Below are 72,089 nucleotides of genomic sequence, written 5' to 3' on the forward strand. Positions count from 1 at the left end.
ATCACACTGCATCAATTCTTCAAAGTTTCAAATCAACACACCTTCAAAGGATTGGACAAAGTGTCAATGAAAAATGCTATTTTGTCCCATGATGAAGTTGGAGGTGGGTTACCCAAAGGAGCTCTTGATATCTCAACATGTAGAGAAATGAGTAGAGATTATTATTATTATTTTGTAAAAAAAATTTCAATCAATTGCAATGTCATGCAGATTCAATTCTTTTGAATGGTCATGATCATCTTCATGAATATTGTTATGCAGATTCAATTCTTGTGCATGGTCATCATCATCTTGCAGCCATAATGATGCCTCCTTCAACATAGGATCAACCCTTGGATATATGTCTTCTTCATTTCTTTCAAGGAACCAACTATCATCGATCATGCCACAAATTTCATCCCTTTCCCTTCTTAGAGTGCCATCACATATCTTAGCATTACCCAAATCAACAACATCATGCATATACGGATGAAAAGGAAAATTGCCAATGACTGCTTCATTCTGAAACTGATCTGAAAAAGTACCTGAGGTATCATCCAAGAAATAATCTAGCTTGAGGGATGACAAAAATGTACCTATGATTTCTTCTTCTTCATTGAGAATTGTGTTCTTTAACACATCTACCGAATCACTGCGAGATTGAAGGTCAGCTTCATATTTTTCTATCTCAACAAGAAATTCAGAAAAGGTGTCTTCATCTAGAGGTATCTTTGTCTCGTCTCTATGAAAGAATGAATCACCATCAAAAGGCATGTTTTGATAGAGATCTTCAGGATGAAAACATAGCAAAAATTTGGCAATGACCTTTTCTTGTTGATCAAATGATATTTCCTTCCATGCTTCAGCTGGACAATTTACAGGCTGAGTGTTGATTTCATCATTTTTAGAATGAGAAAGGAACTCTTCTTCATACACTTTCACCTTGTCATAATTACATAACTCGTCATAAAAAAAAAAAAGCTTTTGCAAGGGCTGATCACTAATTTTCAAGCATGAAGAATCATTTTTATTTTTCATGAAAGTGGGAAGTTTACTTTCTGGCTGCATGCCATTCTGAAATTTTTCATCAAGAAGAGTCTTCAAAGAGGGATGCTCAATATCAAAAGTGAAAGATTGAAATTCTGGCAGCAAGTTGTCTAATTTTTCATAATTAGAAGATTCTAAAACAAGATGACCATTAACACTCTCAAAACTGAAAGCTATAGAAACTGGAGGGGAGAACGTTTTAGAGGTACCTTCATTAAATTCAACATTTCCTATAGGGTATGCTATTGCATTATTTTCAAAATGAAAAAGATCTAGAATAGGGCTGCTATTAGCATACATATCAATAGAACCAATATCTTCATGATCTCTTATGAAATTTAAAGATTCAACTTTTGGCAAAGTATCACTAGGAAGCATTTCAATAGAATCTTTAAGCAATGGATGATCATCACGATCTTCTAGTAGAAAAATTTCTATATGAGATGAGGAAGAAACTAGAGGCAAGATTGTATCATTATTGCTTACCCTTACTCCAGTGTTGGCATGGGTATTCTCTTCTTGTGAAACTGGATCAACATGATGCTGGAGTAACTATGGTTGGATTTCTTCTTCGCTAAAGAATAAATAATTGCATGATATAAAATGAGATAAAATCATTGGGTCTTCCTCGTTGCCAACATCCAATTCTTCTTCAAGCTGTTGGACCTTTCTCTTGTATATTTTCAAATCTTTTAGTCTATGATACCTAGCACAGAGGTTTTTCTATAACAGCCAAGGCGGGTCATCATCTTCGATGGGTATATTTTTTTAGACACCCTGAGAAATGCTTTCTTTGAAGCTGTCCACAAACTCATGCAATACTTTATCATCCATTTGATAATGTTTTGGGAGAGAAGGGTTTGGCCTTAATCTCCTCATGACTTTTATGGTCAGCATGGTCTTTGCAATAGAATCGCCAATCTCCTACACATGGAGATAATCAAAAAACTGAAGAAACAAATGTTAATACTGATCTTTGCTTTTGATTCCCTAGCAAAGTTGCCAAAAATTTGTTAGTGAACAACTTTTCCTTTTGAAGAAATGCATGCAAATCCAACCTTGAATGCCCAAGTGAGAGGAAAAACTAACACCAACAATTGGATAGGTTATCATGGATTGATAACCTTCCTCTGAATTTTTATCGGGTATAGCTCCTCGTATAAGATATTCAACAAATCAAATGTGGATGCTTTTACCAGAAAGCATAAAAGAACATCAAACATCTACTTGTAAATACAACGTAGATGTGTAAACTTATACTACTGCATGAAAAGAAAACAAAGAACAATAGGTGACACAAAGTTCATTCGCTAAACACTGCGTTGTGTAATGAAAATGAAAATATGTTTTCTATTCTCTTGAGAGAAATAAAAACCAGAGCCTTTAAAGGTATTTGAACAGATAATGTAACAAGAAAACAACGGTATTGAAATGTAACTCAGAGAAAGCTAAAAATGACTCAAGGTTCATTTTCAATGGAAGGAAAATACATCATAATCAAAGTTCTGATATTATTAACCTCTAGTCTCCCTTCCCTGACTGTAAAAGATTCACAAAGTACCTTCTTCACATTACAACCAAATCATTATTTCAATAAAGACAGAAACTCCCTTCACCATGTTACATCAACTATCAAATTCCTAACTCTACCTCAAACACCTAGTTTTGAAAAGAGGAAAGAAAGGAAATAACCCATGCTCTGCCTCTCATAACCTCTCAAGAAAATAGAATAGTTTTTTCAAACTCTCCTCCCTGCCTATAGCTCCAAGTCTGCAGTCTAGAAGAAGGAAGAATGAAAAAACCCCTTGTACTCATTTGATGTCCCCTTTTATCCTATCTAATGTTAGTTCTTGTTCTACTTCCCGTGGCTTTTCAATTTCATAACTGATTCTTGAAAGCCTTCAGACTTTCCACTTTTATTTTTTGGGACCTCTTCTTATACTCGATAACCGCGCCCCCCCCGGCCATATAGCATGTTTGAATTTATAATATTTGATCATTTTAATTTGATGACATCGCACAAGATCATAAAGTAATCCTTAGGGAATTCTTGACAATTGGCATTACACCTATAGCCCCACTGTTAATGTCTTTTTCTCTGCTATAATTCTACATATTTTCCAGTTCGGGAAAAAGCCATACTGAGCATTCTGCGCATTCATCTTTGCCAATGATTTCGCAAACTGCTGCATGTCTTTCATATACTTACCAACTTTTTGTCACCCTACCTCTATGAGAATTGATGTTAAGAGGAGACTCTTTTTATTAGCAACTCACAGCTTCAATACTTCATATTAGATCTATGCATAAAAAAAAATTGCCATCCTCTACTGAATGCCATGGATTTGATTCCCACATTGGCTCGGTATTCAAACTTTTTGAACAATTCCACATTTAAACCCAAGCTCATGTTTATTTATAATCAGCATTAATATTTTCTAATGATGGTTTTATGTTGACCATGGCATTAGCATGTGTCTTTAGGCTAATACTTCACCTCTTACGGCTATGACTGTTATGTCAATGCCTTTTATTAACAGGTTATCAAGTGGTCAACCATTCTATATATACAACGCTCAAGTCTTTCTTTGGATTCAACTCTCGATGCATCATTGATTTGAGGCCTATCCCCCCTTACAGGTGATGAAGGTGCTAAATAGCTACCTTGCTCCAGCTCATTGTATTCTTGTTTAACTTGTAGATGTGGGTATGTTGAGTCATGAACTACTATCCAGCATCAAGTATTTATGTATAGTTTATTATCATCCCCTGTCGATGAATCATGAAATTTTGCCAAATAATCTTCAAATGTGGATCACATTGCATCAATTCTTCAAAGTGTCCACTCAACACACCTTCAAAGGATTGGACAAAGTGTTGACGACAAATGCTAGTTTGTCCCATAATGAAGTTGGAGGTGGGTTGCTCAAAGGAGTTCTTGATATCTCAACATGTAGAGAAATGAGCAAAGATTATTATTATTATTTTGTAAACACTTTATCAATCAATTGCAATGTCTCTTTCAACACACCTACATTGCGCCTGCCAAAGACAATTCAAATAGTTCATAAAACGAATCATAGTTTTATCAATCCATTTCCATGCGATATTCTCATTTATGTTTTGGTTTGATACTTAGCATAGATTTGCAATCTTTTAACATAGATCCTATTCTATAAAAATACACCCAAACCTTCAATTTAAGATTTTGGCTTGCCGACTGCTACATAAAGAAAACCCGATAGGGAAATTTAAGAAGCAGTTCTCCACATCCTGTTAACCTCACCATGGTTTTTGACACTTGAGTGCCAACAGACTTAAACATATTCCACATTGGAGCCGAGTACATCATGAATACTGAGTAAAGATCAAATACCGAGTGAAGTATTAGTGCCGAGCAACACAAGGTGCCGAGTGTTAACAAGTGCCAAGTAATATAAGGTTCCGAGTGATACAGTTTTGTTAAAGTACCGAGCTATCCAAGAAACATCATGTTTCGAGTATCAGTATTACTTCAGGAGCCGAGTAACTTAGTATATCAGCATAAGAGTTTGTAATTGCACAAACTATGATGCAAACAATTTTTACAGCCGACATAAGGTAAATCTCGAAGAATTTAATGATGAGATTGCATCTTTTATTTTTCCTATATAATTTACATGCAACCAATAAGAAAAATGCTAAAGGCATTCAACCAATCAGCAAAAGATAAGTATTGAGCAGAAAATGAAGATTAAATATGGATCGTAGATCCATATCTAACCCTAAATTCTCAAATGTCTTTATAAGGAAGATGAAGTTTCTTTGAAAAAAAAAAAGGGAGAGAAGACATACAAGGGTGCACAAGGAATTCTATTTTTAGAAGCAAGGATTATCAGATCACAAAAAGGATCAAGATCAGAAAAAGCAGAATAGGTGCCTACATTCAGCAATCAGGGATTGTAATCAGTCAGGTTCATTGTACCTAATACTCTCTAGCAATTGTATTAGAATGAAAATCCTATGGTGATAGGTTAGCTTAACAACTATTTTGTAAATCCTTTAATTAGGTGATTAAATCCTTTAACAGGGTGACACTTCATGTTAAGTGTTTGAAATCCTCTAACCAGGTCACTATTGACATAGTGTAAAGCCTTTAACAGGGTAGGCCTTTAACAGGGTAGAGCATCAGAAGCGGTTGAACAATATTGCTGCAATAATTTTTGTGGGTATCATCCCCACCCCAGTTTTACCTCCTTATTCCTGGAGGGTTTCTGGGTTACCAAATTCCAGTGTTATGAGTTATTGATGCATGTGTTTAATTACATGTTTATTTGATGTATTTACATGCATGCAATTTACTTTCAGTTAAAAGTTTTATTGGCTAAAGTGTGATACTTATGATTCGCCCCCCCCCTCTCATAAGTACTCTTTCCACATTTGAATATTCCAACAATTGGTATCAGAGTGAATCTAGGTTCTCACAAGGAAAAGCCTAACAGCTTGGAGGAAAAGATCTAAAGATGGAAGCCTTCAAACTCGAAAAGATCATTGAAAATCAAGTGATAGATGTGCAACTTGCTTTGCATAGCCTGGAGGAATTCAGAAACAAGTTGAGAAACTCATTAAAAAAAGGAAGGATCTAGCCATAGCTGAAAATGATATACACTACAAGGAGATTGATACCACCAACATATTTTCCAGTGGAGATACTAAAGAGTTTGATGCAGCAATAGCAGAACTGGTGGAGAAAAAAAAAATTCAAGCAGAGGAGATAAGATCTCTCAAGATGGAACATGAATCACAGGCCATAATGATATGTGAAATTACTGAGCAAAAGAAAAGAGTAGTTGATGACAAGGTCATGATGGAAAATGACAAAAGAAATCTTGCAAACAGACTTGAAGAAAAATGTATTGAATTGACAAGGATCTCAAACATGTAGATGGATACACTTGCCCAAATGATGAACCTTCATCATGAACTCAATGTAAAAGATATTGAGATCTCTACTTTGAAGATACAGAATGAACAAATGTAGAATGAATTGAACAGAGAAAAAGAGGTAGAAGATAATCTCAATAAATCAAGTGAAGCCATCAAGTATTATGAATAGTTTTTGAAATCCCCAAAGTCTTCCCATGATACATCAGGACTAGGATACAATAGCACTGAAGTTGGGGAATCATCAAAAAGTGACGAACAAAGAAGTGATAAAGGTAAGAATTCAAAACCCACTTGTAATTACTATAATAAGAAGGGGCATACAACTAATGTATGCAAGAGTAGAAGATTCAATCAATCAAACATACCCAAAAGTTTCTGTCACAAGTGCAACATGCAAGGACATATGACACAAAATTGCAGATCCAATGTCACAAGGACTTAGAGATTTGATGGAAATTGTTATAATTGTAAAAAGTATGGACATAGGGCATTTGAATGTAGATCAAAACCTATGTGGACATCAAATCAACCAGCAAAAATAGAAGGAAATGAAAGTCATTATCATTGGGATTACAACACTAGGTACAGTTGTCACTATTGCCAAGAATATGGACATATACCACAGAACTACATAAGAACACATTTCAAAGGGAACTAGAAAAGATGGTTGAATCAAACTACATGTTTCAGTTGTTTGAAAATTGGTCATATCAGTAGAAACTGTCCTACAAGATCAAAGGCACCCAAGACAGAAGAAAACAAAGGAAAACAAAAGATTGATGTCGAAAAGATAAGGGGGCAAATGAATAAAACTTGGAAAATGAAAGATGAGTGCAACACATCAAGTGGAGGGATCACTTCACCCAATGGGTCAAGTGATCACACTTCATCAAACTAAGCATGAGAAGTACACAGGACTGATATACAAAGCTATATCACACATCAGTCCCAAGACAAAGAAGCTAAGCAAGGTATAAATCTACATGAAACAAGATGTCAAGACAAAAACTAAATGTTGTTTCCGAGCTGTCTTTGGATGCCGAGTTAAAACAGATGTCGAGCTCCCAACAGCGATCGAGCTGATAACCAATGCTGAGTTAGATAACTCCAATGGAAGCCGAGTTGGAAGTTGAGCATTTAATGTGACGAAATTAGGGTATATTATCGCAATTTCAATCTGTTTTTCTCATCGTGATCAAGAAGCAAAGGAGAAGTAAGAGAGCTGAGTGACTTCATAGCAAGAATCCAGCATTTCAAGCAAATTGCAACCTCATTCAACACGCTTTTCATCGATCTTAAGGTATTTTCATGTGTGCCGAGCTACATAGTTTCATATCATTTTGTTGAGAAAACCCTAGTTTGCATGAATGGCATCAAGTTCAAAGAAAACCCAAGAAAAAGAGTCATTTGAAGTTCAGTTAGTTTCAAATGAGGTCAAGCAACTTGATTTCTGTTATATTCCTGAAGTTGCCTACAAAAATGACCTAGCCAGAGCTCTCTCCCACATTTCCCCAAAAGTTGTAATGGTTCAAGATGTGAGGAAATGTTACAATTGCAAGATAGGAGCTCTAGGAGACATGGAAATTAGACAAGCATATGATAAACTATGTATAGATGGAGTCTTGAAAGAAGAATTTAAAATCGTTGAAAGAAAGGGTTTGACCCGAGTTTTAAGTTTTCCCACCGTATTCAAAATAGAATGGGTTAGACTTGTATTGAGTAGAATTCATGGTGGAAACTTCTGGTTAGAAGATATTCCCATTAAATTGACAAAGGAAACTATACATAGAGTAATAGGGTACCCAACCCTAGATTGGTACAAAACCCTGAGAAGTGAATCAAAGGAGGTCATTGAAAAGAATACTGGTGCACAGTGGAACAAAAGAGGAATGACAATTCATACCATACAAGATCCTCTAGTTGAGTTGCTGTTAGAGTCATCGCCCATAAATTTTATCAATCTAGTAGACTCAACAGTGTACCATGCATTGCAGTAGATGTGGGCTACAAATTGGTGAAGAAGGATCATACTTATGATCTTGCAGAACTACAACTGCAACAGATCAATGAAAACCTAGCTGCCATAAGAAGAACAAAGGGCACACAATGCAAATTTGGAGAAATCCTAGTTTGCATTTTCTTTTATGTTCAAAATGAATTTCCTTCTTTTGGCAAGGTGGAATGGAGGAATGACAGAACCATCATTGCCCAAATTAATGAATATATACAACAAATGGGAAAAAAATTTGATACCTTGATGACAAGCTATTTTGAGGATTTCAAGAAATTCATGAAGCAAAGATCAAGGATACCAACTTCTTTAGTGGAAAAACATACTAATGATATATGTTTCTTAGTTGAAATAGATTTTACCTATATTCAAGCAGTAATACCAAGGGTAAGATGGCTAAGGCCATTTGGATATGAAATCAATATTGATGAGGCATCTGCAGCAATAACTGCATTATTGGCAGAAGAAACAAATAAAAGTGCTCCACATTTTGGCACTTATGATGTGGTAAGATCAAAGATAAATATGGAATTAAAAACTACTTCCACATTGAAGAAGAAAGACAAATTAATCAAGAAATTGAGGCTAAGGCAGAAGAAGAAGAAGAAGATAGTGATGATGAAGATGAGCAAGAACAAGGGTCAATGGAACTAACTCAAGGTCTTGGAGAAGACAAGGAGGAAGGTGCAGAGGAAGAAGAAGCCAAGGAAGCACCAATAGAAGCTGAGCCAAAGAAGAGAAAGGCAACAAAACAGCCTTCAGCCAAGCCTAGATCAAAGAAAGTTGCCACACCATCACCTCAAAAGCCAACAACACGAGCATCAACAAGGGCCTCCACTCAAAAGGCTAAAGAGGAAGTTACCAAGAAGAAACAAGTCAAAGAAACACAGGAAGAGCCGAGGAAAAGAAGAAAGTATGTGGCTCAACTTGACACTGATAAAGAAGATCAATCTGAAAAGGTAAGAAATTCATCAGTTGATACCTTATGTAAAAAGATTGGAAATGGTGACTTGAGTAATTTAAATAAAGTTGATTTTAGTAAATTTACAAAAGAAGAATAGAATAAAATAGAAGAAATAGTTTATGGAATGATGGCATAGTTCAAGTACACTCCACTTGAACTAGATGGGAAATTGCCAAAAGAATTGTCAAAAATTGTAGAAGACAGATGGCATTTTTGCTTTAAAATGGAGAAGGAGATGACGGAATCAACCCTAGCCAGTGTATTGCCGGATTTGACTAGAGAACAAGTTAGGAAGCAGTCAAAAGGCACAATAATAGGTTTACACCTAAATACAGGGCATTCTTCATACTTCAAAATAGAATGGAAGAGATTGTTCAAAGAACAATGAAATCATGGAAGAATTTGTACAAAAGAATTGAATATTTTCTTGAGGAAGAACACAAGGAAGAAGCAGTTGTACCAATAGAGGAGAGGAGAAAAAGGAAAGAAGAAGAAGAAAAGAAAAGAGAAGAAGAGAGGAAAGATGAAGAACAAAAGAAAAGAGATGAAGAAAAGAAAGATGGAGAGGAGGAAGAGACACAAAAACAGGATGAAATGGCAACAGCTGAGCAAGAGCAGCAACTAGATCAGAGTGTGCAAGACACACAAATGCCACCCCCTATCCCTCCTCAAGCATCCATTTGACCTGCAGACACTATAACTATTACTGATGTTCCTGATACTTCTGGTCAGAATATCAATCCATTAACTACAGAAGATCTGAAAAGAATTCTTGACCAATCTACACAACAAGCAATATTGTGTACAGATCCAGTAGTGGTAAGTATAGATGAATTGCAAAAACTAGTAGAAAACTTAGTCAAAGATAAAGTGAATCCATAAGAACCACCTTCTATTACAACTACTAGTAGTCAATTTCAAATACCAACCAGCATGATTGACGGTGCAAGACAGAAGAAAAGTGCAGCTATAGAAAAAGGAACAGAACAAATAGGACAAACTATTACATCTGATCTTACAGCACAAACACAAGGTGCACTTCCACAAATTACAATAATTGATCATGATAGACAAAAGGAGGAGGAAATAGTTAAAACCCCTAAAGAACAGGAGGCAATACAAACATTAATAAATTTGCCTACCTCGGGAACTCCTTCACACTAGCCATTGCAAATATATGTACCATAATCTACTACTACCAGAGTTGTAAGGGTACTTCACTATGGAGACCCTAAATTAGATGAGGAGATAGTCATACCGAGCTATGACTCAAAATCAATAACCATTGATCAAATTAATGAGGTGCAGGATGCATTGAATAAAAGGAAAAGACAAGAGATACTCAGGAAGGAGTATAAACATAAGCAAACACATTATGAGATTAAGGACATCTTTATGGATGCCTTCAGTTTGCAATCACCAAATGAGTCAAAGCATATCACAGAGCAATTAACAGATATTGTTGACTAGGTGACAAATGAAGACCTAGAAACAAATGCAAAACTTATGGAATGGTCAGAAAGAAAATTTCAGGGGAAAGTAAATGATAAAATATCAAGACAAATTACACTTTCACAAGTTGAATTGGCAAAACTTATTGACAAGGTGAAGAAGGTACTTGAGAATATATTCTCACTGTACAAAAAGTTGTGTGATTTTTTATACTTCACACAAGAAACAAGCCAAAAGATATTGAGGCTGGAAAGAAATTTAAACATTTCAAGCATGCAATTACCGAATGATCCAGCTCAAAGTGAGAAGCATTTTTCTCAATCGCTTCACACTCATAAAGAAATAGCTGTCTTAACAGCAGACGAGGCTAATATCAAGGCCAAATTAATACAACTCCAGTCCTCCATTACCCCACATTTAGAGATACTCCATAAAGAACAAGTCTATGCTGAAACTATTCTCAAGAAAGACTCAAATCTTTCTACATTAGATGGACTTATTCATCTTGCTGTCGAGACTGCCATCTAGCATAAGTCACTAGAAATTGCTTTGAACAATTGGGATGCAACTGTTAGGATGATTATGGAGGTAAACAACACATTTTTGGCTAAATATGGTCTTAACCCTTAAACATTCTTTGACATAAGTGTCAAAAAGGGGGAGATACAGATTAATAGGGGGAGATAAAGATATTATGAGATAAATTAATGGGGGAGTTATAAAAGGAGAATAGATACAAAGAGGGAGCTTGATATATAGATAAGGCACAATCAACTCAGGGGGAGTTACAAAATTTTTGAGGTAGATATTGTAAGATTGTAAGTTACAAATTTTGATCAAGTTTTCTTTAAACTCTATATATACCAATCATATTAGTAAATGTACAAATAAGGTCTGTTAAGTGTTTTTGTCACTCATGTCAAAGGGGGAGATTGTTAACCTCATAATTATTTTTGACACTTGAGTGCCAACACACTTAAATATATTCCACATTGGAGCCGAGTACATCATGCATACCAAGTAAAGATCAAATACCGAGTAAAGATCAGATACCGAATGAAGTATTAGTGTCGAGCAACACAAGGTGTCGAGTATTAGCAAGTGTCAAGTAATATAAGGTGCCGAGTGATACAATTTTGTTAAAGTGCCAAGCTATCTAGGAAACAACATGTGCCAAGTATCAGCAATACTTCAGGAGCCGAGTAACTTAGTATATCAAGATAAGAGTTTGTAATTGCACAAACTATGATGCAAATAGTTTTTACAACTGATATAAGGTAAATCTCAAAGGATTTAATGATGAGATTGAATCTTTTATTTTTTCTATGTAATTTACATGTAGCCAATAAGAAAAATGCTAAAGGCATGCAACCAATCAGCAAAAGATAAGTATTGAGCGGAAAATGAAGATTAAATATGGATCGTAGATCCATACCTAACCCTAAATTCTCAAATGTCTTTATAAGGAAGATGAAGTTTCTTTGAAAAAAAAAAAAGGGAGAGAAGACATACAAGGGTGCACAAGGAATTCTATTTTCAGAAGCAAGGATTATCAGATCATAAAAAGGATCAAGATCAGAAAAAGTAGAACAGGTGCCTGCATTCAGCAATAGGGATTGTAATCAGTTAGGTTCATTGTACCTAATACTCTCTAGCAATTGTATTAGAATAAAAATCCTATGGTGATAGGTTAGCTTAATAGCTATTTTGTAAATCCTTTAATTAGGTGATTAAATCCTTTAACAGGGTGACACTTCATGTTAAGTGTTTGAAATCCTCTAACTAGGTCACTATTGACACAGTGTAAAGCCTTTAACAAGGTAGGCCTTTAACAGGGCAGACCATCAAAAGTAGTTGAACAATATTACTGCAGTAATTTTTGTGGGTATCATCCCCACCCCAGTTTTACCTTCTTATTCCTGGAGGGTTTCTGGGTTACCAAATTCCAGTGTTATGAGTTATTGATGCATGTGTTTAATTACATGTTTATTTGATGTATTTACATGCATGCAATTTACTTTCAGTTAAAAGTTTTATTGGCTAAAGTTTGATACTTATGATTCACCCCCCCTCTCATAAGTACTCTTTCCACATTTGAATATTCCAACACATCCTTGCTTGCATCGAGCTCAAGCCTGAGAGCTTTTATATAGACTTCATTTCTTTTAGTGCCTTACCACCTACATCTTAACGGACATCTAAAGTGTTTGAACCTTCCATTAGATGATTGACATGATTCCTTTATAACTAAAAGCATTTTCTTTAGTTATTTTATCATATTGTCTATTGTCATCATGAGTCTCTATACCCGTGAGCATTTTTGATGAAGATAGTCCAGTTTATACACCTCCAATTTCAAGCTTGAGGGTTATTCTTTTTAACCATACCCACCGACTTTCACATATTGATGGAGAGCTTCCTTTGTATTCAACCTGTGTTCATATCCATAATCTGTTAATTTGCATGTTTGAGCTTCAACCCCACATCACAGGATGTGGATGATGTGAGGAATGATCGGATTCAAATATCCCTTTTTGACACAAGCTTCTTGCATTCATGGCTTAGTAATATATATGATGTCGCCAAAAATAGAAATGAAGCTCAATTTCTATACATTCCAATTCAAGCTTCCATCTATAAGAATAGACTCATTTATTTGGGTTTGGGAATCATATGACAAATATTTGATTTGTTAAGGGGCTTCATCCTATTCTAGAGTTTTCACATCTGCACATGTTCTTTTTCTTTTCTCCGTGGGTTAGACTCTTTCAATTACAAAGTGGAAACCATTAAATTGAATTTCACTTTTTGAATTTAATAAATTCTAAATTTGGTTACTGCATCAATGTCCGATCCAAGGTATCCCACATTTAACATTCCCTATTTGAAGTATTTTCCTCACTTGCCAGTGAATGTGCATACTGTCAATCCCCTTAGCCACTCTTCTGGAACAATGGCAATGTCTTCATCAAATATATTCTTGATTATTTCACATGATCATCCAGTGAGGGTTGAGTCAATAATATAACATTTTGAAGCAATAACTTTAGAGTATGGCCATAAGCTGACCAAATGAGATAGCTTCCTTGATCCAGAATTTAACTTTGATCTGCATCCTTTAAAGCTAGACTTGAAGGCTGACCAGTGGATTTGTGTCAAAACTCATATTCCAAGTCTGATAATGGTGCTCATCTGAAAATGAAGCTGGGACTTGAGTTTTTCAAACTCAAACTTTCAAATTCTTTGAACTTTACTAGTTGAACTTCAAGGTTGAAATTAGATCCCAATATTGTACTAAAAGTAGATTATGAACTTCCCTGAATCAACTGATTTATATTTCAAACCAGTTTGATTCACTAAAAATTTGCTTGTATTGAACCTGTAGGATGGGTTACCTAAATCTTTGAACCTTTGATCTTTGGACCATTGGACCAAATCTCCATTTTGATCTACACTTCTGCACTTTCTCAAAACTAATGAACTAACAGAATTTGAACTTAGATTATGAATTTTCAAGTTGAACTAGAGTACCACCTTGTCCCTCTGAACCATTTCGAACTGCTTTGAACTACTTGAAGTTTGAAGTGGTTCAAAAACTCTAAACTTGAAATTTTAAAATCGTGTCCATATGAGGTGCTAACACTTGTCAATTGGCATTTTGCTAATGATTCTTTTCTCACTCTTTTGGAAGACAAGAAGAACATTACTAATGCCTTGTAATGCTTGAACACCTTGTCAAGATTCTAGTTTGGCTATTTAATGGCACAAGATGCTCTGTTATAGGTAATCTTTTCTTCCAATGCCACCCTAGCTTGCTCAATTTGAGTGAAAATGGGTCACTCATGGAGAGATTTTCCACTTTCTAGGCATTCCCTTTTCTTTCCAAGCTTCACCAATGGACTTATGGAATGTTGTGCTCATGAAAATTGGAAAGAAGCTTGACTACTGGCTTACTAAACCCCTTTCTCTTATGGGGAGATTCCAAATTTTTTCAAAGGTCCCAGGTGGGGGCTACTCATGTTGGGCTCCTTCCAAAGCCTCTTACCTTAAGTTGGAATACTTACTCCATGACTTTCTTTGGGCATCTAGTTCTGATCACCATGGCTTTCACTAAATTGCCTAGGATTTTTGTTGTCTCCCCAAAGAGTTTAGAGGTCTTGGCCTTCTTTCCACTTAGAAACAAGGGCTCACACTCTATGCTAAGTGGATTACTCATGATATCACTAGTGATGAAGCTTGGAAGGTGTTGGTCTGGCACTGCATTGCTTCTAGATTTCCTATCAATAGGCCTACGTGGAAGGGGATTGGCTTTCAAACCCTTCTTGTCATGTGGGAACCTGTTCACATCTAGGGATCTTTTTTTGTAAAGAACATATGGAAGACTTGGGAAGCTGTCAAGCCTTGGCTTTGCTAGGCTACTGATGGGTTTCATGATGGGCTTTCTTTGAATCAATAGAACCTTCGATGATCCCTGTTGATTTCCATTTAGGGTGTCCCTCTGGCCAAGGCTCAAGGTGCTAGTGCTCTGCATTTTTTCAAACACAACATCAAGACTCCTAAAGACCTCTTTTCTAGGGTCTCTATGAGTCTCATATCTTGGGAGGATATTCAAGTCCAATTCCATCTTGCTCATCAAGATCGATAGACATTTGATCTTTTTCTCTCTACAATTCTAGATCATTTAATTCATAAGGATGGAATTTAGTCTGTTCAACCTTGGTGGAAGGATTGGAAGTGGTATCCTACAACACCCTTCACTAGTTATAGTCCATGCTTGGGATATCGATGACTCTCTCCTCATCTTCCCATGGTGGATACTCTCAACCAGTGATGGCATTTGCAATCTTCTCTTTATCAATGGAGGATCTGTTTTGATACAATTTGTAGTGTTATCTCTGAGCCCAAGATTTGTACATTTTTCTTGTTGCCTACTTTTTCAAGGGCTTCCCCTTAGGCCATGACTCAAGTATATTAGGGTTCTTGATCCTTAGTGCCCTTTTTGTGGGCAATTAGAATCATTTCTACATGTTTCTTGGTTTTTTAGGCATGCTCAAAATTATTGGTAGTGGATACATGATTTCTTTAAGCCTTTTAGGCCAAAACCCTTTTCTTGACATATGGTTGTGTTGGGTGATTTCCCAAAGATTCCTAGTAAATTTACCTAGATTTGGCATACCTTCAGGATGGAGATTTTGTTTACTTTATGGAAGAATAGGAATGTTGTTCTTTTCACTAACAACTTTCTTGATATCAATGTTTCTATGTACATTGAAGCATGCATTTGTAATAATGTCATGATGTAAATTTAGGTCCAAGCTAGCAAAGTAGCTCTAGAGGTGGCCTACCTTTAGGAGCTACTCAATCATTAGGGTAGCATGCCCTGTATAGTTGCTAAAGTGCCTCCCAATGCCTCGGTTGACCATACTCCACCTAGGAGCCATTGTCGAGGGTGCAACTCCTATACTCGTCACTCATACATGCATCACTCCCAAGCTCCCCACCACCACTCTCCTAGTGGTGGAAATGGTGGTTTGTAGCATCGTTGCTTAGCTTCTTCACCTTGATATGGTTCTAGCTGGTCCTCGGGTTTGGTGACTCCCCTTGTTGTTACTCCTCTTGTAGATTTTGGCAAGTGGCCTTTCTGCCTGTACTTAGCTATCTCTCTACTATGGTTAGAGGATAAAGATAAAGACAAGGTTCTTGATGACACTATCGATGGTTGGACTATTCCTAGTCCACCTACTAACCCTAGGGATGACTGGGGTTTTAATGATCAAGATGAACCACCCCCCTCGATTGGCACTGCTTTGACAGCCTGAGGGGTTGCTTAATGGTTTATTTTATGAATAGTTGTTGATTCCAACTACACCCATGTGAACTCTCGTAGGGTGAGCTTGTATCCCATGGCCCCTCTTTTGTGAATGTGTAACAAGTATATTAATTTATTAATAGAAAATAACTATTCATAATAAAAAAATCTTGTTTAATGTTTATTAATTAGATTTTTAAGGATGATGATGATAGTACAATTCTATCTTTACAAAATATAGTTCATCTAATTCACCTTATCCAATATTCTCAATATTTAAAGCCATTCTATTGTCTATTCAAATTGTCTAGTACTTCAAAACCATCCATTATATAGCTTCATTTGATCCAAAGCATTTTATATTTTTATGTATTGAATTCTTTATACCAATTATTTTGTTTCATTCTTAAGTTTATATTAGTACTTTACTTTACAAATTCTTATATTCTAATTTTATTTTGCTATGTCATTCAAGCATTTTCTAATTAGCCGATAGGCTTTCCTTGTGAGATTACTTGTAATTGAAAGTTGTCTCACACAAAGAAATAATCACCAAGAAACTATTTTACGATCATAGTTTTAGGCAATTTAGGTGGTTTTTGTTAGAAGTGTTAGAATGTGCCCAGATTTTAAACCCACGTGTTCTACTTTTTGTAGGAAATTGTCCACCATCAACACACTCAGTCTTAGTCTGATGCACTCAACATACCATGTCCACTAAGCATGCCAACCTATTCAACCTGTAGATATAGTACTGAACGCACTCAACACACTCAGCCATGATGGCACTCATGATTTCCTATGCTTCTAGTGTTCTATAATGGATCATATCCTAGAGCCAAAAGACCTTGTCCTCTATAGAAATCTCATATGTTATCATCATGTTCAAGAAATTTTCTTGTTATTAGGTTATTGTCAAAACCAACAAAATAAAATGTACTCGATACAAATAATAAATTGCCAACAAAATAGAAATATCCATTGTCTCATTCTCCATGTTATAGTGATCATACCTTTGAAATAGAATGTGGTGCTGACTGATTTGTAGAATGCTTTGTGCTTCTATATTTTGAAGCAAATGAACCTCTTTCTCCATCTTCTTCTCGACCTCATTTATTCTTGTGCTTTTCAAGAGCCTAATATTTGAATTATACAAAGCACATGAAATCATGATTGTCATGTCTAAGAGTGTTGAGTGGCATGCACACATTTGAATTACACATAGCACAAGCATAGTTATAAACTAAAAAAGCTAGCAAATTTTGTGGTTGTGTATTGAAAAAGAGTGTTAATCATCAAAAACAATATTAGCATCCATTCAAGTACTACATATAACAACATTGTGGTCAATTTTCATGAATTTCTCTTTAAAGCCTTGGAAAAACCATTGGAAACCATGAAAAATCAATGCAAATGAAGAAGGCTTTGAAAGCTGATGGATGCAATAGGGGCAGGAGGTCGATTCCAAAATCAATAAATTCTTTACCAACTATACAAAAAAATTAGAATAGTGTTGGCCAAATTGCTACTACTACATAATATACAGAGAATCGGGCACACTCCTACCACTGCACACTCCTATTGCCCCACACTCCTCCTACTGGTCAAACTAAAAACCCTTTGTCAACTATTGTACCATTAAAACAAAGGTAGGTAACAATAATTTCTTTGACCTTAATATGGAATAATTTGTATAGGGCTCCTAAAAAAATGGAGAATTAGACAAGAGGAGATGGAAGAAAATTGTAGACAATAAAATTTGTAGAGAAACTTCAAGGAATTAACATGTGTAGTACATCTAAGTGGAAATAGAGTCTTGCAGGATAGTGGGAGAAATCTTGGGATAAAATTTTCTTCAAGAAAGTGGTTGTGCAGCCAGCCAACTCTTTTTGTTAACCCGAGGTTTTAGGTTAAACATCAAGGCAAGATACAACAAAATGTGCTATCTTATATCTGTGAAAGAGACACATTGTTTAATGGTGGGCAAATTGAAAAATATACAGATCAGGGGAAGTTGGGAGAAGTGAGACCAGAGTGGCAACATAACACTATCTAGGAGGAGGGAGAGAGTTCCCAAAATGGAAATAAAATTAAATGGGTGTTTAGGGATTTGAAATGAGTTTCCTTTGAACCAAATTATGTAAAAGTTAAAAACAAGGACATGCAACATATTGTAAAATCTAAGCAGATTTGGAGGAAGAAGAGGTGGGTATCAATATTATGGAGGAGATTGTGCTTGGATGCTAGGGAGATGTCAAGATCACTATTCCAGAGAGGTTGTTGGTGACAGATGTGGATTTTTTGAGAAGTATAGCATTGAGGGTGTAGATTTAGGACAACCAATTGCAAAGAAAAGATATCCAAGAATGGGTTATGAGCAACTGGAATGGTATGAAAGTGGTTTTATTTCATGAGAAAGCTTTGAATTGTTTCACAGTTCTGTTTAGCTCAACTAAGTCTAGGGATTGGGCACACAAATTTAAAGGGTGGTTTTGTAAAGGATACAACATCTTGACTTGTCCTTTTACCCCAAATTTTTCTCCAAACTCGAGTGATGTTAATTTTTTTCCACACTAGATAGAGCTAATAGAGTTGCCTCTTGAGTATAGAGATATAAAGATTATGGAATTGTTAGAAAATAAGGTGGTGATTTTGATTAAACATGATTTGATTCCATTTGGACAAGTTTTTCACCCAATTAGGGTTTGTATTCTTCTAAGTGACCAAAAGCTAGTTCCAGCATGCATAGTCTGTCATTCGAAATGGGGGGATTGGAGACAAAAAAATTAGTTCAAAGGCTAGAAGACATTTCAAAGTATGCATCGTCCTTAGGGAATTTTAATCTAGAATGTCGAGGTACTGGTAAAGACCAGATTATTGTATGTGAAGATCATGCAACTATGGTGGAGAACTGTAAGTTTTTGAAGGGATTGGAAGTAAATGAATTGGAAACCAGAGTAGCAAAAAATAATATGACTGGGAACATGGTTGGTTTTGAGTTAGCTTTGGGGACTTATGAGTGTCAATCTATCCACAAAAGGAGGTGCATCAGAGTATTGGGAAGAAGAGTTCTCTTTAAAATTTGGAGATCAGTAGAGATTCAGGTGAGGGAGCTTTAAACAAGGCATTGCTCAATAGTAGTTAGGTGTAGGATGAATTTAGTCTAGATCAATCAATATTTTCCTCTATTGTTGGTGATTTTAGAGACATGCAGAGAAAGCTGCAATTAAGAAATATGAATCATAGTCCTCAACATTCTTCCTTACAATATAAATTTATAGAGTTTGTGGAGAATAGATAGCAAGTAATCATTAACATAGGTTTGGAACAATGGCATTTTGCTAAATAGTTCCCATTCTATATTTTAGGAGTGAGTTTTAAAGACAAATTTACATTCATGGCATATGTTGACAAAGTTCATAACATTACATATCGGGATATAATTTGTAGAGGACTAGCTATTAAGGAATGTCACCTAGGAAATTGGCATAGGGAGCGTAGGTCAGCAACAAATATAGTTAAACATCAAGTTATGTTCAACAAATCTTCTTTGGAGATGTTTGTTCCATCATGCCAGGAGACTATGAAAGCAGTTAGATTGGGGGAAAATGTGGAGTTAGAAATTCAAAACTTGGCTCAAGAGATATATGAATTTGTGGTTTCTGAACAATTCTAGTCAATTGCAGATGAAATTATGAGAGAAGATAAGCTACAAGAATCAACACATATTTTTGATGTAGATACTCTGTCAAGTGGGAATTTATAGAGTGATCGACATGTTAGTAGTGACCAATTGGAAAAGGATACTCACTTAAGGACGGATGGGTGTGATTCCAAATTTGACTTTACACAAAGATTTTCAATAATGTGCTCACCTGGAGAAAAAATTCCAGTGTCATGTACACCCAAGACTCATGGAAGCAAGAGTAAAAGCATGAAAGCAAAGGAAGAAATTGTAGCTAGTACCCATTCAACCTTGGAAGACAAATTTCAAGTAGTAAAAAGAATAACTAGAAGGACTAAGTGTCTTTTGGTAGAAGGATGAAGATTATCACATGGAATGTCAGGGGTATTAACACCCCTGACAAAAGAGGTAGGATTAAAGAACTTCTTGATGATTCGAAAGGAGATATTATTTTACTCCAAGAGACAAAATTATTAGATGGTAAATATCAAGAATCAATTGCTAAATGGAAGAATTGGAAATTTTCACATTGTCCTAGTGTTGGGGCCTTGGGAGGATTAACTACTTTATTTAACCCCAGGTCAGTTTCTGGTAGTTTTTTGGATCAAGGTATGGGTTGGCAATGTTTTAATTTTCATCATTTTGACATCTTGATGGTTATAATAAATGTTTATGGTCCAACCAATGGTTCAGAAAAACTTAAGTTCTGGAATGTGATTTCTAATAAGATCAGATTAATAACAGAACAAAACTATATTATCAAAGGGTATTTTAATGCAATCAGGAACACTAAGGAGAAACAAGGAGGTATCGTTCCATCCATGAAATTTATGGAAGAGTTTGATAAATTTATTGGTGAAAATGAATTGTTTGAGGTTGGTACGTCTAATGGTTGTTTTACATGACATAAAAAAAGAGATGGTTTTGTATAAATTGCCAAAAAACTTGATAGGTTCCTTTTAGCTCAAGCCTAGAAATTAACTTCTATTCAATTTTCATCTAAAATTTTATCTTTTTTGGGTTCTAATCATTTTACGGTATCTTCAACTTTAGAAAATAATGTGGTTCAGGCCTTGTCGAAGCAGAAATCTTCTTTTAAATTTCAAAGAATGTGATTGAGACATCCTCAAATTTTTCCTTTAATTAGGCATTGGTGGGTTAGTGCATCGAAGGAAAAGGGTAATTGAATGTTTAAGTTCTATAAGGAACTTCAATATCTTAAAAACAAAATTAAAGTATGGAACAAATAGGTTTTCAAAAAAAATTTTGAGGAGAAGAAAGCAATGCATAAGGAACTGGAAGTGATTAATGAGAAAATTATTAGTTATGGAATGAATTCAAATTTATTCTCCCTCCAAAAACAAAAATAGTCGTAATGGGTGGAGCTTTGCAATAGGGAGGAAGAATATTGGAGGTAGAAATCTAGAGAGTTATGGCTTAGTGATGGAGATCATAACACTAAGTTTTCTCATGTAGTAGTGAGTCAGAGGAAGGCGCATAAATCTATTTTCTCAATTAGTGAACAACAATTGGGCAAAGTCATCAAAGATTAAGCAAGCATTAAAGTGGAAGGGGTTAGGTTTTTTAAGGAGCTTCTTGATCATTCAATTAAAATGGAGGAATATGAAGACCAAGTTAGTTCCTTCTTAGAAGTTGTTCCAAGTATTCATAAAAAAGAAGTAAAATTCTAAACTTATGAAACCTTTTTCTTTGGAGGAAATTTGGAAACTGATTCAATCCTTTTTTCCTAATAAAGCCCCCAATCTAGATGGTTTTACTACTCTTTTTTCTCAAAAATGTTGGGATATTCTAGGATGGGACTTGTTACTGACTTTAGAGGCATCCAGAAGGAAGGGTATTATGCTTAGGAATTTTAATTCTACAAATATTGTTGTTATTCCTAAGACTAGGGACCCTCAAACTTTTTTTGATTTTAGACCCATCTCTTTGTGTAACACCATTTATAAAATTTTCACTAAAGCCATTTATTCAAGATTACAATATATTTTTCCTAGAATCATCTCTTTAGAACAGGTAGGTTTTGTGCCTGGTAAAGAAATGTTGGAAGGAGCTATATGGTTCATGAAACTCTTCACCATATCATCAGCATCATATTCCTTCTTTTGTGATTAAACTAGATATGATGAAGGCTTATGATATGGTTGAATGGTCTTTTCTTATGAAAGTTTTGGAGAAATTTGGCTTCAATAAGGCTTGGTGTAAATGGAGTAAAGCTTGTGTGTTGGGTGCTCAATAATTAGTCCTTATTAATGGTTCCTTGGAGAGTTACTTCAAATCATCACAAGGAATTAGGCAAGGTGATCCATTATCACCATCTTTATTCATTCTAATTGTAAAATATTTTAGCAAGGCTATAATTAAATCATAGTAGTTGGAGCTTTGGCAAGGCATTCATTTTGGAGGTAAGGACTTGGTAGTTACTCATTCTCTATTTGCAGATGACACCTTGTTTGGATTAGCTAATGTGAAGGAAGCCAAGAATATAAAGAATGTTTTGGATTAATACACAAAATCTTTTAGGTCAAAAGATTGGTGTTTCTAAATAAATAAAAAAAATGTTCTATACTAGTGTTGGTATTGTGAAGACAATTAGAAAGATTCTAGATTTTGAGCAAGATTGGTTACCTTCTATATATTTGGGTGTCCTATTCTTTATGGGTACCAACAAAGTCTATTACTGGAAAAGTATTGTTGGAAGAATCAAAGCTAGAACTATAGCTTGGAAGGTGAGATAGTTGTCATTGTCTGGCAGAATTCTTTTAGTTAAGTTTGTACTTGCAACTATTCCCAATTATTACATCTTTATGTTATCAGCACCTAGCAGTACCATTAAGCAAATTGAACGTATAATTAGGGATTTCTTATGGACAGAGAATATGTTAAGAGTAAGAAAGATTATGTTAATTTCATTAAAGGAAATATCCTTTGAGAATGTTGAAGGTGGATAAATTTTCCAAATCTAACTTTAAGAAATAAAGCTTTTGGTGGGAAGTTCATTTGGTTTATGTACGACAAAGATGAAGCAAAATGGTGTAGGATCATGCAAAGGAAATACTTAGATTCAATAGATCCTTTTGAAATTTTTACTATGGAGCAATTACCTAAAGGTTCGACGATTTGGAATTTTAGGGTATGTTGGGACTAAAAATTGCATGGTCAATTTTGAGTACCATTGAGTGATTCAAGCCCTATAAATGCTTTTTGATGCCTATGTACCCAGTTGTACTTTTGAGCCCCAAGAGATGTTCAATGTTTCTAACACCTTTCATTCAGTGTGTCTATGTGTTTCATGAAGCTAAACTGACATTTCGAATCATTTCGTGAAGTCTTGTTTTGAGCAAATTCCAAATCTGCATTTTCACCTTAGTGTGAAACAGTGATGGAAGGCCTTGTTTGCAATTGAATATCTTGCACCTAGAAATGTTTCATGATTCACCACTTTGGGAGTATCTAGTCTACATACCTAAGAACCTATGTTTCTAATTTTGAGTCATTTCAAATTGGTTTGTCTAGGTTTTGAATCCCTCAAAGTTGGTAGTTTACTTTCTTCATGCTGATGCACATTGTTCATAATTTTGGAAGGCCCTGTTTGATGAGTTATAATTTTGACCCAGTTGACCCAAATGTTGAAATTATTTTTGCATTGCATTTTAGAGGTTAGAGACATTTTATGTTTCAAGTTTCAGCTTATGAAAAATCTGTTTGATCAGTTTTCAAACGTGATTCCAAATGCAATTTCTATCTTTTTACCGGTGTCAGCAAGTGTAGACTGTTTGGTACACTTATTCATGATGTTATAACTTGATATCTATGATAGGTGAGGTCAAATGGATTGTACCACTGTGTTGTACACTAAAAATACTTTAAGTATTCTAGTTTTCACATCTTGACGAATCCATTTGCACACTTTCCTAGGTCAATTCCATTTGTAAAAAATGCCTTTTTGCCAGTGATTCCAATCTGATAATTCTGAGTAGCTCACTTTGAACACTTTCCAAATGTGTCCTAATATTTTTCAAGAGCCCAAATCACATATCCATAATCTCCTCATGATAGTGAACCAATGCCCCAGTTTTCATTCTCCCAAGTGTCAGTTTACCCAGTTTCTAAAGCCGATTCTAAACCCAATTTAGTGTTTTCTAACATGTTTTCTTCCAGGAAGTTCTGAAAGGTCAACTTTGACAATGAAGATCTTTTGACCTCAAATTTTTCATGACACGAGATTCGACAGGGTGAAAGTATGTGGAACAAAGATTCAATGTGCTAGTTTTCAAAACCTAGTTAGAGGTTTGGGTTAGTTTTTAAAGCCAGTCAAGGGACCCTTTGGCACAAAGTTGATAGTTTGCAAAAAAATGATAAACTGAGTTCTAAATGTTGGTTCAGTGATCGAGCTTGAATGAGTTAGTTTTGAAGTTCAGTCATTTGGAAACAAATTTTTTTTAGCCAAACCCGTTTTGGGGCCCGACTAATTTTGTCAGATTGATAAGCTATTGGGAAGTGAAATAGCTTAAAAGATGTTAATGACTATGATCATTAAATGATTGAGATAGGAAATTGGCTGGAACTATCTACAAGATTGTCTAACTTGCACAAGGATCAAGCACCTCCATATTGGATTGAAGTTTTGAGCCATCATAACCAGCAATAGCATAACAATCAAAGTCACACATCAGTATCACCATTTTTAGAAGGGAAACATTTAATATAAAGTACACAGCTTGATAAAATTTTGATTTATTATATTAAATCATTTTTACTGGAGACATTCAATCTTTGATTCAACACAATTGTAGGCAAGTTCAATTGCTTCCTATTCATCTCTTCATGTTAGACCAAGTGACCGTTGCCAGGATCAAATTTTTAAATCTAATCCTATGTTGCGAGGAATGAGACGTAGAAAATAGAATGACATGATAAGCAATATAATATTAAAAGTTGCGTTTAGAGGGTGTAAAAGATCATAAAGAGAATAATGAGAATTTGAACAGTGTGAATGTGGAAGGTAATACAACAGAAAAATCCAAACCATTGCCAAATTGAAAAAGCTCACCATCTTGTCAAGATATGGGAGAAACAAGAAGTGATACAGTCAAGAATGATTCAAACAAGGATGTAAAAGAAACTGATGTAGAAATGAAAGATGCATCAGAGAAATTAGACATGCATGATGGTGCTCACGACATAAATGATAGTGATAAGGTGAAGAAGAAAGATGAGAAAAAATAAAAGGGTAAAGATAAAGATGTGAAAGAAACTGATTCTAAAGGGAAATCAATAGGGTTGTAAGTTTACTAATGGGGATATCATCTAAGAATGAGGTTTAGATTGAGCACAGATTTCTATTTACAAGGTAAATAGATAGATCATATATTTGAATATATAAATAAGTATTACATATCCATATGTATGCATTTAATTCATGGATTTTCCCAATGGATTAGGCACTGGTCAGTTACAGGATCATTAAGTCTTACTGCTACATATTTGAGGGTTTGTTGAGCTCGACATTATAAATCAAATGTTCTTTCCCTTTCATGTTGAAGAACCTAAATGTGATGCCCTCACTCAACTTATGAACTCCATGGTTTTGCATTTAGCTACTATAGATTTATGTCATTTCATAAGTCATTAGGAGATATAAGGGCTTTTATCTACTTTGTTAGATTCATGAATATGTTTTTGCACTAGTACCATATCGATTGAATCTAAGGTCCACCCGCCTAGGTTTTGCAGAGCCTAAAGTGAAGAAGGGTCAAAGCCTTATAGTTGGCCCAGTGTCTAAAATGATGTGTTGAAGATGTGATTTAGCTACCCCTAGATATGTCATATTCTAATTGGGATAATTGAAAACCCTCTAGCATTTTCAAACACCAACAAAATGGTGACTCTACTAGGGATTGTATTGAATCTAAATGGTAGACAAACCTTGAGAATTTAGAAGAGGAGATTCAATATAACAGGAGAAACACAAGGAAAGTAGTATAGTAGTGAGGTAATTATGATGTTCTTTTCATATCCTTTCTGAATTTTGTGTTCCCCAGTTAAGCTTTGTTCATGGAAAATAGTATGTTGTGAGACTTGGATTTAAATTGAGTTTTATGAATACTACAAGTCTGTATTCAATTAGTTTAGTCTTTACAAGTGCTATTATAAAGTTTCAAAGTCAAAGGATGGATCATTATCTTGTTCTCTTTTCAAAGTTTTTGAGGATCTACAAGTTTATTTCATGCTGAAAGTCTGGTTTAGAATTAGATCAATAATAATCTGTGTTTCAAAATCTTTTCTCACAATTGTGAGTGGCGACTCTATCTCTGCTACCAGTGGCATTTAATTGTATGTTTATTTTGTTGAGGGATTTCAGTACATTCTTGGGCAGATCTAAATTCATTATGAAATTTTTGTTTAAAAAGAGAAGCGTAGTTTGGATCCGGTGGTGTTGAAGAAGTTATGTTTCAACTTTGTTTAGAAGTTTCAAATTCAAGATAAATTTGAAGAGGGTTTCTTCTATCTGTTGTTGTTTCAAATTAGTTAGTAATTCTGTTCAAATCTACTTCAATTCATGTCTCACTTAATGTGAGTGGCGACTCAAAGTTAATCTCTATACCAGTGTAGTATTATGCATGAATTTTGATTAGTTGATGCAAGAGAAGAATAGATCTAAAGAGGTTGAAAAATTTAAGTGGGTGCAAGATTTGTGGTGTGTTGATTCAAAAGGTTCAGTAAAGATTTGATAAGACTTTGGGTCTGCTGTTGTAAATGGTAGGAAAAGAACTTTCAACCATCCAGATCTTTAGGTATTCTCACTTTCATGTATTTTCTTTTCATGAAAATTGATTGTGAAAAGGTGTATTCTCTATCAAGTGATTTTAGCACTAAAAGGAGGAGAATAGTTTAAAAGGTTTTATACACTTCATTAGATTGATTTTAGCTTGTTGTATTTAAGTTTGTGAAGTGTATTTGAAGAAAGTTCATGGGTAGAAGGGTATAGATCCGTTGCAAATTACAAATCAGATTTATTATGGGTGAATGAGTTTCGTATCTTTGAAGAATGTCAAGTTTCATTTCATCTAGTATCCAACCTGTTAGTGAAATTGCTAGATCCATTTCTTCCAAGCGGTATATGCCATTGAATTTTGATGGTATTCATGGTTTCCCAAATGTCATTCCTAATGATGTTAGAAAATGTTTGCCTAAGTTCAGTGGAAACCATCTTGTTTCAGTTAGTCATCATGTTGAATTGTTTAGTGATTTGATGGGTGACTATGAGATTGCTCATGAAGACATTCACATGAAACTATGTGTTCAAACCTTAGAAAGTGAAGCTAGAGACTAGTTTTCTTTTCTACCAGCATGTTTCATTTCATCTTGGGGTGAGTTGCATTCAGCCTTCATAGAGAAATTTGGAGAAAGGGTAAGCGTATCTAATTCTTATGATAAGTTCTTGAAGATTCACATTGAATGTGATGAACTTGTTCCTCAATTTAACATCAGATTTGTAAAAGTTCTGAATGAGATCCATGAGAGTTATAGACCTGATGAAAAAATGTGTTTAGTAGATTATTTTGATGCATTTGACAATAAAATGAATTACCTACTAAGGGATAAAGAACTGCAGATATTGTATCAGGCTTTTGTGACTACTAGGGATATTGAAAATAATTTGAAGTATGGATTGATTAGAGGTCATTTTTCTATGAATGATTGCTGGTATAATGGTTATGAAAGAAAAGTTGAACGTAGTGTTGATATTGTAATTCCAAATCAGAATATCAACACCCCTGTTGTAATGAATAATTAGGTTGAAATTTCAAATCAGAATGTGTGTGTAGAGAAGAATGAGTTTATTGCAAATGAAGCTACATATGTTCCTGATGTTGCAGCAGTAAGAGGTATTTCAGGCTTTGGTAAAAATGGGAAATGTGTTGATATTGTAGATCAAGGATTAGCTACATTAGCAAGTTCTTGTAATGTTGATTATGTACCTAATTATGTTGCTAATAAAATTGTTGCACCTAGATCTCAGTCTTGTGCAAGTGAGGAGGCTAAGAGTTATCTCTCTAATCATGAGTTTGATGTTTTTGATCTGACATGCCATGAAGAGATAACACAGGATGAAGAATGTAAGTCACATTCAACTCAGTTCTAGTCAGAAGAAAAAAGTGCATATATTTATAATGTTTCAGTAGTAGATGGTAATATGGATTCACTTGATCAGTTAGATATGCAAGAAATGATTTACCTTATGCATAGATTACATCATGTTGAAAGTGTTATTAAATTTGAATTTGAAAGACAATCATCTCAATGTGAGTATGAAGAAGTTGAAAGTCATGTTTCAAGTGATGATAATAAAGTTATTGATTTGATGTATTATCAAGAGGTGTCATATGAAGCTGATGATAAGAGTTGTTACTCGAGTCAAGGAGAGGACAGTCATAGTGTATGTTCATCTTCATGTGAATCAGATGCAAGTTGGGAAGAAGAAAGTAATGACATAAGTGAGTACTCTTATGAGAGTAAAGATATGAATTCTTCCCTTAAATCTGAAATTGAATTTCTAGTTTAGAGTTATGTAAGTCAGCTTGAGGTTGAAGCTTGTGAAGAAAATTTGTCTACACAATATGAAGATAAAAGGATTGTCTATAAGGACGGATTGACTAGTTGTGTGGATAGATGTCATAAGGGTGCATTCAGTGATAATCAATAGTACATGAGTGATCCCAAGATCAATGCATCAACACCTATTGATAAGATAAATGATGATAGGTTTGCAAGGCATTTGAATCATCTTAAAGGAGACAATGAAAGCAATTTTGATTCATATTCTGCATGCTTCATTGATGGAGTTAATGATGTGTCTTCGAATGATGATTCTAATTCTTCTTCTTCACATGATGAAACTATTATTGACAGTGGTGTAAGAAGTAGTTTTAAAATGTATAGTAATATTTTGTATGATGAAGTTCCTGATGATGGGCAGCTTATGTTTTGTCAAGATGGTCAACAAGGATCACTACATGGAGTTATTAACCCATTGTTTGAGGAGAACTGCGAGCTTTCAGATTTAGTTGAGTTGGATATAAATGATGATGAATTATCATACTACTGCAAGAGATTAGATGTATCTTCTTTCGAGTGTGATGGTGAAAATATTGATGAGATTGCATCTCATGATATGAATAATGAGGTGTTTGATGATATGGTTATTGAAAATCTACTTACACCTTGCAAGGATTTTTATGATGAATATTTTAATATGACTGATTCATTTTTTGATTGTGAAGAATCATTGAAGGACTCCAAATCAAATTCAGACATTGATGACATGTGTGAGTATAATTCTGATTGCTCCTCCAAGTACAATCAGGTTATGCAAAAGGATACACAATTTGAAGGTATGAGTGATCCTTTTCCCCATGTTGAATATGATGCATTCATATTCAAAGTTGATAGCATGCATGATTCATTAAATGAAGAGAGTTTTCAGTTTGAGTTGGATAGTTATAAGCATGTTGATAAAAAATTTCATGATGTGCGAGTTGTGGAGAGTGAATCAAATTTTTATATGCATTATGAAAGTCAAGGTTTAGATTTAGTTTTGCTAAGTGGTGAGATTCAAGATCTGTATCTGATTGGTGAAACTAATATGAGTGATCATTTCAGTTTATCTCATGAAAGTTCATATGAAAATTTTGTTCATGATAGAGGTAAACAATTTTGTTAAAGTTCGGTGGCCCGGGGCCATCGTTTGTACATAATTTTAGTGGTAGTTTCTTGTTTTCAATAAAGTTGTTCGAGAGAAGTTTTTGGGAATGGTCTACTTCTTCCAAAGATTTGAATCCTTACCATGCCTGCAAGGGACATGCATCCCTAGATAGAGCCACTGTTGGGACCAAAAATTGCATGGTCAATTTTGAGTAGCATTGAGTGATTCAAGCCCTATAAATGCTTTTTGATGCCTATGTACCCGGTTGTAATTTTGAGCCCCAAGAGGTGTTCAATGTTTCTAACACCTTTCATTCTATGCATCTATGTGTTTCATAAAGCTAAACTGACATTTTGAATCATTTCGTGAAGTCTTGTTTTGAGCAAATTCCAAATCTGCATTTTCACCTATTCAAACAGTGACATGAGGCCTTGTTTGCAACTAAATATCTCGCACCCAAAAATGTTTCATGATTCACCACTTTGGGAGTATCTAGTGTCCATACCCAAGAACCTATGTTTCAAAGTTTGAGTCATTTTGAATCCCTCAAAGTTGGTAGTTTACTATTTTTGTGCTAATGCACATTGTGCATAATTCTGGAAGGCCCTGTTTGATGATTTATAATTTTGACCTAGTTGACCCAAATGTTGAAATTCTTTTTGCGTTGCATTTTAGAGGTCAAAGACATGTTATGTTTCAACTTTTAGCTTATGAAAAATCCATTTGATCAGTTTTCAAATGTAATTCCAAATGCAATTTCTATCTTTTTACCGGTGTCAGCAATGTAGATTGTTTGGTACGCCTATTCATGATGTTATAGCTTGAGATCTGTGATAGGTGAGATCAGATGGATTATACCATTGTGTTTTACTTTGAAAATACTTTAAGTATGCCAGTTATCACATCTTGACGAATCCATTTGCACACTTTCCTAGGTCAATTCCATTTGTAAAAATTGCCTTTTTGTTAGTGTTTCCAATCTATTAATTCTGAGTAGCTCACTTTGACCGCTTTCCAAATGTGTCCTAATATTTTTCATGAGCCCAAATTGCATATCCATAATCTCCTCATGATAGTGAACCAGTGCCCCAGTTTTCATTCTCCCAAGTGTCAGTTTACCCAGTTTCTAAAGCTAATTCTAAACCCAATTTAGTGTTTTTTGACATGTTTTCTTGCAGGAAGTTTTGAAAGGTCAACTTTGACAATGAATATCTTTTGACCTCAAATTTTTCATGAGATGAGATTTGACAGGGTGAAAGTATGTGGAACAAAGATTCAGTGTGCCAGTTTTTAGAGCCTAGTTAGAGGTTCTGGTCAGTTTTTAAAGCCAGTCAAGGGACCCTCTGGCACAAAGTTGATAGTTTGCAAAAAAAGTGATAAACTAAGTTCTAAATGTTGGTTCAGTGATCGAACTTGAATGAGTTAGTTTTGCAGTTCAGTCATTTGGAAACAAATTTTTTTTAGCCAAACCTGTTTTGGGGCTCGACTAATTCCGTCAAATTGATAAGCTATTGGGAAGCAAAATAGCTCAAAAGATGTTTTAATGACTATGATCATTAAATGATTGAGATAGGAAATTGGCTAGTAGTGTCTACAGGATCATCTAACTTGCACAAGGATCAAACACCTCCATATTAGATTCAAGTTTTGAGCCATCATAGCCAGCAATAGCATAACAGTCAAAGTCACACATCAATATCACCATTTTTAGAAAAGAAACATTTAATATAAAGTACATAGCTTGATAAAATTTTGATTTATTATATTAAATCATTTTTACTAGAGGCATTCAATCTTTGATTCAACACAGTTGCAGACAAGTTCAATTGCTTCCTATTCATCTCTTCATGTTAGACCAAGTGACCGTTGCCAGGATCAAATTTTTAAATATAATCCTATGTTGCCAAGAATGAGATGCAAAAAATAGAATGACATGATAAGCAATATAATATTAAAAGTTGTGTTTAGAGGGTTTAAAAGGTAATAAAAAGAATAATGAGAATCTGAATGGTGTGAATGTGGAAGGTAATACAACAAAAACATCTAAACCATCGCCAAATGACAAAATCTCACCATCTTGTCAAGATATGGGAGAAACAAGAAGTGATACAATCAAGAATGATTCAAACAAGGATGTCAAAGAAACTGATGTAGAAATGAAAGATGCATCAGAGAAGCTAGATATCCATGATGGTGCTCACGACATAAATGATAGTGATAAGGTGAAGAAGAAAGATGAGAAAAAATCAGAGGGTAAAGATAAAAATGTGAAAGAAACTAATTCTAAAGAGAAATCAACAGGGTTGTAAGTTTACTGATGGGGATATCATGTAAGAATGAGGTTTAGATTGCGCACAGAAATCTATTTACAAGGTAAATAGATAGATCATATATCTGAATATATAAATAAATATTAGATATCCATATGTATGCATTTGATTCATGGATTTGCCTAATGGATTAGGCATTGGTCAATTACAAGATCATTACGTCTTACTGTTGCATATCTAAGCGTTTGTTGAATTCAACATTATAAATCAAACATTCTTTCCCTTTCATGTTGAAGAACCTAAATGTGATGTCCTCACTCAGCTTATGAACTCTGTGGCTTTGCATTTAGCTACTGCAAATTTATGTCATTTCATATGTCATTAGGAGATATAAGTGCTTTTATCTGCTTTTTTAGATTCACGAATATGTTTTTGCACTAGTACCATATCGATTGAATCTAAGGTCCACAAGCCTAAGTTTTGCAGAGCCTAAAGTGAAGAAGGGTCAAAGCCTTGTAGTTGGCCCAGTGTCTAAAATGATGTGTTGAAGATGGGAGTTAGCTGCCCCTAGATATGTCATATTCTCATTGGGATAATTGAAAACCCTCCAATGTTTTCAAACACCAATAGGGTAGATTCACGAGAATTGGTCACTACATATTTGTCTTGGAAAATTAACAATGGGGTTAAGGTACATTTTTGGAAGATTCATGGAATGGTTTCACAACTCTATGTAAATCTCGATCCTTCGTGGCTTGGAGTCAAATATTTTTTGCTCAATTGGGTTCACACGTTGTAGATTACTTTCAATCAATAAACCCAGTCTTAGGTCGAGTTACTCGGAAAAGTCTAGAGAGTTTACCAATCCCAAAACCAATCAAAAAGGACTTTGTTTACATGTGTAAGGAAAAAATTGTCTCAGTGACTAATCAACAAGATGATGTGATATGGGTCCCTCATCAAGAGGGGAGATACTTAGTGAAGTTGGGTTATATAGCTGCCAAAAGCATGGAAGCTAGCAATTGGATGTCAAGGGCATTCAAATTTTATTGGAATCTAGTTGTTCTACCAAATGTAGGCTATTTTTCTTGGCTGACCCTAAAGAAGAGAATATTGATAGGGGATAAATTGAAAAAGTTGAACATTGTGCAAAACCTGAAATGTGTTTTGTGTTTGGAGGAAGAAGAATTAGTTGATCATCTTTTCATTCAATGTAAAGTGGCTCAAAAATGTTGGGTCTTCATTCTTCAAAAATTAAATTTCATGATTCCTTTACCTAATACATTATGGGATATGTTTCGAGATTGGCCATGTTCAAAAAATCATTCTTTTTACTCTTGTATTTGGAAATGTATTCCAACACTAGTAACTTGGGCTATTTGGTGGGAGAGGAATAAGAGAATTTTTAGAAATCAACAATTGAATATTGAAGGAGTGTTGTCAACTTTAGAATCTGTAGTGGGAGAAGTAGTGTTGGCTTATGTAAGAAGAACTTCAAAGCACCTAATTGTTATAGGTTGGGATATTGTACTATGAAATAGATGGATTAATTTACCCTCATTGAGCTATAATTTCATTGCTTTAGGTCCAGGTGTTAAATTTAATAGTTGGGATGTGAGATGGATCCCTCTAAATGTGGGAGTTTGTAAGTTGAATTTTGATGGCTACTCAAGAGGTAATCCTGGGGAGTCAAGGCTTGGGGTGTGTATTAGAGACCATGAAGGTAATGTGGTAAAAATGTTGGCTCAAAAGATACTAGAAGGTACCAACAATAATGTAGAAGCCTTGGCACTTTTATGAAGAGTAGAATTGGCACTAAATTCAAGGCTAGAAAATATTCATATTGAGGGCAATTCAACATTGGTAATCAATTCATGTTTAAAGAGAAAAATAGGGAATTGGAAGTTTGGGTATATTTTGGAAAAAGCTTGGTCAATCATTGATATGTTTAAAATGGCATATTTTTCTCATACCTTGAGAGAAGGAAATCAAAGTTGCAAATAGTTTGTTTAACTTAGGTTTTTATTTACAAGGTGCAGAGATGAGGATCTCAAAATTTTCTTTAGGGAGTTTTCCCAATTTATTCAGGTTAATAGAGCAAGATAAAAACTTTATCTAATCTGTGGTGTATCACCAATTTTTAGGTAATGATAGGTGTTTGGTTTGGAAACATGTGAATTATACTAGAGGTGAGATAAGTGATTTCTTGGATTTTGTAGTAAAGATGATCATTATGAAAGTAAATCATTCTACTTTGCAAATTTAGCATGTACTTCTATCAACTTGTTAATAAGAGGTTATTAGGTTTAGTGTAAGTACAAAAGAGAGTTTTTGGACATGATTTGGAGATTTGGATGCGAAATTAGAGTTATTGGTGGTATGCAAGTAGGTCGAGGTAGTATATTACATGGAATGAGATAATAGCATGTGATTTATTCATGACAGGTGAATGGTTTTGGTTGTGTTGGTACTAGTTTATGACAAAGAGAGGTGACAACTTTTAGTGATTTTAATTAAGGATCACTTTTGCGATGAAGGTATTTAGGAACACAATCTTGCATTAGTTATTAATTTTTTTGAGTAGGAAGTTGGTGGTCGATTTTGAGTGTTTGGGTAAGGGAACTTATGGAGAATGCGAGCAAATTTTTTAGAGTCTTCATTATGGGGAAAGATCAAGAAAATCCGTGGTTAGGTTGAGTGTCAGAACAAGAATTAAAGGAATTCTTTAAAGTGAATTTTGTAGTTTGTTAGAGGTGTATTATGGATATTTTGGGTCCAGATGTTCTTTACTCATCTCGGTCGAGAGCCATTTTTTCATCACAAATTCTCTCTTATTTCTTTATGTATATTGTTGATCTCATTCAGGATTTGGGTATAGTGGAGAGCCTTGTAGATAAGGTTGGTTTGGGTAGTTTTATTGGGAATAAAGAAATTAGGGTTGCTTTACAAAACTATGATGTTTCAATGGGTTTGGAACCTTTTGGAGAGGTGAATGGAAATCAACAGGTTAGAGGAAATGTAAAGTTTTTACAATTTCTAGTAATATTATCCAAATCTTTGGGTGATGGAAGTCTAGGCCAAGTGGATCATATTATCTGGCATTACAGAGAAGTTATAACATCAAAGGCTACTAAAGATTTAAAAGGTAAAGTGAGAGCAACTGACAAGCTAATAAAGCATGTCCATGAGGTAGAGGGCAGTAATAATGTTGCAATGGCATAGCATGAGCCTTCAGGGTTTTTAGATAGAAAGTGTGTTAATATCATGCAAATTGACAATCCAATGGGATGCTTGGAGTTGGCGACAGGAGATGATCTGACACCGATGGAGTGTGAGGCATTTTAAGTTTTTGTCTGCTTGTCAATTTTGTATAAGATGAGTAATATGGTTTTGCAAGCTCAGCTTCAGTTAGTGCTTTTACCATGGGTAGTAGCCACTATATATTAGGATTTTGATGTGTTTAAAGACATATGGGGGAAATTAGGGTGTGGAGTCTATTGATTTTGAGAATGGTAATAGAAATAATTTTTTGGCCTATGCTTGTGATTTTTTGGTAACAAGTATGGGTCTAGATTGAAGAACATTTTTTTTGAGTTGTAAGGTAACAAAGGTTTTTGATACTACGAGATTGTATAGTTTTGTGCAGTGTAAATTGTTAATGCATGTGTATGAGGTTTCTAAGTCCTCCAAACTTAGTGTTTGTCTTTGTAAAATTGTGTAAGTATATTACATTCTAGGTTGTAATTGCTAATGACTAAAGGGTTTCTTGTTGTATTCTTCCCTTCACAAGCCATTGAACCAACTTTATATTAATATATATAAATTTAGTGGTATGCCACTTTTCGCTAAAAAAAATAAAATAAAATTAGAATAGTGCATATGAATTTAACTGACCAAAGAAATTAGCTCAAAATATATCAATCTTAATAACTATACACATATATGGTCAATGTAGAAAAATCTAGAAAATGTAAAATCTGAACAAAACCTTTAAAACTGGGCAATAGAAAATAATCAAAACCTTCTTGTATGTCTGCAAGTTGTAGAGGCAAGAAAAAACTCCTTCAACTTTGATTGTAAATGAACAAGTATTGTTGTCCATGAATTAGACTTGAAAAACTTCTCTATAACAAGAACATCACCCTTGTGATGGAACTCAGAGGGCATCTCACCTTTAGCATGCACATTATCTATACTCAGATAAGTGATCTCTACAAACTCTTTATCAATCCTATCTCTTCCCAGAGCTCTAGAAGTCTTTTCTAAGTGATTCATTCTTCAAGAGATAAAGAAACACTTCTAGGGGGGAAATGATTCTAAAATACTCTGGTACACATTTAACTAGGCAAGAGCTGAACTTTACACAAACCAACCTAATATCAAACAATGCATAGCTTTGTTTGGCACCTAAAGAGCTCCAACTAGAGGTTTTATGAGGATATGAAAAATATTAGTGAGAGGCTCCATAGACCCCATACGTCCTTATTTTTCTGCCCTATAATGTGTCACATTTAGATAATTTTACAAAGTGTCAAGGATGTCATGCCCAAAATACGAGGACAAAAACACACAATTTTTTTTTTTTTTTAGCAATAGAAATAAAAGACGACTAGATTCACTAGGGTACAAGAGTTGAATATGCAAGTGCAAGAATAGATTCACTACATTTCCTCTTAAGTTTGTAATCATGAGGATTGAATCAATCGTTAAATTTGAACTCTCATTATTAAAATGATATCGACATTTGATTTGTTATTATATTAAGATATAACAATATATTGAAATAAAATGAATGACAATGCAAACTGAACTTAGATTTTAGCTAAACAAAACTAACTAACATTATCTAAAAGTCTATCATATACTAACATGATAAGGCAAGCTACTAGCTCACATGAAATTTACTAACACCTCGAAATATATTGATAAAATTTCTACTAAAATAGAACTAATTTCTAACTTCATATTATATCCTAAACACTTCTTACTAATACTAATTAATACAAATAACTCAATCATCCTAACACTAAAACCAAAATTTAATTAACCTGTCCATAATATATATAATTTAGAACATACTAAACAAATATAATAATTAAAAACAATAAGGCCCAATTTTCTTAAAACTCTTGTTCACACTACTTTAATAAAGTTTAAAAACACTAATACTAATATTAATATGTTATTAACATAAACTCAAACTAGTTATAAATTACAACTAACAAAAAAGAACTTTTACATAAATAAAATACTAACTAAAATACTACTAAATTTAACATAACTAACTACAAACATAAACTAACTTTACAAAACAAAAACAAAAATCTAAAACAAACTTAATTAAATTGTCACTAAGCTAACCTAATGAATAAGCCCCTTACCTATCTAAGCCTACTCTTACTTTCCCCCCCACACACACATCCCATCCTTCATAAAACCCTGTGCGCTGTCCCACAAGACTGTACCTGCATTAGTCTTGCCCCCCCCCCCCCCCCCCCTCCCCCTTCTTGTCATAAGTGGGAGCCAAGTTGGCGCTCAAGGGTGAAAGGCTATGTTTTTTAAAATAAACAATTTTTTTATTTAATCCATCCCATCCATGCAAGTGAGATCAGCACCCAAGTTGAAGGGAAAAGGAGATGGGGTGATGTCACCCCATCATGATAATGTTGACTTTGCTTTAAAACCCCTTTCTAAGACATTTCCAATTGTTGGCGCCAACCAAGGGGGAGATAGTTAATGCAAAAAGTTTATTTGGTAGGAGAATGGATATTTGTTATGTTTTATATAAATTTATTTGTTTAAATTTTTTTATTTTGAAAGGAGATTTATATAATTGTTTATAAGGGTAATAAAGATTCTCCTCAGATTCTCTATCTCAAGGGGAAAATTTTAAATTGGTTCCTCATACAAAAATCAAAGAGTTTTTACTCTCTTGGGACATTTTTTTTGTCTTTATTTTTCTAAGTGTTGAAATTTAAAAATAAAAATAAAAAAACATAAAGATAAATTTTTTTCTCTAAGTATGGCTACCAATTTTATCCATTAATCAAAGGAGGGTATAAGTATATTTTTTTTGTTATTGAATTTTGCTAACACCTAGTTAAGCCAAAAATTGAATAAGTACTTAAAATAACATTGCAAGGTTGATTTTTGGTTTACAATAATCACACAATTGAACCTTCATCCGTAACATAATTTTTGTTTTCAACATATAAGAAAACTTGAAATTTTGTCTAATTGAACCTCATCATTTCATCTTATTTTTGATGTGCATCCATATAACTGAAAATTACAAAGAAAACTCATGAGAAGCAATAACACTCAACCACTATTTTATTGGCAACCTGATTCAAAGGCTCAGCTAGGAAAGAACCAGGAAGAAAACTCGGCATCGTTGCCCTTACAAAAAAGTTCTTAAATACAATTTTCATAGGATTCCAATCCCAAAATTTCAACAATCAAATAAATTTCTTTCATGTCCCTTATCAAGGGATCCATATCATTTTCTGCAATACAGTGCTGAGATCGTGGAGGGAACATAATCTGACCAGGTGACAAACAAGCATAACAAAGAGACAAAATCAAACATCCATATTCATACTAGGTTTTCACAATCGGATTCACAATGAATCAAAACTAGGGAAAGGTGGATTTTTCCAACAGGAGATGTCAGAAACAACACCAAAATAGGTGCCCAATCGGGGCTATAATTCAAGAACTTTCGTTCTTCCATTTTTACATGCCAAAACTCATATGAGGTTTGTGTTGACAGGTAGGGGCCCATAACACCCTACCCTCTCTCCCTCTTCTCATCTTGAGAAGAGACTCTACACTGTTGGATTCCAACTAAATACCTTTCCTGAAATTGGCCACTTCTGCCCTATACAAAGGTGAGTAATGCCAAAACACCCATACAAGAAAACTTCAAAATTTAAACCAAAAACATAAAATAAAATCATTCAAGAACATGGTTTCAAATCCTTCCCAAGGATACCCAACATACATGCAAGCATACCAAAAAGAACAACGTAATAACATAAGCATGAACCAAGCATGAAACATCATGAACAACAAGAACAAGGAGATGAAGAACTCCTACCTTCACAAAGAGGTTATGGTAAATGATCAAATTGAGAAGATTTTTTCCTTCCTTGCCTTCAATCTTCCAAGACTCCTCTCTAAAAGTAAAGTAGAGATTGGGTAACAACCAAAACTACTCCAAAAAAGGCCTCTAAATAAGATCCAAACTCAACCACCAAAAAGGGCAATAACTTCCCCCACTCACCTAAAAAACTAGAAGTTTCTAACCCAACCAAACCTAAGGGTAACCACTAAGTGGAGTTGAGGTTATGCAACTCATGGTAACCACTTTCAATTTTCGCACAAAGGCAAAAATAGACTTTTTGAGTGACCTCAAATGTCAACAAAAGGGGCTTAGGGGGTGGAAAATGCCCCCAACCCATACCCATAACCCTTGGGTATAAAGATTTCATGATTTAAAGTTCTTAGGAATTGATTTGAAACCAAACAAAAGCTAGGAATATATAGGACTAACTAACAACTCCAAAATGCAGATTAAGCACTAATCTGGGTTAGGAGTAACTAAAATTGATTAAAAAACAAATTAGCAAAAAGGTCACTAACTTAGTCTGACTTAGGTCCAAAGGTCACACAGATAACCCTACCTAGCATGCTGGAATGCATAAGAAAAATCACTAGTGTCAAGTGACACTATAAGAACACAATTACGAAATATTTAACATTTACTAATCATGGAAAGATACATTCATACATCTCACAATATAATTAAATTACAAACAACAAGGTTTCCACAAATAGCACATAGGGATCAATTTTTGTTCCTTCGTCGGGTTTCTTGACTAAAATATCCTACACACTCATTGCACACATCAGTAGTCTCATTAAATCACATGCACATATGTATATATGTATTAGGGATTCACATAAATTAAAACATACATCTTAAAATCAATCAAGGTTTCTTTCATCCTACTCATATTCTTAATCATTAAAATTTCAAAATCAAAGTGTTAATCCTGCATTTTACTTATTTCATCAACATACATATTCATAAAACATTAAATGACAAACTTAAATATCTGAAAGTAAACATCACACAACATGAAATAATATAATATGTTCAAGTATCCGATAATGTCTTCACATCTCGAGTCGTGAGTATCAAAATAATAATAATGTATCACTATGCTACGATGGGTCGAGGCAAGGCCTCACAAAGGACTTGAAGCCTATGAATCATAAATGAAATCCATTTGGTTCTTGGTACTTGAAACACTAACATAGATGTAGTGTTTTGTGCTTTTTTGCATCAATATGTAGAGTGTCTTTCTTTTTTAGGTAGTTATTTTATTTAGAAACTACTTCATATTGATCATATCTCTAAATCCTATTTGAATTTATTATTATTAAAGTAAAATTATAATCATATATTAAAGTTGTTAATTATTATTTATAATTTTATTATGCATACATATATTTATTATATATTAATATACAATTGTATTTAAAATAATATTTAAATTAAATTAAAATTTGATTAATTATATTTTTCTCAATTCAACTAATTAGTGTGAGAATTGTCCATCAAAATTAAATATTCTTCATTTTAGATCCCAAATTTAAACTAAGAATATTACTTTCTTGCATTTAGACAAAAATTATTTGTATTTTTTCCCGAAAAAAACATAAAGATAAAACATTTCATACATATCTTTAATATGAAATTTTAAAAAATAGGACAATAAAATATTTCTAGAAAAAGAAAATCTTAAATATGCACCTAAAATAATTTTAATACATTCTTTATCAATTTTTTATGAATAATTTAATATTTGAATAAAATAAATTTTAAATTCATATTTTAGTTAATACAAATATTTTTCAATTGTCCACCTAATCTCCTTTTAGATTCTCTTGCTCGATATCAATAATTGGAACAAGTTTTACACATAATTTATTATGTTATAATACTTTTATGACTTGAGTTCTTATAATGGAGAGAGATGGAGTAATCAAATTTCTAGTACTTTTAAAAAAATGCATCTCTCTACCTTAGTTTTATAAAGATTAAAAAATCATTTTAGATTTTTTTTTTAATGTATTTTGTTAATAGGAGGCTTACAAATATTAATTTCTTCCTCTTGTTTTGCCCAAACATACCAAATTTTCTTATTATTATTGATTCAAAAGTTACCACACTTCTAACATTTGCAATAGTTGTTTGCTTCTTTGTTCACTTCAAACTATAATTTATAAAATGAAATAGTAAACCTATTGAGTGGTGGCATAAACAAATATAATAAAAGTGTAATATAACATACATTTCTTACTCTTTTTATCAAAGTAACTATAGTAAGAAAATTTACAATTACTGAATGACAACATACAGGTATAGGATGAAAATATACTCAACATAAATTTATTTTTTTCATCAATGAGCAATTCTATGACTATATACAATTGAACAAGATCAAGCAATAATTTAATAAGAGTATGTTGAGAGAAACTAATAAGTGCATAAGTATATGTTAAATGAGAATATACAGTTGTAAGAAACTTATGTTGGTGTTCAGATCATTTTATTTTGTATCATTTGTACCTTTGTTCATAATGAAACCATTGGACAATGAAATCAAAATCTGAATTTCTACATTTTATTATTGTTACACTTAAATTTCAATGTGTTGCATTGTTACACTTAATCAAAACAATTTTTAGCATCATATCAATGTCTAAACTCTAAACTTGAAATTTTGACATGTCATGTCTGGTTGAACTAAAAGGTTAACAAGTTTTATAGATTAAGCTTCTCACTTTGCTTTCTACATATGTCTACAACCCATTAAATTAGAATCCTAATAGAAGAAAACATAAATACTTTGCTAAAAATGGTGGTTATTATTTTTCTAAATTGAATTTAAAACAATAATTTCACTGCCCCTATTACCAGAGTCATCTCACTACAAAAATAATAATTTATCGTCCAAAGTACTACAAACTAAATTATCCCCTTTCTTCAATTCATCACATTTTTTTGTTGCTTATTAATTATATCATTTTATTTTATATAGGTTCACACCTACTGATCAAGAAGATGAAACAAGAGAGGATTTAAGTGTTATGAATACAATAAATTTTTATTTATTCTCATGCTATATTTTTAGGAGGACATACAAAAAGCGCAATAAGACACTATTATAACTTTAGTTTTTTCAAAAAAAAATGCTACTATGTACAAGAATTACTTATGTATCAGTTGATACATGTTTGGAGATTGACACTTCTTTTGTTATGTAATTCTATGTTTATGCTTTTTAATCAAACACCTATTGACATATCCCTTGCACCTTATTTGAGTGCTAGTACTAGTTCTAAAGGCATTCTCCAACGAATACAACATACAATATATTCATAATGAAACTGTATAATAGATGTATCCACGTTGGAGTCGAAAGATAGAGGTGAAGGTGAGAAGGGACTTTGTCACACGAGAATACGTATGAAATATTAATGCTATGTGCCAACGTATACTTGTTAACTTCGTAAAATCAAATTTGGCCTTATAAATTAACAAAATTTTCTTTCCAAGTTTCACATCAAAATTTTCTTTCTTCTGTCACGTACAAATGAGCTGGGTCTATTTTCCTTCCTAAAATATATCAACCACACATTTTGCTACTGTTGCAGTGCCCACATAATTATTCTCAACACAAGGCTGATATGATATCATAACATTCATGTGATCAACAAAGTTGAAAAGACATAATCATGTGACATTGTGGAGCTCAAAACAAGATTTATATGTTTGATGTGAAGGAAATAACTTTTTAAAAGATGAATCTGTTCAAGATATATCTAAACTCAAACGATCATTATGAAATCTTATTGGTACACTAATCTGTTAGAGTACAATATAATCTGTGTTTTAACAATGGCAAGATGGAAAATTGAAGCAACAAGGGCATCTTCACAATGATATGTTTCTTAAATTTAGTACAGTTATATGGCATTTTGATAACTTCGAAAGAGACTTCCAATCAGAAGTAATTGTTTTACTAATAAATGGTAATAATTAATTTTTAAAATTTCATTTTCATTATGTTGTTTATCTTTTAATCATTTAATTTTTTTACATTTTATATATCTGACACTCTCTTTAGTTTTGGTGATGCATCACTGAGTGTGATAGGAAGCATTACATGAAAAACTGAGACACAATCAAAACCAGAAGCATATATGCAATATCAAATTTTTTATTAAAGATTTGAAAGTTACGATATTGTTATGGTCAGTTTGAGGAGTGTGTACTCATGTGAATAGTTAAATTGGGAAAAGTAATGACCATCACCATCACCTTCTCTAGAGTTTTGGTGTTTAGATATAGCTTTACAACAATAATCTATTAAGAAAGTGTAGAATTTTATAGTTAAATTTATTTTTTATATTCATAAGGAAAGTATATTAATATTTGTTATAGCTAATTTGTTATATTTGAAATATTCGTTATAACTGGTTTTATCTACTGATAGATTTTAAATGGTGCATCAGATTTTAAGACTTCTTTTTATTTCAAAATTTACCAATACTTATGTCCAAATATTTTTAATAGTCATTAAAAATTTGACAATTCTAAAGCATAAATATCCTATTACTCATTCAAAATACTTAATATTCTAATACAAATGTATGACTATCATACATGATATATTTATTAATACAATTTTAGTTTTTTTTTTTGTTCTTTTAATATTAGTAATTGGAACCATGAATAAAAAGAAATGAATGGTAAATAGATCTATTCTTGTAATAATGATGATCTACTTAACATTCATTGCATCTTAGATAATACTCATATAAATGAATTTGTGGTTTGAATAGTGATTCGTGAATCAGCCACGGCCACACATAGTGTTTTATCTCCCATTTATGATTTATTACTACCTTACCAATCTGTACTGAAAGAGTGGCATTGACTGATTCATACCAAATTCAGATCCAGTATTTTGAATCTAATTTGCACAGATATGTGATAAAAAAAGCACACATCATCAATTTTGAGAACAACTGTTTTTTTTTTTAGTGTGGTGAGATGAAGCTCACTATGTCAACCTCAATTCGTGCAATTGGGCATCTTTAGTATCAGACTTTCTTCTTCAAACGAACAAATTTTCGTATAGAGGAGATCCATATAAGTTTTGCCCTCATCAAAAACCAATGTTCAAACAGACAAAAATGGGTCCAAGTGAGGAAACTTATGGACGACAAAGTTAGTTGTGTAGGATTCTGAGTCTTCACTTGTGTTCTATTGTTTGATCTTTCAAAGTCTATGTTGCTATATAAATTGAATTGAATTTAGATGTCATTGTATATTCTTTCAAGAGTGACCCTTAAGCATCACACATTAAGCAAGAAATTAAGCTTAAACAAAAAGGTCGACTTTAACTATTTAACACTTTTAATTTAGGAATCAAGTCTTAGTATGTGATGTTTAAGCCGTCTTTCTTTGAATTATCAGTAGGATTGTTGACTTGATGTAAAAAAAAGTCTAAAATTTGATTATTTCATAAGAATGAATATAATTTGTAAAACAATGTTTCCTTATTGAAAGTAGATGTTTTAAGTAATAAATTGTCAATTATTACATTGGGTTAAATCTATTTAGTCTTAATTGTGATGATAATTCTATTTAATAAATAATGTTGAACAGAAATAATGAATATAGTTATGTTGAATGTATTGACATAATATAGAAATTATTCAAAGGTTCAATAGTCTTGTTTGATTTTTACTATCTAGGTTTTTAAGGATGAGGATAATTCATTTTGGTATTATCTTTTCAATATTCTTATTTCAAAAGGCTTTCAACTTTTTTTAGAGATTTCTTTATACACACTATCATCAACCAACGCTAGTTAGGTTTTAGTGTTGACTTTGATTACACCATAGGAAGTGTACCTAAGGAAATATAACATTAATGAATGTAAATAGATAGGGAATAAAGAAAACACAAATATATTATACCTTCCACTTTCAATTCAATTAAAATGGAGGCACCCATGTCCATGTGATTTGCTCATTTGCTTCTTAATGTGGAGTGCTCTCTTCTTCAACACAATAATGAGATCAAGATTTGGACTTAATGAATAATAATTTCAAATAGATCCCAAATGATAAAACTAAGATGCAAAAGGATTCAAAGATGGAATCCAAAGTGATGCATATGCAACAAGTGATGCCTTAATGCAAGATAATGGAAATGCCACTATAATAATCTCGAGATCATAATAGCAAAATGAAAAGTGGGTTCTAAAGGAAAACTAGCATGACAGAAATAGATTGAGATTGGATGGACTTAAAATGGGAGAATGCTTCAATTTAATGGATTTTGGAAAAAAAAAAATGATGGTTAAGATCTGATAGAAATAGAGAGCTAAAGTCTTATGGAGAAGAAGATGAGATGGGTGGTGGAAAGGGAGTTGGCCATTTACAAGGTGAAATATTTCTCAAACATGCGAGTAACCTTAAAAAGAAAAACAAAAGTGTGGGACAAGTGGATTTGAGTGATCATTTATGAGATAGGGGCTATAGGTGGAGACAAATTAAAGAATGGGTGGTTATTTATGAAGGGATGATTTAAAATTAGAAAAATTTCCTCACATGTGTAAGGTAATTTTAATTTGTATAGAAAGGCTAATAAGTATAGGAATGAAGGTATTGGGTTAAATTAAACATTTAGTCAAAAAAATTTAGGAGGAAATAAAGGTGTTAGGTTGTAGACTAAGTTTAATTAGTTGGGATCAATTAAACTTCAGGATAGGAGTATGCCTGATTTATTTTAAATTAATAAAATATTGGAAAATTAGGTATAATAATATAATTAATTATAGGATTGGACAAATAATGTTGAGTTTAATTTATAGGCCCATGGTCTTTTGTTTAAAATTAATAATGATTTAATTAATTATAAAGTCTATTAGGATAAACTAGTTAATAAGAATTAATAAATTTATAAGGACAATTTAATGTGTCTAAATTTGTGTGTCTATGATGTGGTGCCTAAAATGTTATCACATTAAAGAAGATAAAATAATTCCTGATAATGGGAAGGTGAAGGTGATTTAGGCAATAGTGAAGTTGCAATGTTAAAAGGAGATGCCCTTCAAGAAAAAAAGGTGAAAATTGAGTGGGGATGATATTAGTAGCAATAGTGGGATTAGAATGGGGGTGTACAAGTTTCCATGCATTTTTTCCCTTAATGGTATGATTATGACCTCTTTTTTGGAGATATGGCACAATGAGATTTTGATCATTCACTTACCAATAGACAATGCATATATGGATCTATTATATGTACAAATGATTCTATAAATCTCACTTCAAGGGGTAGTACAAGTGCACTAGTTAAAGGATGGAAACTAGATTGTATAAAAATTATGCTTTAATGTCTTGTGTAAATATTTTTCATGGATAGGATCAGGATTAGATAAGGACCAGTAGTGCATCCAACGGAAGGATTTCCCCACCTAACACTATACCTAGTAGGGTTTTTTCGCACATGGTTGATGTCTAACCTTGGATGGCATGGGTTGACTTTGGGATGAGAAAGAACATTATATCATATGATGGGGGATGCTTCTACCTACTATAGGGGTATGTGGTGCTAGGTAATTTGTACCACACCATAGATATGTGTTTGTATCAATGGTACTAGAAACTAAGGACAAGGGTTACTCTTATACATGTCTATGTTTGGGAGCATATAGCTATATTTTGGATGATAGGCGAGAGGGACAAGTATCCAGAGGACCCTTACATATGCATGTATCATGGATCAATAAACTCTGCAAGTATGGGTGTAGTAGAGCTCTTTAGAAGGAATTTCCAAATGATATGACATACTTCATGTGAAGGTAAAATGGGTTGCATAAGGACTAGGGATCAAAGGATAATCATTATTTGGCTTAGGCATAGACATACTTTTAGTAGTTAAGATTCTCCATACATATTATTGAAAGGTGTTGGCTACACAAGTTGAGGTAAATTGGGAGACACTAGGAGATGATAGAAGTAGATATTATGCATCTAAAGAATACTTTAGACGTAAGGGCATAGGGAGAGAAGATAAATAATTAGTTGACACAATTGAGTATTTTAGTGATGGATCTAGTACCATGGGTTACTAGATATTATTGATGGGGAGTGTCTAAAAAGTATTAAGCATGGTGGGCCACACATCAACTTGTATGACTCATAGTTCCAGGACAACTAGAGCATATATATATCAAAGTGAGCATGGAGGTCCAAGTGATGATGACAATGGTAGGGATAAGAATGGAGATATGCCCATGGTAGAGTCATTAGGGGAAGTACAGACATAAGCACACGTACAAAGGCCATAAAAGGTGACTAGGAAACAAGGAAGAGAGGTGCACATGTGTTATCTTGTCAAGCATATAGACATAAGCACATCTATAGGTAAAGGTACTATAGAGGGGAGGTCAAAGGACAAGGATACAAATGAGATTAAAAGATATACAGATGATTCCACAATTTTTTATTTAGTGGTCCCTTTTAGCTAATAAATTTGGGTTTGAGAGCTTGAAGGATATAGATGTAGATACTTATACTAATCCTCTCAATAGATATCAAAGACAATGGATTGATATCATGTAGGAAGAAGGAAATCTCTTATGCATACTTAGAACTATAAATATATAAATAAAATAGTTGAAAATAAAAAAAATTTATAAGTATATCATTTTATATAATCCTCTCCAAAATCATGGTTAATAGGATCAAGATCCTTCTTGATAAGATTATCAGCGAGAATCAAAAGGAGTTCATCCCAGGAAAACAAATTTTGGATGTTTCCATCTCCACACATGAAATCATCCACTCAGTGGACAAAATTAAGCATGTGGGTATGGACCTCAAACTTGATACATCTAAAGCTTTTGATAATGTAAACTAGTCTTTTCTTTACAAAATCTTCTCTTTTTTTGGTTTCAATAACAAATTTATCACATTAATCAAGGAATGTGTGGAAATTGTTAACTACTTTGTTATTATTAATAGCACTCTGAGAGTTTTTTGGTTTGAACAAAGGACTAATGCAAGGGGGGGGCCTTTAGCCTATCTATTTATTATGGTATCTAAGGTTTTAGGAAGAAACATGCAAAGGTTGGATGATATGCAGAGAGTCAAAGGTATCAAACTAGTCATGACCACCCCTCCCCACACCCCCCCCCCCCAACCATCATCTTGCAATTTGTAGATGACAATTTTTTCTTAAGTGAGTCCTCAATTGTGGAAGCCAGAGAATGGAAACTCTTATTAGACAATATGTTTTTGTTTCAAGACATAAAATTAACCTCTAAAAGAGTATAATTTTTATTTGATACTAACAAATATATCAAAGAAAGATTATAATAACCTTGGGTTACCAACTACTGACCTCCTTTCCACTCATCATAGATTACTACTCACAGTCAAGGAGGTTAAGATTGAGTTCTAGGACTCTATCCTAGAGAGAACTTAAAAAAACCTTTGAGGTGTAAAGGTAATCTTCTCAATGATGCTAGTAAACTCCATCTCTTGAAATATTATTTTGAGGGTATACTAGTTTGCTTCATGTCCTTAATTAAAATCTCTATTATGATGGTTGACAAATTGGAAAGGATACAATGTAATTTCTTATGGTTGGGAAATGAGGAGAAAAAGAAACTTTCCCTAGTTAGTTGGACACAATTTGCACTCTTAAGAAGCACTACTACATTTGGACCCAAATTGTGATGGCCAACCATCACAATTACAATGGACAACCATCGTCGAACCAAGAGAACCAAGAAATGGTTCCTATTGGATAGGCATCAAAATTTTTGTATTAGACATTGTGATGGCAACCTCATCCATTGCAATTATGATGCTCAAAGCCATCAAAATTTGGTTGAAGGCATAACAAATAGGTTACTGTGATAATGTCATAATTGCAACATGTTGGCATCACAATCATGACATCAAATTTTTTCTAAAATAAAGATGACTATGTTGTATGGTCGATAGTCAAGCATCAGAATGGTCATCACAACAAAAATGGTAGGCAAAATTAATGTCATGGGTGTAACGACTCTCTGTCATATTTGTGTGTCATAATTATGACGAATAAGCGATGATAGTGCTCTTATTCCAATGATGTTCCATTAGACTTACCATCACAATTTCAATGACCTACTGATATATTAACAAAAGAATTTCTTCTTCTTTGTTAGAAATAAATGTTACTATGTTGATCACATGCCTATTCTATTTAGTGTAGGTCATGCAGTTTCCTATTTTGCCCCTCTCAAGGAGATTGTGTTTGACATTCCTCTAAGTTGTCTGATTGATATTGCTTTTGCTCAAGCATTTCACAGATATTGTTGCAGTTCCACTTCCTTTTTATATTACTATAGATAAGAATCCCAATGTCATGATTATTTCTTTATGTAGGAAGTTGTGGACTCAACATACATTTTGTGTGCAACATTAGTTTATTGAGGGCTTGACATGAAAATAGGTAGAACACCACTAAATATTTTCAAGTGGTCCAACTATTTTCATGTCAAGTCCTCAATAAATAAATGTTGCACAAAAAATTTATGTTGAATCAATGACTTCCTACATGGAGAAATAATCACAATGTTGGGCTTCTTATCTACAGTAATATATAAAGGAAATGGAAATGCAACACTATTTGTGAAACACTTGAGTAGAAGCAATATCAATCAGACAACTTAGAAGAATGTCAAATGCAATCTCCATGAGAGGGACCAAAGATGAAACTACATAACCTATGCTAAACAACCTGTATGTGTGATCAACGTAGTAAAATGTATTTCTAACAAAGAAGAACAAATGGTTTTTTTAACATGTTCTTTAGATGTTTTCCTTGTGGTATCATTCAATGTTATATCTCATGTATTGACACATCATGATATATTGTGTTGCATTTAATTATCTACCACACCTTTTTTATTGCTTAACATTGCTTTTATAAGGTCCTTTCAACATGGTGCAACTTCATTCATGTAGCACAAACTTCCTCTTGAAGCACACTCCATTTGTGCTTTTGTAGGTCTACCTAATATTGCAAACATCCTCAATTGTGCAAGGTCTACATTAAATGTTTTCTTCTAAATATATTTGTCTTTTATTATCATTTTATAATAGCTTATTTCAATACAAAATATTTAATAAATAGCATTATATAAGTATCCCCTAAAATAAATGAGCAATGAATGTGATTTTGTAGAGTGTTTTCCAATCATGCTTAATAACTCACAGAATTATGTAGAAGATTGCATGATTCAAGAACTTTTTGTGATGGTTCCAATTTCTTCTATCATGGTTTGAGTTCCTCTTGTTGTTGATGGTGTCGCCAGAGCTCCTTTTCTTTTGTTGATCCACTCTACCTATTGGCATTTCAATGGGGGATGTGTGTCTTTGTTGCTCATCTCTTTCTTGGAGGTTCCTCTTTCTCATATGGTTTTGGTTGCAACTTTTGTTGGTGTGGATATCCCTATGGTTGCTAAGATTTAAACTCTGCAAGCATGTATATTCCATCTTTGAATTAGTATGTTGTGACAAGCTTCATTAAACAAAACACAAATCAAACTAATATTAAACAAAGGTTAATTGAAATCAGATCACAAATATTAATCAAAATGTAGTACAAAGGCAATATGAAAAAAATTTACATATGAAAGTTTGGGCAAAATTATGGAAGCATGCAAAGGTTTTACACAAATAATATTGTGTTTTTATTCTTTGTCTCTGTTTAATAAGAATAAACATAATGCTTTTCTTTTTCAAATCCTATATTATAGGAAATATTAGTGTTTTGAAATGCTACAAGTTTCAAATTACCCCAATGAGAATAAGATACATCTAGGGGCAGCTACTTCCGATTTTTGACATACCTTTTCAGATGTGGGCCAACTATAACACTAGACCCTTCTTCTACTTCAGGCTCTACAATACCTAGGTGGGTGGACCTCAAATTCAATGTATATGGTACCAGTGCTAAACATATTCTTGAATCTATTAACAGAATATTTAACCCTTATTTCTCCTAATGAGTCATGCAATAGCATAGATTTGCAATAGCTAAATCTAAGATGAAGAAATTCATAAGCTGAGTGAGGGCATCCTGTTTTGGCTCTTCAACATTAAAGGGAAAACACTTGATTAATGATGTTGATTTTCAGCAAAACATGACATGAACAATATAACACTCTAATCCTTCAAAATTATTAGTGCCTTATCTATTGGGAAATTTCACAAAGCCCTTAGCACATATCCTTGAAAGTCATTGACATATCCTATACATCAAGACTTCCTGATCTAGCTATTCACCTTGTGAATAGACATTTGCATCTTTTTGAACCTTATACTCGACCTATCCCTTCATGAGGTCTATAGTCCTATGATGATGAATCCCAAAGTTCCAACTATAGAGAATATTCTTCTTTGAATTTAAAACCATGTATGTGCATTTTTTGAGAAAATAATTAAAAATCTTTTTTTATTATTTTCAAATTTTTGCCCTACCCATGCATCTCAGGTAAAACATGGTTTGACTAGGCTACCATGTGGCAACACCTGATTGGCTGACTATTTCTTTTTCATTTAACCCTTGCCACCTAGATGCCACATGTCACTTGTTGGTTTGGTTGCTATGTCACATGTTGAGTCAACCTCATGCCACATCATCACAACATAGCAACCACATGACACATGTCACCTTAGCACCTGTCACTGGTCTACCTCATCTTGACACATCAATGCCAACTCATTTCCATGTGTCACCTTCTAGTTGGGTCACCATGTCACATGGTTAATGGTCGAGCAACCTTCTTGGCAACATGGCGACCATCGTCAGATCTACCACGTGTCACCATCCTATGCATCATTCAAATCTAAACTGCCACATCACTGCCTACTAGTCATTGTACTTGGTTCACCTCCTACCACATGTCACTATGTGGTTGGCTCTACACATCCACATCATCATTGAGTCATCCTGCCAAGTGGGCCACATGATCTCGTTAGTTTTTAGGTTTTTCACTAGGTCACCATATCACTTGTTGGAAAACCTCCTATTTTTTGGTGGTGACATAGCGACCACCAAAATCCTGCAACCTTCTCCGATAGGCTTCCATGTCAGTGATGACATCAGCATCTTGGTCGGCATGTTCATTCAAAAGTTCTTTACATCATGTACTGGCTAGCCAGTATCCACAGGTCACCAATACTAGATGATTTTCCAAGAAACTGGGGCTCTCTTGCAAGGCCTAATGCAATTGCACATACTAGAGAGCATTTTCTTGTTCCATTTGACCCAATCACAAGATTAAGACATGGCATGGCTTAGATACCATATGGATATATGCCATGAAGTTTTGAATATCAATTTTGACTATGTTGCCTGTAAATAATCATCTTTTCCTCTTATTAGTATGTTGTAATTAGTTAGACCCCAGAGTGGGTCTGACTAAAAAAAAATCATTTTCAAACAATTGAACTTTCAAATTGGTCCATTAGTCATCTAATATAGATCCAAATCAAAATCCATCGCTGAATTGCCAATTAAAACTCATTTTAACTCCTTTTTGCAATTTGCCAACTTAGTGTTAGGAGGTCCTTTGACTATCTTTGAAAACTGACTGGGCTCTGAAATCAACAATATTGATTCTCTGTTCTACATGCTACTACCTTGTCAAATATTGTGCCATGAAAAATTCTCAGTCAAAATATATTGACTATCAAATTTTCCCTCTTAGAACTACCTACAAGAAAACAAGTCAGAAAACCATAAAATGCTTTCAGATTCAGCTTCAAAAACTGGACAAATTGACACTTGGGGAAATGAAAATTGGGGTGTTTTTTCACTGTCATGAAGAGAGTACAAATCTATGATTTAGGCTCATGAAAAATAATAGGATGCATTTGAAGAGCAATCAAAGTAGGCTAATCAAATTTGCAAAGCTGGGAACAACGGTAGAAAAGCACATTTTGCAAATAGAATTGACCTAGGAAAGTGTATAGATGGATTCGTCAAGACTTGCAAATTGGCACACTTGAAGTATTTTTAGAGGAGAACATAGTGGTACAATCAATTCAATCTCACCTTTCATGGATCTTGAGATATAACATCACAAACAAGGGTTTCGACAAATCTGCACTTCTTGATACTAGTAAAAAGTTATAGGTTGCATTTGGAATCACGTTCAAAAATTGACCAAACAGATTTGTCATAGGCTCAAAATTGAAACATAACAAGTCTCTAACCTCTAAATTGTAAGGAAAAATGAAGATTTTCATTTAGATCAATTTGGTCAAAGTTATGACAAGTTGAATAGGGCTTCCCATAATTTAGAATAATTCACATTAGCATGACATCAAGAAATGACCAACTTTGAGGGGTTCAAAACCTAAAGAAACATATTCAAAATGACTCAAAATTTAAAATATAGGCTCTTTGGTATGGACACTAGACATTCCCAAAGTAGTGAGTCACGAAACATTTATAAGTAGAAGATATTCAATTGCAAACACAACCTCCTATCATTGTTTGACACTTAGGCAAAAATGCAGACTTGGACATTGCTCAAAACGGGATTTCATAAAATGGCTTGGAATGACAATTTATCTTCATAAAATGCATAGACACACTAAATGCAATGTGTTATAAACATTAAACACCTCTTGGGCTTCAAAAGGATGGTTAGGTACACATGCATAAAAAAACACTTATAGGGTTTAAATTTTTCAATGGTACTCAAAATCAGGGCTTTGTTTTTTAGCCCTAATAGTGGTTCTATTTGGGGATGCATGTCCCTTGTGGGCATGGTAAGGATTCAAATCTCTAGAAGAAGTAGACCATTCCTAAAACAACAAAAACTTCTCTCGAACAACTTTATTGATAGCAAGCAACAACTACTCCTCCTATGTACACACGATGGCCCCAGGCCACCGAACTTCAACATTTTTTTTTACCTCTATCATATATATCTTGTTTTCATCTACACTCTCATGAGGTAAGCCAAAAAAATCTCTTTTTAGTTTCACCAATTAGATTAGCATCTTGAAACAAATTACTTGGCAAAATGAAACAACTTCCTTCATTCTCATAATGCATACATACATCAGCATTAACCTCTACATCATGCTCACTGTGAGAAAACAAAACAACATGCTCATATAAATTAGAATCATTCTGAAAACCATCATCCACATATGACTGGTGCATGCTCTCCACTAGAAATAGAAATGACTCATATTCTACCTTGTTCAAAAAGTTGCATATCTTAAAAGTTTGCAACTCACCTTGTGTAACAAGATGTGAAGAATATGTAGAATCTAGTCATTGCCTACTTGCAACCATGTTACTCATCAAATTAGATTTACCTTCCAATGAAAATTCTTCACACTCAAACAACTAATTAGTTACCAAGTTTGGAAAACTATCATCAAAGTGCTGACATAAATCATGCTAATTGTAATCTTCATCAAACAATTCATTAGAATGAACTTTGAACTTGTCATCAGCATATAGTGAAAACTTATAATCAGATTTATCACTTCTGGCCTTTGCTTCTTTGTCATATTTTAAACCAATTTCAGTATAACCAGCATGGTAAGAATCTAAAACAAAATGAAACTTCTCCCTATTGGTACTCTCCTTTTTAGAAAAGTCATCATGTGTATTGATACTTGATCTATTATCAAATACACCTCAAAAACTTGACAATGGATATTCTAATTCTATATCAAATTCGATATCAAACCTTGGGAAAATAACCTCACCTTGAGAAGAAACACCACAAGGGATAGCATGAGCATATGAAGAAACATTTGCATACCTTTCAAGATCATGAGCTAGTAGTTATGAAATCTCATCAACACTTAACAATATTTCACCACAAGTTTGTTCTCCTATGTTCTGATCATAAACTAGTTGATCTAATTTAAAACTTATAGCAGTAGTACCATTAACATGACAGTCTGAAAAACCAGAATCCATACTACAGCATATTACCTCTTCTTTGCACAATACCTCTTTACTAGGTGTATCATTCTTATCTTTACCAAAAGAAGAATTATTTGTAATACTATTAAAACTTTCCACACTCTCATGCATACTATCACATGATTCATTTTCAATCACATAACCATCTTCATCCTACTAACTAAAATCATCTAATTTAGTAGATCTCGAATCCATCTCTTCATAATCACAAGAAATGTTGTCATTACCTATGGATTCACTAGACTCACTATTACTTTCAATACATTCACACTAGCTATTTAAACCATTTTAAAATTTCTTGAAAAGACTATCATCATGAAAGATCTTTTGTAATCTAAAATTTGATGGTCAGTTAACTAAATTAGGCATATAGGTATCTAAGAAAGCAATAGGCCATGAAGATTCCTTGGGTCTTAAAGACACGTGCAACTCCATAAGTGTTGATTTTAACCTTTCATAGATGATTATGATCTTCTAGACCTTGAAAAATTCCTACCACATTTCTTATAAATTTGACAATCTGATTGCGAAGATCTTTCTTAATTTCTACCATATCTTCGAGCATATCTTCATGTCTTGGTAAACTAATTTTAGATCTAAGATCCGATTCCATTTTAACATAGAACTTCTACCTATTTCTTCTAGTGCTAAAATCACTGAATAGAGACAACCTTTTTAAACACTTGACTTCCATGAAAGAGAAACATGAAAACCAAAATACCTCAAGTGTTGATGCTAAACTTTGATCTGTTGATTTGGCACAGGTGTAATACTGAAATTCCTTCACACCACTAGTCAAAACTTTGTAGAGCCTCCACCTCCTTGCAAAAGGATGAACAAATCACTCCTATGATTTTACCTTTTACACTTCAATTTCTTATAATAGAAGATTGCAACATCACTTCAAAAGACCTATCAAGAATTTAAAACTTAATTTTCAATAGACTATCAAAGGTTTATGATCTACCCATACAACTGAATATCCTTCAATATATTGCAATGAAATCAACTAGGAACAAACTAGTATAGAGATTCAAGATTCGCCACTCACACTTTGTGAGAAATAAAAGATAATTTGTCAACTGACAAATCTAGACCATACCTTCAATGTAGGGAAACTTGCAAATCATTAACACCTTGAAAAAAAAATACACTTCATAAATCCATTCTTGACTCTAAATTTTCTCAACAACAATTACCAAAATTGAATTGATTGAAGATAGACTTATAATAGTCATAGAACACAATTTACATCCAATTTAACAACCTACTATTGTCCATGAATAAAGCTTAATTGGGGATCACAAAACCTTGCATACAAAAAATTGAATATGCAAAATATATCAGAGGTTTCCAGCTCTGTAATTTAGGCATTTACAACCTTAGTCCCCAGTAGACTCACCATTTTGTTGGTGACTCGGATGGGTAAAGCCATACTGAAAAATAGGATAGAAGTATTCGATTAACACTAGAGGTTCTTGTCCTTTTAACAAGGTGTATTGCCATCTTATCTCCCTAGTAGAGTCACCATTTTTTCGGTGTTCTGAAATGCTGCAGGTTTCAAACTAGCCCAATGAGAATAATATATATCTAGGGGCAGCTACTTCCCATTTTTGACATACCTTTTCAGATATTGGGCCAACTATAAGGCTAGACCCTTCTTCTACTTCAGGCTCTACAAAACCTAGGTGGGTGGACCTCAAATTTGATTTATATGGTACCAGTGCTAAACATATTCTTGAATCTATTAATAGAAGATATAACCCTTATTTCTCGTAATGACTCATGAAATAGCATAGATGTGCAATAGATAAATGCAAGATGATGCAATTCATAAGTTGAGTGAGGGCATCCTATTTTGGCTCTTTAACATTAAAGGGAAAACTGTTGATTAATGATGTTGATTTTAGAAAAACATGACATGAACAACATAACACTCTGATCCTTCAAAATGATCAATGCCTTATCTATTGGGAAATTTCACAAAACCCTTAACGCATATCCCTACAAGTCATTGACATTTCCCATATATCAAGACTTCCTAATCTAGCTATTCACCTTGTGAATAGACATCTGCATCTTTTTTAACCTTATACTCAACCTATCCCTTCATAAGGTCTACAATCCTATGATATTGAATCAATCATTTACATAACTCTTTGAGTCATAAAAAAAATAAATCAACATATACAACCAACAGATTGTGATTGAGTTTCATAATCTTTGTTTACAAAACACAAAAGATTACAAATAACATGAATGGGAGACAAGACATCAGAATGAAGACTAACTTGCTTATGCCTTTTCATTCATTTGTTTGAAACAAATACAATAAGATGTATGAAATTGAAATGCCAAACTACCTAATAGATCAGAACTGTCTATGTTCTCATTTCTTGTTGTTCATCACAAGAAAAATTGTTGAAGGAAATGGTATCATAGTCATGAAAAAAATCAAGAACTAGAACCAACTAGTTTCACAGTGAAAAACTAGAACCCATAAAAAGAAACAGGAAGAGAAAGATATAGAGGAATGAAATACTAGATTTGATCTGAAGATGACATGTGTCCACTTGGAAAACTTCCTAGAAGTGACAAAGCATCTCTCTAATCTCTTTCTGCAACTAGTAAATCAAATCCTCTGTCATTTGGCTTCCTAACTAAAAATCGGAACCAAATTATACCAGAATGTCATAATATCCTCAAAATTAATCCACCGTATCTTTTACCATGTTTTTTTATCAAGCTTGTAATTGCAATTTCAATTTTTTCCAATTTTACTAAGAAGGCCCAAAATTTATATTTCTACCTATAACTTGAACTAGTGACTTCTTGTACAAAAAAAAACTCCATAGTCAAAAAGTTCATCTTCTCCTAGTTTTGGCAAGATATAATATCACTATATTGGCATATCAGAAACCCCCTAAATCTCATTTTGAAAAAATGCCCCTTTGTTATAAAACTCTAGTCTACACCTTTAAATTCTTCAAAAAAATTAAAAATCCTAAAGTTCCAACTATAAAAAAATGTTTCGTTGAATTTAAAACCATGTATGTGCATTTTTTGAGAAAATAATTTAAAATAATTTTTTATTATTTTCAAATTTTGGCCTTACCCATGCATCTCGAGTCAAACCTAGTTTGACCAACTGCCACATGGTAGCATTTGATTGGCTGACTATTGCTTTGTCATCTAACCCTTGCCACCTAGATGCCATGTGTCACTTGCTGGTTGGGTCAACATGTCACATGCTATGTCAGCCTTATGCCATGTCATCGCAACATAGTGACCATGTGACATGTGTCAGCTACTACCATTCCAGTGCCCCATTACTGGTCCACCTCATCTTGACACATCAATGCCAACTCATGTCCATGTGTCACCTTCTAGTCAGGTGGCCATTTTGCATGGTTAACGGTCGAGCAACTTTGTCTTGGTGACATAGCGACCATCATTGAATCTGCCATGTGTCATCATCATGTGCATCATTGAAATCTAAATCACCACATCACTGCCTAATGGTTGTTGTACTTGGTCCACCTCTTGCTATGTGTCATTACACAGTTGGCTCTCCAAGTCCACATCAACACTAAGTCATCCTACCAAGCAGGCCACATGATCTCATCGATTTTTGAGTTTTTTCGCAAGCCACCATGTCGCTTGCCAGAAAACCTCTCATTTTCTTGTGGTGACATAGCGACCATTAGAATCTTGTGACCTTCTCTGGTGGGCTTCCACATCAGTGGTGATGTTAGCACCTTGGTTGGTGTGTTCATTCAAAAGTTCTTTATGTCATTATCTGCTTAGTTGGTGTCCACAGGTCCCACCAAGTGCTTGCTCCTGCCTTTAAAAGGTAGATGTCTTAAGGACATTTCATGTTGTTGTATTTAAATATTACAAAGGTTCCTGCATAAGCGATGTGGGACTAACTATTTTTCATGGTTTTCTTTGCCCCATCCCATGTCCTATCTCTCAATCTTCCATTGTCTTTAGGTTGATCATTTGACATCCTCATCGCAAAATCCTCTCTACCCTACACCGAGGGCTTAGATTAGGTCTCCATTTTATCTAAGGAAGCGAGTAATGTCACTAGTTCCTTGCTTAATGACCTTCGAGTCTCCCTTACCAATAGGTCTGAACCCTAAATAGAATCAACATCGAGTAGAAGGGCAGTTGTCTTTTTAAAAAATTCATTACATTCATTTGCATCACGGCTCATAAGTCATCTAAAGCACATAATAGAGAAAAGGGCTTTAAGCTCTCTAATGCTCATCTTGAGCACAACAAGATGTCTAAGATCTCATAGGCTCTACGACTGCATACAAGATAAGCTCAAAATTGCAACTAGATCACCACAGCCACTTCTTCATGATTCACTATGCTCCTCCAACTTTTATGCTGCAACTCCCATAATTTTTGACTATTGACTCTTTCCCATTGTTTCAATCTCATTCATTCACCACATCTGGGCTTGTTTTCATGTGTTTCTATTCTACCCCTTTTCATTTGCTTGAATGAAGGCTCCTTTCAATAACAATCACTACCTCCATTGATCACATGGGGACAAGCTTTGGGCTACAGCTTTCCAGTTAGCAACGTGGCATCCTTTTGCATTCATGGTTTTAATCATTCATGGTTTAACTGATTCGTGATAAGTGATTTAAACCATGATTAAATGATTTTGAAAGATGTTTTAAACCACTCAATCCTATTTATATTTATATTTTCTGATACATTCAATTTGGGACTAATTTGTGATAATTGATTTAAACCATTCATGCCATTTAAAGATAGTACACAAAATTAGCTCAAGGGATTTTTTGAATATTCATTGGATTCTTCATTGTTCGGTCCATTTCCTCAAGATGGTCATGGTTTCCCCTTCTCTACCACCCTACAAGGGAATTTTTATCCATCTTGACTCTTCTCCTCATTTCACATAATCACCAATACTAGATTTTTTCCAAGTAACTGGGGCTCTCCAGCAAGGCCTAATGCAATTGCACATACTAGAGAGCTTTTTCTTGTTCCATTTGACCCAATCACAAGATTAAGACATGTCATGGCTTAGATATTAGATGGCTATATGTCATGAAGTTGTGAATATAAATTTTGACTATGTTGATCGACAAATAATCATCTTTTCCTCTTATTAGTCTGATGTAATTAGTCAAACCCTAAAGTGGGTCTAACTAAAAAGTTTTGTTTTCAAACAATTGAACTTTAAAATTGGTCCATTAGTCATCTAATACAGATCCAAATCAAAATCCATCACTAAACTACCAATTAAAACTCATTTTAACACTTTTTTGCAATTTTCCAACTTAGTGGCAGGAGGTCATAGCTAAAATTTGTCTTGTCTTCTAGTCATAGCTTGACCTCAAAATATTTATATCATACAAACCATAATAAATTTCCAAACACCTAGTGCTAGTATTAACATATGTACATAATATCCTTTTTTATATAGAAAACCCATAACAATTAGGTGATTAGTTCTTATCTTCACATATTATCTTCTTACTTGCCTAAGGTATTAGGTTTTTACCCAACACTCCTCATGAAAAAATTGATACCTTCATCCACTTCATATTATCCACACTCTTAGCCTGTTATCCATTATTCATATTTTAACTAATCCTATTGTCTACTCATTTATTCCACATATTTGGGTCATTCAATTATTTTTTAACCTTGGTCATCCATAAAACAAAATTGAACTTTTGAGGCCCTAGTGTGTCCATGATCACTAAATCATCACCATCCTTTATACATGTCATAGTTACAGTCCAAATGCTATCAACATAAAAAGAAAATCTTAAACATAGTTGAAAACATCACCTTTAGATCTTATAATGAAGTTATCACCTAATCCATACTTTGGAATCCTTACTCTATCCTTAGAAACACTACAATGTTATGTAGATTCTAAAATATAAGTCAAGAAAGAATTTAAAGAATTAAATAGATAAATAATAGTATAATTCTATCTTTACCAAATTTACTTCATATAGTCCACCTTCTCCCATATTCTCAATATTTAAAATCACTTTATTATCATTCAAATTGTCTAATACTTCCAAACATCCATTCTATAGATTCATTCCATCCAATGAATACTTTTTCAATGTAACAAATTCCTTATATAAATTTTATATATTCATTCTTAAGTTTATACTGATAATTTGTTTTATTTTAGAAATTCTCATGTTCTGATTATGTTTTTTCGCTATGTCATTCAAGCTTAGGCTAATTTATTTCTAAAGGGATTCTCCAACAAATGTAACATACAGTATATTCATAAAGGAACTGTATAATAGATGTATCTGTTGGAGTCGATGGATAGAGGTCAAGGTCGGAAGGGTCTTTGTCACACGAGAGTACTATGAAATATTAATGCTATGTGCCAACTTATACTTGTTAACTTTGTAAAATCAAATTTGGCTTACAAATGAACAAAATTTTCTTTCCAACTTTGACATCAAAATTTTCTTTCTTCTCTCACGTACAAATGAGCTCGGTCTATTTTCCTTTCTAAAAGATATCATAACATTCATGTGAGATCAATAAAGTTGAAAAGACATTATTTGATGTGAAGGAAAGAACTTTTGATTATTTATTCAATATAGGATGAATCTGCTCAAGATATATCTAAACTCAAACAATCATTATGAAACTTCATTGCACTCAAGAGTGCAGTGATTTCTTGGAGTACAATATAATCTGTGTTTTAACAATGGCAACAAGGGCATCTTCACAATGATATGTTTCTTAAAATTAGTACAGTTATACGGCATTTTGACAACTTTGAAAGAGACTTGCAAATCAGAAGTAATGGTTTTACTGATGGCTGGTAATAATTAATTTTTAAAATTTCATTTTCATTATGTTGTTTGTCTTTTAATCATTTAACTTTTTTACATTTTATATATCTGACACTCTCTTTAGTTTTGGTGATTACATTTTATATAAGAAGCATTACACGAAAAACTGAGACACAATCAAAACCAGAAGCATATATGCAATATCGAATTTTTTATTAAAGATTCGAAAGTTATGATATTGTTATGGTCAGTATGAAGAGTGTGTACTCATGTGAATAGTTAAATTGGGAAAAGTAAGGACCATCACCATCACCTTCTCTAGAGTTTTGGTGTTTAGATACAGCTTTACAACAATAATCTATTAAGAAAGTGTAGAATTTTATAGTTAAATTTATTGTTTATATTCATAAGGAAAGCATATTAATATTTTTTATGGCTAATTTGTTATATTTGAAATATTCGTTATAACTGATTTTATCTATTGATAGATTTGAAATGGTGCATCAGATTTTAAAACTTCTTTTTATTTCAAAATTTACCAATACTTATGAACAAATATTTTAATAGTCATTAAAAATTTGACAACACTAAAGCATAAATATCATATTACTCATTCAAAATACTCACTATTCTAATACAAATGTATGACTATCATACATGGTATATTTATTAATACAATTTTAGTTTTTTTTTTTTGTTCTTTTAATATTAGTAATTGGAACCATGAATAAGAAGAAATGAATGGTAAATAAATCTATTCTTGTAATAATGATGATCTACTTAACATTCATTGCATCTTAAATAATACTCATATAAATGAATTTGTGGTTTCAATAGTGATTCGTAAATCAGCCACAACCACACATAGTGTTTAATCTCCCATTTATGATTTATTTTTCCTTTGACAAAACATAATAATGCTTTGAATTCATTACTACCTTTCCAATCTGTACTGAAAGAGTGACATTGACTGATTCATACCAAATGCAAATCCAGTATTTCGAATCTAATTTGCACAGATATGTGAGAAAAAAAGCACACATCATCAATTTTGAGAACAACTAATTTTTTTTTTAGTGTGGTGAGATGAAGCTCACTATGTCAACCTCAATTCGTGCAATTGGGCATCTTTAGTATCAGACTTTCTTCTTCAAACGAACAAACTGTCGTACAGAGGAGATCCATATAAGTTTTGCCCTCATCAAAAGCCAATGTTCAAACAGACAAAAATGGGTCCGAGTGAGGAAACTTATGGACGACAAAGGTAGTTGTGTAGGATTCCGAGTCTTCACTTGTGTTCTATTGTTTGATCTTTCAAAGTCTATGTTGCCGTATAAATTGAATTGAATTTAGATGTCGCTATATATTCTTTCAAGAGCGACCCTTAAACATCATACATTAAGCAAGAAATTAAGCTTAAACAAAAAGGTCGACTTTGACTATTTAACACTTCTAATTTAAAAATCAAGTCTTAGTATGAAATGTTTAAGTCGTCTTTCTTTGAATTATCAGTAGGATTGTTGACTTGATGTAAAAAAAGTCTAAAATTTGATTATTTCATAAGAATGAATATAATTTGTAAAACAATGTTTCCTTATTGAAAGTAGATGGTTTAAGTAATAAATTGTCAATTATTACATTGGGTTAAATCTATTTAGTCTTAATTGTGAGGACAATTCTATTTAATAAATAATGTTGAACAGAATAATGAATATAGTTATGCTGAATGTGAGGACAATTCTATTTAATAAATAATGTTGAACATAAATAATCTAATTTGCACAGATACATGAGAAATAAAGCACACATCATCAATTTTGAAAACAACTTTTTTTTTTTTAGTGTGGTGAGATGAAACTCACTATGTCAACCTCAATTCGTTCAATTGGGAATCTTTAGTATCAGAATTTCTTCTTCAAATGAAAAGAGGAGATCTTTAGTATCTTTAGTTTTGCCCTCGTGAGGAAACTTAGGTAGTTGTGTAGGATTCTGAGTTTTCACTTGTGTCCTATTGTGTGATCTTTCAAAGTCTATGTTGCCGTATAAATTGAATTGAATTTAGATGTCGCTATATATTCTTTCAAGAGCAACCCTTAGATATTACACATTAAGCAAGAAACCCTTAAATATTACACATTAAGCAAGAAATTAAGTTTGGAAAAAAAAGTCGACTTTGACTATTCAACACTTCTAATTTAGGAATCAAGTCTTAGTATGTGATGTTTGAGCCATCTTTCTTTGAATTATCGGTAGGATTGTTGACTTGATGTTAAAAAAAAGTCTAAATTTTGATTATTTCATAAGAATGAATATAATTTGTAAAGTAATGTTTCCTTATTGAAGTAGATGTTTTAAGTAATAAATTGTCAATTATTACATTGTGTTAAATCTATTTAGTCTTAATTGTGATCACAATTCTATTTAATATATAATGTTGAACAAAAATAATGAATATAGTTGTGTTGAATGTATTGAGATAATATAGAAATTCTTCAAAGGTTCAATAATCTTGTTTGTTGTTTACTAATTAGGTTTTTAAGGATGATGATAATTCATTTTGGTATTATCTTTTCAATATTCTTATTTCAAAAGGCTTTCAATTTTTTTAGATGTTTCTTTTTATACATTGTCATCAATGCTAGTTAGGTTTTAGTGTTGGCTTTGATTACACTATAGGAAGTGTACCTAAGGAAATATAGCATTAGTAAATGTAAATAGATAGAGAATAAACAAAACACAAATATATTATACTATCTACTTTCAATTGAATTAAAATAGAGGCACCCATGTCCATGTGATTTGCTCATTTGCTTCTTAATGTGGAATGCTCTCTTCTTCAACACATTAATGAGACCAAGACTTAGATTTAATGACGAATAATTTCAAATAGAGTCTAAATGATAAAAATAAGATGCAAAAGGATTCAAAGATGGAATCCAAAGTGATGGATATACAACAAGTGATGTCTTAGTGCAAGATAATGGAAATGCCACTATAATAATCTTGAGATCATAATAGCAAAATGATAACACTACAATGAAAGTGGTTGTAATGGTAAACTAGCATGACAACAATAGATTGAGATTGGATGGATTTAAAATGGAAAAATGCTTCAATTAAAAGGATTTTGGAAAAATAATAATGGCTAAGGTCTAATGGAAATAAAGAGCTAAAATCTTATGTAGAAGAAGATGAGATGGGTGGTGGAAAGGGAGCTGGCCATTTAAGAGGTGAGATATTTCTCAAACATGCGAGTAATCTTAGAAAGAAGAATAAAAGTGTGGGACAAGTGGATAGGCTATAGGTGGAGGCAAATTAAAGAATGGGTGGTTATTTATGAAGGGACAATTTAAAATTAGAAAAATGTCCTCTCACGTGTAATGTAATTTTAATTTGTATACAAAGGCTAATAAGTATAGGAATGAAGGTATCAGGTTAAATTAATCATTTAGTCGGCAAGATTTAGGAGGAAATAAAGGTTTTAGGTTGTAGACCAAGCTTAATTAGTTGGAATCAATTAAACTTCAGGAGAAGAGTATGCTTAATTTATTTTAAAATAATAAAATATTACAAGATTAGGTATAATAATATAATTAATTATTTAAATGAATTATATTATTGGACAAATAATGTTGAGTTTAATTTATTGGCCTGTGGTCTTTTATTTAAAATTAATAATGATTTAATTAATTATAAAGTCTATAAGGATAAACTAGTCAATAAGAATTAATAAATTCATAAGAACAATTTTAGGTGTCTACGTTTTTGTGTCTTTTATGTGATGCCTAAAATGTTATCAAAATAAAGAAGATAAAAGAATTCCCTATAATGGGAAGGTGAAGGGGAGTTAGGTAATAGTGAAGTCACAATGTTAAAAGGAGATGGCCTTCAAGAAAAAAAGGTGAAAATTGACTAGGGATGATATTAGTAGCAGTAGTGGGATTAGAATGAGGGTGCACAAGTTTCAATGCATTTTTTCCCTCAATGTTATGATCATGACCTCCTTTTTGGAGATATGGCACAAAGATATGTTGATCGTTCACTTACCAATAGACAATGCATCTATGGATCTATTATATATATGAAGGATTCTACAAATCTCACTTCAAGGGGTGGTACAAGTGCACTAGTTAAAGGACATATACTAGACTATATGAAAATCATGCTTTAATGACTTGTGTAAATATTTTTTATGGATAGGATAAGGATTAGATAAGGACTAGCAATGCATCCAACACAAGGATTTCCCCACCTAACATTATACCTAGTAGGGTTGTTTCACACATAGTTGATGTCTGACCTTGGATGGCATGGGTTGTCTTTGGAATGAGAAAGAACATTATATCATATGATGGGGGATGTTTTTATCTACTATAGGGGATATGTGGTGCTAGGTCATTTTTACCACACCATACATATGTGTTTGTATCAAGGGTACAAGAAACTAAAGACAAGGGTTACTCTTATACATGTCTATGTTTGGAAGCATATAGCTATATTTTGGATGATAGCGGGGAGGGACAAGTATCCAAAGGAACCTTACATATGCACGTATCACGGATCAATAAACTTTGCAAGTATGGGTGCAGTAGAGTTCTTTTGAAGGAATTTACAAATGATATGACATACTTCACGTGAAGGTAAAATGGGTTGTGTAAGGACTAGAGATAAAATGATAATCATTATTTGGCCTAGGTATAGGTATACTACTAGCAATTAAGATTCTCCCTATATATTATTGAATTTTTTTTGGCTACACAAGTTATGAGGTGAATTGGGAGATAGTAGGAGATGATAGAAGTAGATATTATGCATCTAGAGAATACTTTAGAGTTGAGAGCATGGGGAGAGAAGATAAATAATTATTTGACACATTTGAGTATTCTAGAGATGGATATAGTACCATGAGTTCCACAACCAAACATTATTGATGTGGGAATGTCTACAAATTATGAAGCAAGGTGGGCCACACATAAAATTGTATGACTCATAGTTTTAGGACAACTAGAGCATATGCCTTATATGTGTGTGTGTTTTGAAGTGAGGATGGAGGTCCAAGAGATGAAAGGTGACTAGGAAACAAGGAAGAGAGGTGCACATGTGTTAGATCTTGTCAAGGATATAGACATAAGAGCATGTATAAGTAAAGGTACTATAGAGGGGAGGTCAAAGGACAAGGATGTAAATGAGATTAAAAGATATACAAATGATTCCACAATTTTTTATTTAGTGACCTTTTAGCTAATAAATTTGGGTTTTCGAGCTTGAAGGATATAAATGTAGATACCTATAGTAATCCTCTCAATAGATATCAAAGACTATGGATTGATATCATGTAGGAAGAAGGAAATATCTTATGCATACCTAGAACTATAAATATATAAATAAAATAGTTGAAAAAATCAAAAATTGTTATAAGTATAAAATAATTAGATAGTCCTCTCCAAAATCATGGTTAATAGGATCAAGACCCATTATTGATAAGATTATCAACAAGAATTAGAAGGAGTTTGTCCCAGGAAGACAAATTCTAGATGTTTCCATCTCTGCACATGAAATCATCCACTCAATGGACAAAAGTAAGGATGCGGGTATGGACCTCAAACTTGATACATCTAAAGCTTCTGATAATGTAAACTAGTATTTTCTTTACAAAATCTTCTCTTGTTTTGGTAGCAATAACAAATTTATCACATTAATCAAGGAATGTGTGGAAACTTTTAACTACTTTTTTATTATTAATGACACTTCAAGAGAGTTTTTTGGTATGAACAAAGGACTAATGCAAAGGGGGGACCTTAACTTACCTATTTATTATGGTATCTAAGGTTTTCGGCAGGACAATGCAAAGGTTGGATGATGTGCAGAGAGTCAAAGATATCAGACCAGTTGTGACCCTCCTCTCCCCCTCCCTCTATCATCTCATAGTTTGTAGATGACAATTTTTTTCTTAAGTGAGTCCTCTATTGTGGAAGCTAGAGAATGGAAAATCTTATTAGGCAATATGTTTTTGTTTCAAGACATAAAATTAATCTCCAGAAGAGTATAATTTTTATTTGATACTAATAAATATATTCAAAACAAGATTATAACAATCATGGGGTACCAACTATTGACCTCCCTTCCACTCATCTTAGATTACATCTCATGGTCAAGGATGTTAAGATTGAGTTCTAGGACTCTATCCTAGAGAGAACTTAAAAAAACCTTTAGGGTGTAAAGGTAAACTTCTTAGTGATGCTAGTAAACTCTAGCTCTTGAAATATTCTCTTGAGGGTATACTAGTTTGCTTCATGTCCCTATTTAAAATCTTTATTATGATGGTTGACAAACTGGAAAGGATACAATGTAATTTTCTATGGTCGAGAATTGAGAAGAAAAAGAAACTTTCCCTAGTTAGTTGGGATATAGTTTGCACTCCTAAGAAGCACTACTACATTTGGACCCGAATTACAATGGCCAACCATCACAATTACGATAAACAAGCATTGCCCAACTGACAAAACCAAAAAATGGCTCCCATCAGATTGGCATTAGATTTTTGGTGTCGGGCATTATGATGGCAACCTCATCTATCACAATTATGATTCTCAAAGTCATCAAAATTTGGTAGAAGGCATGGAAAATAGGTCACTATCACAATTTCATAATTATGACATGTCGGTGTTGTAATTATGACATCAAAAAATTTCAATTTGTTGTTTGAATAACAAAAACTATGCTATATGGCTAATAGTCAAGCAACAGAATGACCATCGCAACAATGATGGTAGGTGAAATCAGTGTCATGGGTGCGATGACTATCTGTCATATTTGTGTGTCACAATTGTGATGGATAGGTGATGATAGTGCTCTTATTCCAATGATGTTCCATTGGACTTACCATCATTATTGTGGCGACCTGCTTATATATTAAAAAAAAGAATTTTTTCTTCTTTGTTAGAAATAAATTTTACTATATTGATCACACACTTATGATTTTTAGCGTAGGTCATGCAGTTTCCTCTTTGGCCCCTCTCATGGAGATTGTGTTTGACATTCTTCTAAGTTTTCTGATTTATACTACTTTTGCTCAAGCGTTTCACAGATAGTGTTGCATTTCCATTTCCTTTTTATATTATTGTAGATAAGAAGCCCAACATCATGATTATTTCTCCATGTAGGAAGTCATGGATTAAACATACATTTTGTGTGTAGCATTAGTTTATTCAGGGCTTAACATGAAAACAGGTGGAACACCACTAAATATTTTCAAGTGGTCCACCTGTTTTCATGTCAAGTCCTCAATAAACTAATGTTGCACAAAAAAGGTTTGTTGGGTCAACGACTTCCTACATAGAGAAATAATCACAATGTTGGGCTTCTTATCTATAGTAATATAAAAAGGAAATGGAAATGCAACACTATCTGTGAAATGCTTGAGCAAAAGCAATATCAATCAAACAACTTAGAGGAATGTCAAACACAACATCCATGAGAGAGGCCAAAGAGGAAACCACATGACCTATGCTAAATAGTGTACATGTGTGATCAACATAGTAAAATGTATTTCTAACAAAGAAGAATAAAAGTTTTTTTTTAACATGTTCTTCAGATGTTTTCCTTGTTGTACCATTCAATGTCATATCTCATGTCTTCACACATCATGAGATATTGTGTTGTATTTACTTATCTACACATCTCCCAAGGTATTTACCATGCCTTTTTATTACTTAACATTACTTTTATAAGGTCTATTTGAAATGTGCTGCAACTTCATTCATGTAGCACAAATTTCCTCCTAACGTACACTCCATTTGTGCTCATACAGGTCTGCCTAATATTGCAAACATCCTCATTTGCACAAGGTCTACTTTAACTATTTTCTTCTAAATCTATCTATCTTTTATTATCTTTTTATAATAGCTGATTTCAATAGAAAATATTTAATAGATACATTATATAAGTATCCCCTAAAATCAATGAGCAATGAATGTGATTTGTGTTTTCCAAGAATCACTTGCCTCTAAATAATGTATACTAATATATTGTGAGTATGATCTTAAAATCATGCTTAACAATTCACACAATTATGTAGAAGATTGTGTGATTCAAGAACCCATTGTGATGGTTCCAATTGCTTCTATTATGGTTTGAGTTCCTCTTGTTGTTGATGGTATCGCTAGAGCTCCTTTTCTTTTGTTGATCCACTCTACCTTTTGGTGTTTCAATGGGGGATGTGTGTCTTCCTTGCTCATCTCTTTCTTGGAGGTTCCTCTTTCTCATATGGTTTTTTTCGCAACTTCTATTGGTGTGGCTATCCTTATGGTTGCTAAGATTTAAACTCTGCAAGCATGTATATTCCATCTCTAAATTAGAATGTTGTGACAAGGCTCATTGAATAGAATAGAGATCAAACTAATATTAAATAAAGGTTAATTGAAATTAGTTCACAAAAATTAATCAGAATGTAGTACAAAGACAATATGAGAAAATTTTATATGTGAGAGTTTGGGCAGAATTATGGAAACATGCAAATATTTTACACAAATAGTACTTCTCTTTGATTCTTTGTCTCTGTTTAATGAGAATAAACATAATTCTTTTCTTTTTTAGATCCTATATTATAGGAACCACCCTAAAAGGACTCCCTAATATATGAATTATGAAAATAACTCAAAGAAACAATCTTATTTAACCTTAAAACAACTATGAGAATGTTTAATAATTCATGATTCAAATTTTAGACATTGTCAATAATTACAAATATAGGTTTTCACACTTTATAATCTCCAGTGACATTGTAAATAAAAAATATACATAATTGCAGTAATATTCTTGGCTATTGAATTCAAAGGGGACCATAAGTTTTATGGAAGGTGGCTAGATGGTACTGTGATAAGTTTTTGATCAATATAAGTGTTTTCGAAAAAACTTGTTGGGCTTGCCTAAGTTTGCCTTTATTTATGCTCTATTACTCTTATCATTTTCCTTTGTTTCTATTATGACTGACATTTCTTTCCATTTTTCATGTTTGGGCAAGTTTTTTATATCTTTGGTGCAGGAGCACCCTAAAAATCTCCTTGGAATTTGGAGTCATAATTAGTACATGTTTTTGAGTCTTCATAGGTTAGTGTATTAGTTGTTTCAATTCATATTATTAAGTGTTCAATTAAGGTCATGTTGACCAAGTTCATGTTTTAAGAAATGTGGGTCAAAGAGAGCCTAAATTTGGAAAAATTTATGCAAGTCCATAGGTGTAGCATTAAAAGGTCATAATAAGCTTTTGGACCTATTTAGGGTGCCAAGAAAGCATGTGAAAGCATAAAATGCAAAATATTAAAAAAGGGTAAAATTGTCAAAAAAAAAGTTGTTGGCAACATTTTGGCAAAATGACAAGTTTTGGGGAGATGGAAGGTCATCCATCTTGGACAAGTCCTTAGAGGAGGTGAAAGGTAATTTTTTTGTATAAAACATTGTAATCTTAGGTAGAAGATATAGAGAGATGAGATGTAGAGAAGAAAGATGAAAAGAGCATGGTGTGTAATCTTGTATAATAAATTAGTTATTTTTTGAAATTATGCTAGTGTACTAGTATTTTAATTACATTCCTTGTATCTTCTTTCATATCTCATGGTTATTGTGATTCTTGAACTCTTTAGATATAGTAATAAAGTTTAGATCTATTTTTTATGTTATAGGTGTGCATAACATCATTGGGTTTTGCTAAAGTTCTCACTATTCACTATTTTAGACAGTAAATTATCTACCTTGTCAGAGTGAAATACCTCTTTAACTACATATTAACACTAAATGGAATTAAGGGAGTTAAGAATGTGTTATTGGTTTCTTTCGATTTCCATCTAATAGTTTAATACCAAAACCCTGTTTCTTGTAGTGGAGGTGGTCAAGAATCAACAGGCATTTGTTGTTGCATGTGTAATATAGTAAAACAAGATTATGGGAAAACATGACAGAAGTTGTCTAGAGTTTCATGTGAGAAGTAAGGTTTGTATCCACTCATGGGGTGTTCAAGAATCCAATGGAAGGGTTGGCAGTTGAGATGATGGAGGTTTGAGATTGGTTTCTTAAAATAGTATAACATCTTAGGTAGTGACAACAAGTATAACACCTCCTCCGTGCATCAATCTTTATGTTAAATAGTTATGTTTTAGTAATCAACAGTCTTTAGTGTGTGTTCAACTCTATTATGGAAGTTTAATATATAGTAGAATGATTATTCTAAATTGATATATAGTAGCTATGATCTTTTTTATGTTCGCTATATCGAAGGAGATCTTCAATG

Source organism: Cupressus sempervirens, chromosome 4 (genome assembly GCF_028749045.1).
Source record: "Cupressus sempervirens isolate cs-2001-9-10 chromosome 4, ASM2874904v1, whole genome shotgun sequence".
NCBI classification, from domain to species: Eukaryota; Viridiplantae; Streptophyta; class Pinopsida; order Cupressales; family Cupressaceae; genus Cupressus; species Cupressus sempervirens.